Genomic DNA, 72089 nt, shown 5'->3' with positions numbered 1-72089 from the left:
TTATCAAACTCATGCAATATTGTATAGTTGTATTCGTGTGTCTCATGCATTTCAATGAGTACAAGCTGATCAGGCTGACCTTCGGCTAGTTTTGGATCAAAACAGGCGGACAATTTTGGGCGAAATAAAGTCTATGATGGACATCGCCACTGATGCCATTACTAAACCAGCGTGAAATTCCCCTTTAACCTGTAGTTGTTGGCTTTATTCAATGCAGGATTATACTGTACATTCAGGAGTTAGTCCGTAGCGGGGTGTGTCTGGTTTTGTGGAGGGAAATATGGCGAAGCGGATGTGCTGTTCGAGTCTGATATCTCCCAGTTGAGTAAAGTTGGTAAGAATCAATGGAAGACGGAGACAACGAAAATGGAACAAACAGACCAAAAGTTGTAAACGAACATTGGTTTCTTTTGGAGCGCGATTCATCAACAATTGTGCATTTTGGGAGATCATTTGAGGTCAGGAAGATGGTAAAGGAGGCATGAGGAAAGGTAGAGTCAGTCAGTGACCAGTAGTGGTTTTGTTTTGATTTCATGCGTCTCAGAAGAGCAGAAGGAGAGAGCATTGTTTTTCGAAGTAGGGTAGCAAAAATGTGTTATATCTGGAGTTTCGCTGGAAGAGTGAAGAGTGTCTGCCTATTCACGTGATGCTGAGATATGTAAGATACGCAGTGAGAGCTATTGTGAATAAACCACTGCAGTTATAAAATTGATAAAAGGAATGGCCATGTTTCAAGTGTGTGCCGACTGAATCTTTTTGGTATTTATTAGGATGCCCATTAGCCGCTGCAAAAGTATCAGAATTGTTCATTTCTCTCATTGACTTGTCAAACCCCGGATTGGTCCGCTTCACAAGCGTTCTCTGAAGTCTCGCGTTTTTACGTCTCTAGGTTTAGAAACTGGTAGTGGGGGAACCGGAAGTTCCGCGCAAGCGCGCATCATTCTTCAGAATAAAGGATACGCCAGAATTGTGCAGTCGAGACGACAACTTTAGTGTCCCTTTCTAATGTATTACTACTGGTATGTAATAGCACGTTCTAATATCTAAAGAACATGTAATAACATGCTAGGTAACAAATACGTCAAGGTATTATCACGCTTGATAAAGTTTTTATGTGCTATTTTAATGTCAAAACGCGTGAGTGAACGTGATCACTTTTTTTTTTTTTTACATATCACATAGTGACTTTGGGTTAGTCTGAGTGGATGTATATAATTTCGTCAAGGTCATTTCATTAAGGATCAATTTATTTTAAATTTCTGGGTTCGTTTTACACGTCGTTTTTGGTTTTGTGTATAGTTCAGGAGATGGTAAAATGGCGGATCCCCCTCGGTCTGCATCAACGTACTGCACTGAGGGTGCAGCAGAGAAAGACAATTTTACGGTTGCACTACTGTTTTGGAGCTAAATGTAATGATTATCAGTTTTCTACATGTGTACTAATATTCAGAGACATTCAGTTGTTTCTCTCTATCTATAAATGTTACTGTGGTGTGAACGGAAATACCATTGGTTTTTGATTGAAACAATACAGGGAAAGGTTATTCAGGAAAATAGTACAGAGAAACATACTGCAACCTTGTACTAAATGGTTTTGAGGCATTTGTGAATTCAGGAAATCTACTATAGATTAAGTGAATTTAAGTTGTGTAGCCTAATTTAAAGTGTATACTTTGTCTAATGTGAATGTTTTGTCAATGCTTAGTTACCAGATCTATTGAAATGAGATCAGTGCTTGACTTGGACAGGAGCTCACCGGAGCTGAGTACCAGCACCTCAAATTTCTACTGTTTGAGCTCATGTTCCTCTTATAGAATATTAGCTCAACAGTATTGTGGAGCTCCTGCACCTAAATATTAACAATATTTTTAGAGAATAAAGTAAGTCTTGACAGTTCTGGCACTAACTTTTGTGTCCGTTTCTCTTTATTACTACTGGCTGACTCAGATTAAGTCTGAGGCCAGTAACATCAACAGTGAGGACAAACCCAGCCTTCCTCTCTCCTTCCACACTGAGTTCAAACCTACAGTCACTGGGTCCTGATTGTGACAGTGGAGCACAGTTTGCACTGCAGGATCTAGAGATGGCATCAGTGAAGCTGGAAGACTGCAGTCAAACACTGGAGCTGAACGTCAACATTAAAGATGAAGAAGAGGAGGAGAAGATTGGGACATCTGTTTCTCATGGTAAGCACAGGTTATATCTAACTTAAGTTGGTGTTTTTCATTCCAACTTCCCACTGTGCATGAAGAGTTGCTGTAGAACTGTTTTATTTATTTGATTTCACCTTTATTTAACCAGGTGGGCCAGTTGAGAACGAGTTCTCATTTACAACTGGCCATAGTGGCGAAATAATTACAATTTAGCATTAACACTGGAGTGATAGATGTGCAGATGATGATGTGCAAGTAGAGATACTGGGGTGCAAAATAGCAAAAATAAATAACAATATGGGGATGAGGTAGTTTGGTGGGCTATTTACAGATGGGCTGTGTACAGGTGCAATGATCGGTAAGCTGCTCTGACAGCTGATGCTTAAAGTTAGTGAGTGTCTCCAGCTTCAGTGATTTTTGCAATTAGTTAGTCATTTGCAGCAGAGAACTGGAAGGACAGGTGGCCAAATGAGCAGTTGGCTTTGGGGATGACTAGAGAGATATACCTGCTGGAGCGCGTGCTATGAGTGGGTGCTGCTATGGTGACCAGTGAGCTGAGATAAGGCGGGGCTTTACCTAGAAAATACTTATAGATGACCTGGAGTGGGTTTGGCGACGAGTACGAAGCGATGGCCAGCCAACGAGAGTGTACAGGTCGCAGTGGTGGGTAGTATATGAGGCTTTGGTGACAAAACGGATGGCACTGTGATAGACTGCATCCAATTTGTTGAGTAGAGTATTGGAGGTTATTTTGTAAATGACATTGCCAAAGTCAAGGATTTGGTAGGATAGTCAGTTTTACGAGGGTGTCTGTTTCTCTTGTACTACTTGCCGACTCAGGTATGAGACCGTTAACATCAACAGTGAGGACAAACCCAGCCTGCCTCTCTCATTCCACACTGAGTCCAAACCGACAGTCACTGGGTCCTGATTGTGACAGTGGAGCCCAGTTTGCACTGCAGGATCCAGAGATGGCATCAGTGAAGCTGGAAGACTGCAGTCAAACACTGGAGCTGAATGTCAACATTAAAGAGGAAGAAGAGGAGGAGAAGATTGGGACATCGGTTTCTCATGGTAAGAGCAGGTTCTATCTAATTTTGTTGTTCGTTACAACTTCCCACTGTGTATGAAAAGTTGCGGTAGAACTGTTTCATGATGAACTGTTTAAGTACTGCAGTACATCTCATCCTCATGGACTGCACCAGATTTGCCAGTTCTTACTGTGAGATGTTGCCCCACTCTTCCACCAAGGCACCTGCAAGTTCCCAGACATTTCTGGGGGGAATTTGTGCCCATAGGCAAAGGTTTTGCTGGTGATGTCTGGTAAGGACCTGCCTGACAACAGGCCGACAAGCCCTCAGTCCAGCCTCTCTCAGCGTATTGTGGACAGTCTGAGCACTGATGGAGGGATTGTGCGTTCCTGGTGTAACTTGGGCAGTTGTTGCCATCCTCTACCTGTCCTGTAGGTGTGATGTTCGGATGTACCGATCCTGTGCAGGTGTTGTTTCACGTGGTTTGCCACTGTGAGGATGGTCAGCTGTCCGTCCTTTCTCCCTGTAGCGCTGTCTTAGGTGTCTCACAGTACAGACATGGCAATTTATTGCCCTGGCCACATCTGCAGTCCTCATGCCTCCTTGCAGCATGCATAATGCACGTTCACACAGATCAGCAGGGACCCTGCGCATCTTTCTTTGGTGTTTTTCAGAGTGAGGTGGAGGGTCTGTCATGGTCTGGGGTGTTTTTTTGTTTTGTTGCGTTTATAGAAAATCACCACAATGGGACTCAGTCAAACTTAAAGGAATCATTCTTTATTATCAACAAGCTAGAGAGGTTCCATCAAACTTAAAGAACCATAGTATACGTTGGTCGGGAGCTCTGCCGGGGCAGTCCTGGTAGTTCTCCTTTATGCTGCTTACTCAGACAAGTTATATTTGCATGATTTAGCTTATTCATTATTGATAATTCATAATTAACATTTTGCTGTTGCGTGTGCTCAGACCTTGAAACTGAACAATGTTCTGGGCGTACTGCCAATTGGGGCTGAGGAGGAGGTCACAGTCTACTGCACGAACCAATAACATTTTTCCTCACATTTTTTAGAGGGCAAATAGTTGGCGGGGCAATTTTGTATTAATTAGCATATCAATGAATTGAATGTATGTAGGCTATGAATGGCCTCACACCAGTACAGTAGGTGGAGGTGTAGGCACCTAAGAGTTGGATGTGATCCGCCAACCAAATCCCAAAGAAGGTGTTTATACTTGCGTGCAATTTTTTGTACAGATGAACGTGTTACATTCAGGTGTTTGGAAATTGCTCCCAAAGATGAACCAGACTTGTGGAGGTCTACAATTTTTTTCTTCTGATGTCTTGGCTTATTTATTTTTTATTTTCCCATGATGTCAAGCAGAGGCACTACGTTTGAAGGTTGACCTTGAAATACATCCACAGGTAAACCTCCAATTGACTCAAATAATGTAAATTAGCCTATCAGAAGTTTCTAAAGCCATGACATCATTTTCCAAGCTGTTTAAAGGCACAGTCAACTTAGTGTATGTAAACTTCTGACCCACTGGAATTGTGATATAGTGAATTAAAAGTGAAATAATCTGTCTGTAAACAATTGTTGGAAAAATGACTTGTGCCATGCACAAATTAGATGTCTTTAACCGACTTGCAAATACTTTAGTTTGTTAACAAGAAATGTGTGGAGTGGTTGAAAAACGAGTTTTAATGACTACATCCTGAGTGTATTTAAGAGAGTTATAAGGGCAAGAGGCCACAGTTCTATAGAAGATATGGAGGTGGATGCACCTCAACCAGTTGTAAATGTTGTACGTCAATCAAGTGATCTGAATACACTTATTGTGAAGGTGGATGTTTTTAGTATTTATAGCCACAGTTATTAATTGTACTGCACAAGACGTCCAAGAAGCTGGACATCATTATATCTGCAGCTGAGAAGTTTTTGGGCCTCCAAGACTACAAGGACTACTGTCACCAGATAATGTTCTGCTCTTACAGGATCCTTCTCAGCCTGTGTAGGGACCTGGTTAGAACAGAAAAGCAGGCTGATTTAGTTTAATTTACATTTCGTTATTGATAGTTTTTGCATGATAAAAAAATACTGTATACACTGAACAAACATATAAGCAAACCATGCAAAATGTTGGTTTCATGAGGTGAAATAAAATATCCCAGAAATGTTCCACACACACAAATTTATTCCTGTCAAATTTTGTGCACATTTGTTTTACATCCCCGTTAGTGAGCATTTCTCCTTTGCCAAGATAATCCATCCACCTCACAGGTGTGGCATATCAAGAAGCTGATTAAATAGCATGATTATCATACACAGGTGCACCTTGTGCTGGAGACAAGAGTAGGTGCTTGGCAGCAGCTTATGGTGATCTCTAATAAATACAAAAATGCCACTCAAATGGGCAAAAAAAATTCACACAACACAAAGCCACAGATGTCTGAAGTTTTAAGGGAGCATGCAATTGGCAAGCTGACTGCAGGATTTTCCACCAGAGCTGTTGCCAGATCAGTTAATGTTAATTTCTCTACCTTTGTTGTTTTAGAGAATTTGTCAGTATGCCCAACTAGCCTCACATCTGCAGACTGCCGTGTATGGTGTTGTGTGGGCGTGTGGTTTGCTGATGTCAGTGTTGTGAACAGAGTGCCCCATGGTGGTATCAGGGTTATGATATGGGCAGGCATAAGCTACAAACAACAAACACAATTGCATTTTATCGATGGCAATTTGAATGCACAGAGATACCATGACAAGATCCTGAGGCCCATTGTCCTGCCATTCATCAGCTGCCATCACCTCATGTTTCAGCATGACAATACACTGCCCCATGTCGCAAGGATCTGGACACAATTGAAAATGCTGAAAATGTCCCAGGCCTGCATACTCAGAAATGTCACCCTTTGAGCATGTTTGGGATGTTCTGGATCGATGTCTGCGACAGCTTGTTCCTGCGAATATCCAGGCATTTCACACAGCCATTGAAAAGGAGTGGGACAACATTCCACAGGCCACAATCAACAGCCTGAATAACTCTATGTAAAGGAGATGTATCCCAGGGGAGGCAGCAGCAGCTACCCACTTCTCCAGTGCTTCATTAGTAAATTGTGAGGTGCTGGAACCAGAAGTGATCCCAAGAGGGGGGGGTGACCTGGGGGGGGCTCTGAGGTACCAGAAGACATTAAATAAAATACCTTTATAATAAAGTATTGCATGCATTATCGTGACTTTAGCGTTCTGGCAAAGAGCAGAGGTGTGGAGCCACTTGCGGAAGTTGTTCAGTTTTTGTAGCCTAGAGTTCAGGAAAAATGTGGCCTTTTAAAAACAAATGTCATGCAATTTTAGATGACTGGAGACTTTCACAGAATCTTAAAAGGTAAATTATTATTTTATTTATTTAACTAGGCAAGTCAGTTAAGACCCAATTGTTATTTACAATGGCTGCCAAACCCGGACAACGCTGGGCCAATTCTGCTCCGCGTCGTCCAGGTTTAATACCTCTCAAATGACCAAAATGACAGGCTGCTTTGACACTGACAAACGGAGAATCTGAGATCAATAAAAACAACCTTGTCTCTAATCCATCAATAGTCTAGGCCAGGTGTGAGGAGAAACACATTGTACAATATGAGGAGGAAGTTATAGTCCTAATCAAGCTTGACTCACCCAATGATGTGCAGCTCACTCCCTGAATGAATGGACAATTGCACAAGTTTTTTTTGTTTTTTTTACAACTAATCCAAGATTAGACCACAGCTGGTGGTTTCCAATGGGAACAGATCAGTCATAGTGGGCAGAGCCAAGCACGAGTCAGCGAGATCCTACTGGTGCGTTATACAACACATCTGCACGTTTCTGTTAGGGAACTCTTCTGTGAATCGCTCGTGTGCAATAACTCAATTCGCTTTTACGTTCCTTCTAAATTACGCAATTATTTAAAACTGTTGCAAATGGTAAAGTCTACAGATCTTAGTCCACTCTGTTCATTAAATATAAGTCTACAACTGTAGACTCTGTTCATAAAATATAAGTCTACAGATCTTAGTCCACTCTGTTCATAAAATATAAGTCTACAGATCTTAGTCCACTCTGTTCATAAAATATAAGTCTACAGATCTTAGTCCACTCTGTTCATAAAATATAAGTCTACAGATCTTAGTCCACTCTGTTCATAAAATATAAGTCTACAGATCTTAGTCCACTCTGTTCATAAAATATAAGTCTACAGATCTTAGTCCACTCTGTTCATAAAATATTTTCGTTTTGGAAACAGAACTGTATTAAGATCAGGTGTTTCATCGATTTAGAACATTTGCAGAATGTCGGCCAAAATCCATCTCGTTCCGTCTTCTGCCAGTGGGCTTCCTCTCACTACCATATTTGGTAGTGAGTGGAAACGCTAAGCGGATGCTTCACATTTATACATCTGGTGAAATATCTGTCTTGTTTTATCTGTCACTGCACTGTGGTAGTGGGGGAACAGGAAGTTCCAGGCAGGCACCATTCTTCAGAATAAAGAAAACCTTGTGAAGACTTACAGAAAACGTTTGACCTCTGTCATTGCCAACAAAGGGTATATAACAAAGTATTGAGATAAACTTTTGTTGTTGACCAAATACTTATTTTCCACCATAATTTACAAATAAATTCATTAAATATCCTGCAATGTGATTTTCTGGATTTTTTTTCTCTCTCAGTTTGTCTGTCATAGTTTAAGTTTACCTATGATGAAAATTACAGGCCTCTCATCTTTTTAAGTGGGAGAACTTGCACAATTGGTGGCTGACTAAATTCTTTTTTGCCCCACTGTATGTGAATTTGTGGAGTCTACTATGGTTTAAGTGCACTTACATTGTGTAGTCTAATTTAAAGCTTGTACTTTGTCTCATTTGAATTACGTAATGTTTTGTTGTCAATGCTTACCTACCAGATCTTTTGAAATTAGATCAGTGCTTGACTGAGTACCGGCACCTCAAATTTCTACTGTTTGAGCTCATGTTCCTCTTCTAGAATATTAGCTCAACAGTATTGTGGAGCTGCTGCACCTAAATATAAACAGTACCGGTATCTATTTCAGTCCAAGTCAAGTACTGAATTAGATAATTGAACAAGAATAAATATAATATATTTTTAGAGAATAAAGAAAGTGCCAGAACTGTCAAGACAATAACTTTTGTGTCTCATTGTTACTACAGGACGACTAGAATTAAGTCAGACCGGTTACATCAATAGTGAGTACAAACCCAGCCTGCCTCTCTCATTCCAGACTATGTCCAAACCTATATTCATTCACTGGGTCCTGATTGTGACAGTGGAGCCCAGTTTGCACTGCAGGATCCAGAGATGACATCAGTGAAGCTGGAAGACTGCAGTCAAACACTGGAGCTGAATGTCATCATTAAAGATGAAGAAGAGGAGGAGGAGGAGAAGATTGGGGAGTCTGTTTCTCATGGTAAGAGCAGGTTCTATCTAAGTTTGTTGTTCATTCCAACTTCCCACAGTGCATGAAAAGTTGCAGTAGAACTGTTTCAATGAGAAGGTAGATGTTGTTTCATGCTACTGACACTTGCATGGTTTGACACCAGTATTGTCAGCATTTGTTTTATTAGTAGACTAAATAAGTGAAGTAGACAATCTGCCAGTGTTTTAAAGTTCTATGAAATGAGTGTGTGTAGTTACTAACCCTTGTGATAGTGAGTGGAGGATGATATGAAATGAGTCTGTGTAGTTACTAACCCTTGTGATAGTGAGTGGAGGATGATATGAAATGAGTCTGTGTAGTTACTAACCCTTGTGATAGTGAGTGGAGGATGATATGAAATGAGTCTGTGTAGTTACTAACCCTTGTGATAGTGAGTGGAGGATGATATGAAATGAGTCTGTATAGTTACTAACCCCTGTGATAGTGAGTGGAGGATGATATGAAATGAGTCTGTGTAGTTACTAACCCTTGTGATAGTGAGTGGAGGATGATATGAAATGAGTCTGTATAGTTACTAACCCCTGTGATAGTGTGGAGGATTTAAATGAGTCTGTGTAGTTACTAACCCTTGTGATAGAGGAATGAAATGAGTCTGTGTAGTTACTAACCCTTGTAATAGTGAGTGGAGGATGATATGAAATGAGTCTGTGTAGTTACTAACCCTTGTGATAGTGAGTGGAGGATGATATTAAATGAGTCTGTGTAGTTACTAACCCTTGTGATAGTGAGTGGAGGATGATATGAAATGAGTCTGTGTAGTTACTAACCCTTGTGATAGTGAGTGGAGGATGATATGCCTCATTTATGACTTTTACCCACTTTTAGAATAGTTTTATTCCCCTGTATTGTACAGCCTACTGATACGAATACATATGTCACTAAGTACAACCAGAAGAGGACTGGCCACCCCTTTGGGCCTGGTTCCTCTCTGTGTTTCTTTCTAACTTTTCCGAGACGCTGTGCTTCTACACCTGCATTGTTTGCTCATTGGTGTTTTAGGCTGAGTTTCTGAAAAGCATTTTGTGACAACTGCTGATGTAAAAAGTGTTTATAAAATAAATTTGATTGACATGGACAGTACCTTTCAAAGGTTTGGACACCTACTTATTCCAAGGTTTTATTTATTTTTACTATTTTCTACATTGTAATATAAGCGAAAACAAACTTTAAGTAACACATATGTAATCATGTAGTAACCAAAAAAGTGAGATTATTCAAAGTAGCCACCCTTTGCCTTGATGAATGCTTTGCACACTCTTGGCATTCTCTCAACCAGCTTTATGAGGAAGTCACCTGGAATGCATTTCAATTAACAGGTGTGCCTTGTTGAAAGTTAATTTGTGGAATTTCTTTCCTTAATGCGTTTTAGCCAATCAGTTGTATTGTGACAAGGTAGGGGTGGTATACAGAAGAAAGCCCTATTTGGTAAAAGAGCAAGGCCATATTATGTCAAGAACAGCTCAAATAAGCAAAGAGAAATGACAGTCCATTACTTTAAGACATAAAGGTCAATCAATTCCGGAACATTTTATAGAACTTAGAAAGTTTCTTCAAGCGCAGTTGCAAAAACCATCAAGCACTATGATGAAACTGACTCTCACGAGGACTGCCACAGGAAAGGAAGACCCAGAGTTACCTCTGCTGCAGGGGATAAGTTAATTAGAGTTACCAGCTTCAGAGTTCAAGTAACAGACACATCAACATCAACTGTTCAGAGGAGACTGTGTGAATCAGGCCTTCATGGTCGAATTGATGCAAATAAACCGCTACTAAAGGACACCAATAAGAAGAGACTTGCTTGGGCCAAGAAACACGAGCAATTGACATTAGACCAGGGGAAATCTGTAATTTGGTGTGATTAGTCCAAATTTCAGATTTTTGGTTCCAACTTCTGTGTCTTTGTGAGATACAGAGTAGGTGAATGAATGATCTCTGCATGTGTGGTTCTCACCGTGAAGCATGGAGGTGTGATGGTGGAGTTCTTTGCTGGTAACACTCAGTGATTTATTAACCAGCATGGCTACCACATCAGTCTGCAGCAATATGCCATCCCATCTGGTATGGGCTTAGTGGGACTCATTTGTTTTTCAACAGGACAATGACCCAAAACACCCCTCCAGGCTGTGTAAGGGCTATTTGACTTAGAATGAGAGTGATTGAGTGCTGCATCAGATGACCTGGCCTCCACAATCCCCCGACCTCAACCCAATTGAGATGGTTTAGGATGAGTTGGACTGCAGAGTGAAGGAAAAGCAGCCAACACAAGTGCTCAGCAGAAGTGGGAGCTCCTTCATGACTGTTGGAAAAGCCTTCCAGGTGAAGCTGGTTGAGATAATGCCAAGTGTGCAAAGCTGTCATCAAGGCAAAGGGTGGCTACTTTGAAGAATCTAAAATATATTTTGATTTATTTTAACACTTTTTTTGGTTACTACATGATTCCATATGTGTTATTTCATAGTTTCGATGTCTTCACTTATTCTACAATGTAGAAAATAGTAAAAATAAAGAAAAACCATTGAATGAGTAAGTTTGTCCACCAACTGACTAGTTCTTCTGATGTTGTTCACACAGGAAACCATGTTGCCACGTTCTCTGCATCCAGAGAGCAACAGCAGGAAGATCATAGCGCTAAGAGATCTCATCACTGCCCACATTGTGAGGAGATTTTCCCATTTCTATCAAAGCTGAAAATACACCTAAAAATACACACAGGAGAGAATCTGTATTCCTGTGCTGACTGTGGGAAGAATTTCACAACATTAGAGGTTCTGATCATTCATCAGAGAGTGCATGAACGGATACACACAGGAGAGAAGCCTGTGACCTGCTCTGACTGTGGAAAGAGTTTCTCTCTACTGAGCAACTTAAAACGACATGAACGCATACATACAGGAGAGAAGCCTTACGTATGCTCTGACTGTGTAAAATGCTTCACAACATCAACTGAGCTAAAACGTCATCAGAGAACACACACAGGAGAGAAGCCTTACTCCTGCTCTGACTGTGGAAAGAGTTTCTCTCAACTGAGCAACTTAAAAGCACATGTACGTATACATACAGGAGAGAATCCTTACTCCTGTTCTGACTGTGGGAAGAGGTTCTCTCTACTGAGCAACTTAAAATCACATGAACGTATGCATACAGGAGAGAAGCCTTACGTATGCTCTGACTGTGTAAAATGCTTCACAACATCAACTGAGCTAAATCGCCATCAGAGAACACACACAGGAGAGAAGCCTTACTCCTGCTCTGACTGTGGAAAGAGGTTTTCTCGACTAAGCACCTTAAAAAGACACCAAGGTCAACAGAAAGGACCATTGATCTGACTGGAAAATGTGTTAAAACAACAGCTGAGCTTAAAGGTCATCAGAGAGCACACATAGGAGAGAAGGGTTGTGGAAATTTCCTGTATTACCAAATCACGAGAGAGCAAACCACACACAAGTCAGAGTTATCATAAAGTCCATCTTTAATTATATGAGCGTCACCATAGCCCTGTGACTCTCAGATCAATTCAGTGTCTATAAATGAATTCTCTGAGAGTTCTTACATATTGGCAACTGAGATCCTTTATAGCAAAGACACACATAGCCAGACAGCATTGGCTATAAATTATCGTTCAGTTTGGTCTCCTAAACTAAGTTCTTATCTTGTTCTTGCTCCCACTTAGAACCAAAAACATTACCTCATCCAATGGCATATATCAAATACACCCCCTCCTGGACAAGATCAGAAAAGACAGTGAGCCTCTTAGGTCATATACTAAATCAAGATAAGGGCAACCTCAGAGAGGACATGTAAATAGTTAGACACATTCCCATAAGAAGACAGGCCTGACCTCTCCCCTCTCTGGGGCCCAATGTGACTAAGCCCTGGCAGAGAAGGGATAACTGCAAACAGTATTATCCAAAAGAAGACATTCTAATGACAAATATCTCACATAAGCATTATTATGTAAATACAACCTCTTATTTATCAATGTTACCTAACTAATTCTGATTCTGCTACTACAGAAGCAGTCATCTGCTCTGACTGTGCGTCAAGTTTCTATCTTCTGTGCCACTTAAAATGACTTGAACGTGTACACACAGGAGAGAAGCCTTATCACTGCATTCATTGACTGTGAGAAGAGATTCTACAGATTGGGCCATTTAAAACGACACCAATGTGTACATAAAGGAGAGAAACCTCATCAGTTCTCTCAATCCAACTAAGATTTGACACTCAACTTAATTCTCATCTCATAAAATAATTGGCAACGTTGAATTGGATCAAATGAAGAAAGCGTAGAACACTGTATTGTAAACCTATAGTTTCTCACTGTGAGAGAACTGTGCAGAGGAGAGGGAGCGTTATAGTATGTATATTATCCTCTCTTTACTGATCAGTGTGCACCTTGTCAGTTTTGGTGTGTTTTGTTAGATTATACTGTAAAGATATTGAGATGGCCTTGGATTTGGCCTTAGGCTTTAATATCCTCTGTGAGGCGTCTCACAATGGAGTTGTTGACTGGGTGGTACTGCTTCTCTCTGCATTTTTCCGTGGGAATGAGCTGGTAGACACAACATGTACAGAGTGTACAAAACATGAAGAGACGCCTGCTCTTTCCATGACATAGGTGAACCCAGCTGAAAACTATAATCCTTAATGATGTGGTTTTTATTATGAATTTATTTTGGATCCCCATTAGCTTTCAGCAGAAAACAAGATACTGCAGTTGGAGTTGGCTAAGAAATGAAAAGACGACGCTGGAGAATTTGAAAAACATTGCCTGGCCTGATGAATCCCTGTTCCTGCTGTGTCATGATGGGAGGACTAGGGTATACAGGAAACCACTAGTACATCCATCATGCCTCGTGTCATCTTTGCAGGCTGGTGGTGATGGTGTGGAGTTTGTATTCATGCCACACTCTGGGCCCCTTGATAAAAGTGGAGCAACTTTGAATACCACAGGATTTCTAAACATCATGGCCAATCAGATTCACTGCAGCAGTGTATCCATCTGCAAATAGATTTCTTCAGCAGGATTATGCCACAAGGCTTGTCCAGGAATGGTTCCAAGAACATGACAGCGAATTCAGCATGACAGCGAGTCACCAGATCTCAATCCAATTGTCCATCTGTGGCAGGAGATGAAACAAGCTATTCGGAGTAGAGATCCACTCCCAGCTAGACACAATTGTGGGAAGAATTGGGCCAGAATCCCTGTGGAATGATCTCAACACCTTGGATAGTCCAGACAAATTGAGGCTAATTCTGAGGACAAAGGGGGGGGTGCAACTCAATATTAGGAAGATTTTTTGTACACAATGTATATCAGATAAAGATGGTGTGATGATCACTTTTAAGCATTTGTTTGGGTCGATTATTTAATATTACTCAACTTTTGTTTAAACAGTGAATCTACTTGTGTTTATTAAAATTGTCTTTTAATACTAGATTTATTATTTTAGTCATTGATGATGAATGTATTTGAATAACTGTATTGAATATAATTGATCTGGTGGCAGGTAGCCAGCGGTTAGGAGTGTTGGGCCAGTAACTGAAAGGTTGCTGGTTTGAATCCCAAGCCGACTAGGTGAAAAGTCTGTCATTGTGCCCTTGAGCAAGGCAATTAAACCGTATTTGTCCTGTAAGTTGCTCTGGATAAGAGCATCTGCTAAGTGACAAGATTGTAATGAAAAATGTTTGTAGATAAATTTATGTTCGGCGGGTTAGCCTAGTGGTTAGAGTGTTGGACTAGTAACCGGAAGGTTGTAAGTTCAAACCCCCCGAGATGACAAGGTACAAATCTGTCGTTCTGCCCCTGAACAGGCAGTTAACCCACTGTTCCTAGGCCGTCATTGAAAATAAGAATTTGTTCTTAACTGACTTGCCTGGTTAAATAAAGGTAAAAATAAAATGTAGGGCAACCACTTTTTTTCTCTTAAATGAAATAAACTGTTTGAAGTGACATACTGTATATACAATACACAACATTACCACTTTGTTTACACTGGCCAGAGGGACAGGACCATAGTAAACTAGACTATGTAGCTGCTGCTGTTAGTAGCCTACAGTTTCCATGCAATACAGCATGTCAGATCGCTAATGAGGTGTATAGCTGCTACATTTATGCAAGAGTTTTTGCTTGTGTCTATCAGGAGTGATGTGTTATCAGCTTGCTAAATAACTAATGGAGGAAAGTGGAGAGCGCGACTTGAGCTTTGTGCCCGGCCCGCCTTACATGGTCAAGAGACGCAGAGAACCTGCAGCAGCACCCTGATGTGAAGAACAGCCCATACAAAAATGTACGATTGCAGTACAATAAAGAAAATATAGCATGTTATTTTCATGGAATGGTAGTGACCAAAAAACAATATGTTTTTATTATACTGGGCCCAGGAACATAGAAGAAACTGACAGATGTGTCATAATAGCCTGGAAGTAAAGCTGTACTGGGACACATTTGTTCTACCTGTTCTGTTAAAATATATTAATCATATTTCTGTCCTTTCAAACCAGTGTGTCTTGTTTGCAGTGTGTCAGTTCAATCTGAGATGTCATTATGAATCTAAGCATGGTGCTTTCAGAAGTAGATGTTCCACCCCAGACATGAGGCTGGAGTCCGACGCAGAAAGGAAGGTGGGCCTAAAGAGTGAACACCTTGTGTGTTTTACAGTGGTGATTTTACCATGTACATATTCTATTATTATTATTTAACCTTTATTTTAACTAGAAGGTTCTTATCGACTTACACAAATCCACAAGGAGTCAGTAGAAACCATATTTGTTTAAGCAAGTCAGTCATATCAGCAGTAAATGAGGCTGAATTACCTGTTAGGCTGCCAGACGAGACTCCGGTGGCCAATAGCCAGGTGTAGCAGTGGTAAGGATTCACTTCATGGTGTTGAAAGGAAAGCTTAATGCTGGACTAACTAAAATTCTGTTACAAATGGTTTAATTGAGGTGTTCTTGCCACAATATGGACTTGGTCTTTTACCAAATAGGCCTATATTCTGTATACCAGCCCTACCTTGTCACAACGCAACTGATTGGCTCAAACACATTAAGAAGGAAAGAAATTCCACTAATTCACACACGTTAATTGAAATGCATTACAGGTGACTGACTACCTCTTGAAGCTGGTTGAGAGAATGCCAAGAGTGTGCAAAGCTGTCATCAAGGCAAAGGGTGCCTACTTTGAAGAATATAAAATATATTTAGATTTGTTTAACACTTTTTTTTGGTTAATACATTATTGCATATGTGTATTTCATATGTTTTGATGACAACACTATTATTCTACAATGTAGAAAATAGTAAAAAATAAAGAAAAACCCTTGAATGAGTAGGTGTGTCCAAACTGTTGGCTGGTAGTGTATGTATTCATATCAGTAGGCTGGTAGTGTAAGTATTCATATCAGTAGGCTGGTAGTGTATGTATTCATATCAGTAGGCTGGTACTGTATGTATTCATATCAGTAGGCTGGTACTGTATGTATTCATATCAGTAGGCTGGTACTGTATGTATTCATATCAGTAGGCTTTACAACACAAAAGGGGAATAAAACTATTCTAAAAGTGGGTAAGAGTTGAAAGCTAAAAAGGGGCGTGTCATCCTCTACTCACTATCACAAGGGTTAGTAACGACACAGACTCATTTCATAGAACTTTAAAACACTGGCAGTTTGTCTACTTCACTTCTTCAGTCTACTCTCTGATCACTCCAGATAGTGCAGGGCGCCAAATTCAAACAACAGAAATCTCATAATTAAAATAAAAAATAATTAAGTATTATACACCATTTTAAAGATAAACTTGCTAATCCCACCACAGTGTCCGATTTCAAAAAGCTTTACGACGAAAGTAAACCATATGATTATGTTAGGTCAGCACCTAGTTACAGAAAAACAGCCATTTTTCCAGCCAAAGAGAGTCACAAAATCTTCAGCAGAAATAGAGATTTTTCAGTTTACATTGGCGCGTTATGTTCAGTAATGTTTTGCTTCCAAACCATCCGGGGATTTTGCAGAGAGCCACATCAATTTACAGAAATACTCATAATAAACATTGATAAAATATACAAGTGTTATGCATGGAATTATAGATATACTTCTCCTTGATGCAACCGCTGTATCAGATTTCAAAAAAGCTTTACGGAAAAAGCACACCATACAATAATCTGAGTACAGCGCTCAGACACAAAAACAAGCCATACAGATACCCGCCATGTTGTGGAGTCAACAGAAGACAGAAATAGCATTATAAATATTCACTTACCTTTGATAATCTTCATCAGAATGCACTCACAGGAATCCCAGTTCCAAAACAAATGTTTTTGTTCGACAAAGTCCATAATTTATGTCCAAATACCTCCTTTTTGTTTGTGCGTTTAGTTCACAAAAAGTCAAAAAGTTCTGTTACAGTTCGTAGAACCATGTCAAACGATGTATAGAAACAATCTTTAGGATGTTTTTAACATAAATCTTAAATAATGTTCCAACCGGACAATTCCTTTGTCTTTAGAAATGCAATGGAACGCAGGTCGCTCTCACGGGCGTGCGTGAGACTGAGCTCATGGCATTCTGCCAGACACCTGGTTGAAACAGCTCTCATTCGCTCCCCCTTCACAGTAGAAGCCTGAAACAAGGTTCTAAAGACTGTTGACATCTAGTGGAAGCCTTAGGAAGTGCAATCGGACCAAATTTACACTGTATCTTGGATAGGCAAAGAGTTGAAAAACTACAAACCTCAGATTTCCCACCTCCTGGTTGGATTTTTTCTCAGGTTTTTGTCTGCCATCTGAGTTCTGTTATACTCACAGATATCTTTCAAACAGTTTTAGAAACTTCATAGTGTTTTTTTAAACTAATAATATGCATATCTTAGCTACTGAACAGTAGTCCAGGTGCGATAAAACTAGGGACCTGCCTTGTTGATAGTGTTGTTAAGAAGGCAGAGCAGCTATTTATTATGGACAGACTTCTCTCCATCTTAGCTACTGTTGTATCAATATGTTTTGACCATCACAGTTTCCAACCCAGGGTTACTCCAAGCAGTTTAGTCACCTCAACTTGCTCAATTTCCACATTATTCATATTGAGACGTAGTTGAGCCACATACGTTTTTCCAGCAGCAGACTATGATCGATAATGTCAAAAGCTGCACTGAAGTCTAACAAGACAGCCCCCACAATCATTTTAGCATCAATTTCTCTCAGCCAATCATGAGTAATTTGTGTAAGTGTTGAGTGTCGAGTGTACTTCTCAAACATAATTTTGTCCCGAAGTTTGTTGACAGGCTGACTGGTCAGCTATTTGAGCCAATAAAGGGGGCTTTACTATTCTTTAGTAGCGGAATGACTTTAGCTTCCCTCCAGGCCTGAGGACACACACTTTCCAGTAGATTGTCAGACTCCGGTGGCTTCTCATTGTTGAAAGACAACTATCTTTTTACCAACTTTACGGAATTCAAAAGTACATTTCTTGTCTTTCATAATTTGGTCAGATATACTTGGATGTGTAGTGTCAGCATTTGTTGCTGGCATGTCATCCCCAAGTGTGTTTATCTTGGCAATATCAGTGGGTTTTGTGATAAGAGACATCTGATTCAATGTATGAAGGAGCCGAGTTGGCTTTTTTTCTCATAATTTTGTTTAATGTGCTCCAAAGCTTTTTACTATCATTCTTCATATACTTTCTCTTTGTTTCATAGTATAGTTTATTTGTATTTAGTTTAGTCACATGATTTCTTAATTTGCAGTACATTTGCCAATCAGTTGGGCTGCCAGACTTATTTGCCATTCCTTTTGCCTCATCCCTCTCAACCCATACAATTTTTCAATTCCTCATCAATCCAAGGAGATTTAACAGTTTTTACAGTAATTTCCTTAAATTGGTGAGGCCTTATTAGTAAGTGGAATAATCCATTTAATAAATGTGTCAAGTACAGCGTCTGGTTGCTCCTCATTACACACCACAGACCAGCAAATATTCTAGAAATAGCATTACACAATCAACATCTTGATCAACTCTATGCAAATGAGATGTGTCCTGGAGGAGGCTACGACCCCCTTCTCATGTAATGGGGTAGGGCCTTCTCAAGGACCCCGGAATGCACGGACGGTGTTAGTGGGAGAACAGGAAGTTCCGGGATGGCGCGCACCATTCTTCAGTATAAAGAAAGCGCTAGAACGATGCGGTCTAGAAGATAATCTTCGTGTCCGTTTCTATGTATTACTACAGGTATGTAATAGCACGTTTAAACCGTCTAAAGAATATATTTACTTGAGATTTCTGAATTCGTTTGGCAAGTTATTGGTTTTGTATAAAATTCACGAGCTGGTAAAATGGCGGCACCATTCTGTTTGCGTCAACGGACTTTTTTTTTTTTTTTTACTGCAACAATAATAACAATATTACACATCAATACAGGGACATTCCTGTGAATACAGTGACACAAATCCATGCAGAGATTATCAATTTTCTAAATATGTACTAATATTCAGACACATTAAGTTGTTTCTATCTGTATCTATAAATGTTACTATTGTGTGAAAGGGTAATACTATTGGTTTTGATTTAAATAATACAGTGAAGACAAGGTTATTCAGGATAATACTACATAGTGCTGCCTAAAACAAAAGGCAACCGTGTACTAAATGGTTTTTGAGTCGTTTATCCGAATTCAGGAAATCTACTATAGATTAAGTGCATTTAATTTGTGTAGCCTGATTTTAAAGTATACTTTGTCTAATGTGAATTAATGAATGTTTTGTCAATGCTTACCTACCTCATCTGTTGAAATCAGATCAATGCTTGACTTCGACAGGAGCTCACCGGAGCTGAGTATCGGCACCTCAAAATTCTACTGTTTGAGCTCATGTTCTTCTTATAGAAAACTAGCTCAACAGTATTGTGGAGCTCCTGCACCTAAATATAAACCATATTTTTAGAGAATAAAGTGCCAGAACTGTCAAGACTAACTTTTGTGTCTGTTTCTCTTTATTACTACAGGCTGACTCAGATTAAGTCTGAAGTCGGTAACATCAACAGTGACGACAAACACAGCCTTCCTCTCTCCTTCCACACTGAGTTCAAACCTACAGTCACTGGGTCCTGATTGTGACAGTGGAGCCCAGTTTGCACTGCAGGGTCCAGAGATGGCATCAGTGAAGATGGAAGACTGCAGTCAAACACTGGAGCTGAATGTCAACATTAAAGATGAAGAAGAGGAGGAGAAGATTGGGACATCTGTTTCTCATGGTAAGAGCAGGTTCTAAGTTTGTTGTTCGTTCCAACTTCCCACTATGTATGAAAAATATGTTTTTACCTTTTATTTAACTAGGCAAGTCGGTTACGAAAAAAATCTTATTTTCAATGACTGCCTAGGAACAGTGGGTTAACTGCCTGTTCAGGGGCAGAATGACAGATTTGTACCATGTCAGCTCGGGGATTTGAACTTGCAACCTTTAAGTTACTAGTCCAACATTCTAACCACTAGGCTACCCTGCCGCCCCAATGTTCCTCACAAAGGAAACACAGGTTTTTTAGATGTATTAAAATTTCAAAACAGTAATACCTTATTTACGTAAGTATTCAGGCCCTTTGCTATGAGACTCAACATTGAGCTCAGGTGCATCCTTTTTCCATTGATCATCCTTGAGATGTTTTTACAACTTGATTGAGAGTCCACCTGTGGTGAATTCAATTGATTGGACATGATTTAGAAAGGCACACACCTGTCTATATAAGGTGCCACATTTGACAGTGCATGTCAGAGTAAAAACCAAGCCACGAGTTTGAAGGAATTGTCCATAGAGCTCCATTAAAGGATTATGTTGAGGCACAGATCTGGGGGAGGGAACCAGAACATTTCCAAATAAAAAGTGTAATATGCAGATACTTCTAAGAACTACAGCCAATAAAAATAGAGGATTTACAGTTCCAATGCTTCTAGAATCACCGGTTTGTAAAAACTCACAAAACTGATCCCAAATATTATGACACTCTGGGGCTTTCTTTTTCACTATATAAGTACATTTTTCAAGAGCCAGGCTTGATGTTAATTAAGTGAGGGAACTGACGTACTTCCTGTGGAGAGCAATTACACATCTAGCTTGTAATAGACTGAGGTCAACCATTTTCTTTTCTCTCCTATGTAAATCGATACTATCTGGGTAAAGATTTCGGAGGGACAGTTTAGGGATTAGTGGTATTGGGGTAGATGTCATCTCAGAGATATAACGCAGTACTGAGCTCCAAAATGTTTGTATCTCAACACATTCCTCCAGGCAATGATACAAAGTGCCTAAATGTGTGTTACATTTAACACACAGGTCTGGGGTTTTAGGGTCAAATTTGTGGAGCTTAACAAGGTGATATATGTTCTCATTATCCAATTGTATTGCAACAATCTCAGGCGGGTGTTTATTGTCTGTATCTGAGCTCTACAGCATATCATACCCCAATACACTGTACATATCCAAAAGTGGACCTAGAAGTTTGTCCTTAATTATCTTCTAAATATCTATTGGGAGCCCGTCTGGACCTGCCTCTTTACCTCCCTTCCTATTGAAAATAGCATCAGATATTTCAACACCATCCAATTCCTTTTCCAGATCCAATTTAGTGTCTTCTGAAATAGAGGGAACATCAATACCTGATTAGTTCTCAGGAGATTCAGAGTTGTAACGTGTGTTGTAGTAGGAAGCAAATGTTTGGTTTATTTCTACACGATCTATTGATAATTGTCCTTGTTAATTATGAATTGCAGGAATGGCTTGGCCTGAATTTAACTTCTAAATGCGCCAGGCCAGCAATTGACCAGGTTTTTCACCTTGATCATAGGACTGTTTCAGCCTAGTTAAGCTGTTTACAGCCTTTGAGGTGGAAAGTTCTTCATACTGAGCTTTAAGAGCAAATCATTCCTTGTTTACTTCTACTGAGTTGTCTCAAAAAGTTTCCCTCTCCAATTCTCTGGTTTTGCTGTCCAGCGCTCATTTTCTGATTTAAATTTCATTGAGTTGATTTGAAACTGGTAGATTGTAGTTTCCCCCTCCAATATATGCTTAGGAGGCTTTCAATCTGGTACTCACTGACGTTTAGTTAGTGTTCAATACATGACAAGATCCTGAGGGCCGTTGTCCTGCTATTCATCTGCCGCCATCACCTCATGTTTTCAGCATGACAACGCACAGCTCCACGTCGCAAGGATCTGTACACAATTGATAATGCTGAAAATGTCCCAATTCTTCAATGGCCTGCATACTCACCAGACATGTCACCCTTGGAGCATGTTTGGGATGGTCTGGATCAATGTGAACGACAGCTTGTTCCAGTTCCCGCCAATATCCTGGAATTTCACACAGCCATTGAAGAGGAGTGGGACAACATTCCACAGGCCACAATCAACAGCCTGAATAACTCTATGTAAAGGAGATGTGTCCCAGGGGAGGCAGTAGCAGCTACCCACTTCTCCAGTGCTTCATTTGTAAATTGGGAGGTCCTGGAACCAAAAGTGATCCCACGGGGGGGGGGGACCTGGGGGGCTCTGAGGTACTGGCAAAGAGTAGTGGTGTGGAGCTGCTTGCAGAAGTTGCACACATGGAGTACATTTATTGTAGCCTGGAGTCCTGGAAAAATGTGGCCTTTTGTAAACAGATTTCTTGCGGTTCTACATAATTTTAGATGGCTGGAGACTTGCAGATTTGTTAAAATACCTCTCAATGACCAAAATGACAGACTACTTTGACACTGACAAACAGAATCTGAGATCAATAAAAACAACCTTGTCCATCAATAGCCTAGGCCAGGTGTGAGGAGAAACACATTGTACAATATGAGGAGGAAGTTATAGTCCTAAACAAGCTTTCCAGTTTCACTGACTCACCCAATGATGTGCAGCTCACTCACCAGACAAAAGCTTATCTCTCTTGCTTTACTTTGTAAAAACAATGCTGTTCTCTCAATAGACCTATTTGGAAGTTGATAACTTGGTAACAGACAGATTTGTATGTTCTATTCAGCAGGATCTATTTGCTTTACAACCTGTGTTTTCTAGCGATGGTATTAGAAATATTATAGGAAATAAATGATGAAGTGCAATGGTGGAGAGATGAGTTGTCGGCTCATGTCTATAACAACACAGAGGGAGAGAGATCATCCAAAGTGAATCTCCTTTTAGTTCTGTGAGAGATACAGACGTGCTTCTCTCTCACCACAGCAATGGTCTAAATAGGCTACAATGTTGCATAAACCTGAGACAGCCCAACATGAATCAATTCTTAGAACATCAGGCACGTTTTCACATTACGTTTTTTTTTTAGGAGGCATGACAATTGCAGAGGAATCCAAATGTAATTACTGATGGCTTTTATTATGATTTTTACATTGCAAATAGTGGAAATGTATTTTTCATGCCACAAGAGCTTGGTTACCTGATCCTGACAAATAACGAAAGAACGAAAGACTACAAAACTGAGAGGTGCCGGAAGATCCGGCTCAAATTAAGTACCGCCCTTCTCATATAATGGGGTAGGGACATAATAATCCCTGAAAGCACGGAGGGTTGCACCATGTTTTTTATAACTAAACCGGTCGGTTCCAATGGGAAGAGATGAGTCATTGTGGGCAGAGCCAAGCACACTCTAGCGAGATCCTATTGGCACGTCCGAGCACACATCAGCATATTTATGTTAGGGAACGCCTCCTCTGTAAATATTTATTATGAATCCCCATTAGCTGATGCTGTTTTTTAAAATAAAATTGTACTGCGTACTTATGGAATAGAGTTCCATGTAGTGGTGGCTCTATGTAGTACTGTGCGCCTCCCATAGTCTGTTCTGGGTCACAGTGGGCAGAGCCAAGCACAAGGTAACGAGATCCTATTAGCGCGTTCTAGCTCACGTCTGCATTTTTCTGTTAGGGAACACCACCTCTGTGAAGCCCTCGTGTGCAATAACTCAAGTCACCTTTGCGTTACTTCTAAACAAAGCGATTTATAAAAAACATATAAAAAATAAACTTCTGCAACGGGCAAGGTCTACAAAACGTAGTTCACTCTGTTCATAACAGATTTTAGTTTGGTAGTGAGGTGAAGCATGCGCTTAGCGTTTCCAATTTATCTATCGGGCGAAATGTCTGTCTCATTGTTCTATATGTGGCTGCACTGTGGTAGTGGTGGAACAGGAAGTTCCAGGCACGCACCATTCTTCAGAATAAATAAAGCGCGAGAACTGTGATGTTAAGACGATAACCCTTGTGTCTGTTTATATGTATTACTACAGGGTTGTAATGGCACCATGCTAGGTAGCATCCGTTAACGTATTATCACGTTTGGTAAAGGGTGATGTGTTATTTTTGTGTCAAACCGAGTGAACGTGATACACATAGATAGTCACATAGCTAGACACTTCGGGTTTGTCTGAATGGGTGTACATCATTTCCCCAAGGACATTTAATAAAGAATCAATTTATTTGAGATTTCTGAGTTTGTTTGGCATGTTTTTGGTTTTGTGTAAAATTCACGAGCTGGTAAAATGGCGGCGCCCACTCGGTCTGCGTCAACGAACTAAAGAAAGCGGGTGCAGAGAGACATTTTCACGGTTGCACTACAGCTTTGAAGCTGTAAGGATTATCAGTTTTCTACATGTGTACTAATATTCAGACACATTAAGTTGTTTCTATCTTTTATCTATAAATGTTACTATGGTGTGAACAGAAATACTATTCGTCTCCTTCCACAGTGAGTCCAAACCTACAGTCACTGGGTCCTGATTGTGACAGTGGAGCCCAGTTTGCACTGCAGGATCCAGAGATGGCATCAGTGAAGCTGGAAGACTGCCATCAAACACTGGAACTGAATGTCAACATTAAAGATGAAGAAGAGGAGGAGAAGATTGGGACTTCTGTTTCTCATGGTAAGAGGAGCAGGTTCTACGTTTGTTATTTGTTCCAACTTCCCACTGTTTATGAAAAACTGCGGTAGAACTGTTTCAATGAGAAGGTAGACATTATTTCATGCTACTCAGACTTGCATGGTTTGACACCAGTATTGCCAACAAGTAGACACACTGCCAGTGTTTTTTTAAATGTCTATGAAATGTGTCTGTGTAGTTACTGTCGTGGAAATATTGAATCAAATATTTCTCAAATCCTGGAGCTTGTGAATTCAAATAGACTTTATTACAAAAGTGACAAAGCCGAGCAATTCCATGGAAGAACTGATTCTCCATTCTCAGTACTCAGCTTTTATACAGTTTTACCCATATATAACAGTGTCACTCCACTTTATGTAAAATATTAATTCCTTCTAGCTTTGGCCACCCTAATATTGCTGTCTTTCTTATTGCCTCAGACATTTGGGCATAGATTATATTGGTGGTGTGACACACACTCTTACTGCAGGTCTAAAGGTGCCTATAACTGATTAGCTGATGTTCCTGTCCAAAGGTCTTCACAAGTTCAGGCTGATGTTGTCTATGTATGATTAACCCATGTGCATGTCCAGTAGCCTTCACAAGATCAGATCTGGCCCAGACCAGTCACGTCTGTGTTGATCTACCTTGCCTCATCCACACAGATTCTGCCTATGTTCCGTTCTTTACATTTCTAATGGTTAACTCAATGTTGATCCAGCTCTGTACATTCACATGGGCTCAGCCTTCATTCTGCTTACACATGTCTAATATTTAACCTTATATCCATTCTTCTTTCTACTTCAAAGAGAACACTATAGGTACTGAAAACACCAGATGACTGGAAATACTCTAACATTACTCACCCTTGTGATAGTGAGTGGAGGATGACACGCCCCTTTTTTGTTAATGTTGCAAATGACTATTGTAGCTGGAAACTGTTATTTATTTTTTATGATTTGTTTAATGGAATATCCACAGGCGAACAGAGGCCCATTATCAGCAACCATCACTCCTGTGTTCCAATGGAATGTTGTGTTAGCTAATCCAAGTGTATCATTTAAAAAAAATGGTTTTCTAATGATCAATTAGCCTTTTTAAAATGATAAACTTGGATTAGCTAACACAACGTGCCATTGGAACACAGGAGTGATGGTTGCTGATAATGGGCCTCTGTACACCTATGTGGATATTCCATTAAACAAAATCAGCCATTTCCAGCTATGATAGTCATTTACAACATTTAACAATGTCTACACTGTATTTCTGATCCATTTTATTCAACACAAATGTTTACTTTTCTTTCGAAACAAGAACATTTCTAAGTGACCCCAAACTTTTTAAATGTAGTGTATGTCACCCAGTACAGCCAGAAGAGGACCGGCCACCCCTTTGGGCCTGGTTCCTCTCCGTTTCTTCCTTGGTCCCTGCTTTTCTAGGGAGTTTTTCATAACCACTGTGCTACATCTGCATTGCTTGCTCTTTTGTGATTTTTAGTCTGGATTTCTGTAAAGCATTTTGTGACAACTGCTAATGTAAAAAGGTACATTTGATTGACATGTACAGTACCAGTCAAACGTTTGGACACCTACTCATTGAAGGGTTTTTCTTTCTGCATTGTAGAATAATAGTGAAGACATCAAAACTGAAATAACATATATGGAATCGTGTAGTTAAAAAAAGTGTTAAACAAATTAAAATATATTTGAGATTCTTCAAAGTAGCCACCCTTTGCCTTGACAGCTTTGCAAACTCTTGGCATTCTCTCAACCAGCTTCATGAGGAAGTCCCCTGGAATGCATTTCAATTAACAGGTGTGCCTTCGTAAAAGTAATTTTTTGTTATTTCTTTCCTTAATGCGTTTGAGCCAATCAGTTGTGTTGTGACATGGTAGGGGTGGTATACAGAAGAGCCCTATTTGGTAAAAGACCAAGTCCATATTATGGAAAGAACAGCTCAAATAAGCAAAGAGAAATTACATTCTATCATTACTTTAAGACCTGAAGCTCAGTCAATCCGGAACATTTCAAGAACTTTGACTGTTTCTTCAAGTGCAGTCGCAAAACCATCAAGCGCTATGATGAAACTGGTTTTCATGAGGACCGCCACAGGAATGGAAGACCCAGAGTTACCTCTGCTACAGGGGATAAGTTCATTAGAGTTGCCAGCCTCAGAAATTGCAGCCCAAATAAATGTTTCAGAGTTCAGTTGATGTTGATGTGTCTGTTACTTGTTCAGAGGAGACTGTGTGAATCAGGCCTTCATGGTTGGATTGATGCAAAGAAACCACTACTAAAGCACACCAATAAGAAGAGACTTGCTTGGGCTAAGAAACACGAGCAATGGACATTAGACCTGTGGAAACCAGTCCTTTGGTCCGATGAGTCCAAATTTCAGATTTTTGCTTCCAACCGCCGTGTCTTTGTGAGACGCAGAGTAGGTGACTGGATGATCTCCGCATGTGTATTTCCTACCGTGAAGCATGGAGGAGGTGTGATGTTGTGGCGGTGCTTTGCTGGTGACACTGTCTGATTTACTTAGAATTCAAGGCACATGTAACCAGTATGGCTACCACAGCATTCTGAAGCGATACGCCATTCCATCTGGTTTGGGCTTAGTGGGACTCTTGTTTTTCAACAAGACAATGACACAACATACCTCCAGGCTATGTAAGGGCTATTTGACCAACAAGGAGAGTGATGGAGTGCTGCATCAGATGACCTGGCCTCTACAATCACCAGACCGTAACTCAATAGAGTTGGTTTAGGATGAGTTGGATTGCAGAGTGAAGGTAAAGCAGCCAACAATTGCTCAGCATGTGTGTGAACTTCAAGATTGTTGGAAAAACATCCCTGGTGAAGCTGGTTGAGAGAGTACCAAGAGTGTGCCAAGCTGTCAAGGCAAGGGGTGGCTACTTTGAAGAATCTAAAATACAAGCTATTTTGATTTAACACTTTTTTTTGACCCTTGAATGAGTAGGTGTGTCCAAACATTTGACTGGTTCTGTATATTACACCAACTGACTGGTTCTTCTTATGTTCACACAGGAGATCATGTTGAGACATTCTCTACATCCAGAGAGCAACAGCAGGAAGATCACAGAGCTAACAGGTCTCACCACTGCCCACATTGTGAGGAGATTTTCCCAATTCTATCAAAGCTAAAAATACACCTAAAAATACATACAGGAGAGAATCTGTATTTCTGCACTGACTGTGGGAAGAATTTCACCACATCAAGGGCTATGATAGTTCACCAGAGAGTACACACAGGAGAGAAGCCTTTCTCCTGCTCTGACTGTAGGAAGAGTTTCTCTCAATCGAGCCACCTAAAACAACATGAACGTATACATACAGGAGAGAAGCCTTACTCCTGCTCGGTCTGTGGAAATAGTTTCTCTGGACGGGGACATCTAAAACAACATGAACGTATACACACAGGAGAGAAGCCTTACTCCTGCTCTGACTGTTGGAAGAGTTTCTCTCACTCGAGCCACCTAAAACAACATGAACGTATACACACAGGAGAGAAGCCTTACTCTTGCTCTGACTGTGGAAAATGTTTCACACAATCGTCTCAGCTGAAAGTTCACCAGAGAACACACACAGGAGAGAAGCCTTACTCCTGCTCTGACTGTGGAAATAGTTTCTCTCACCTGGGCCACTTTAAAACACATGAACGTATACACACAGGAGAGAAGCCATACTCCTGCTCTGACTGTGGAAAATGCTTCACAACATCAACTGAGCTAAAAGTTCACCAGAGAACACACACAGGAGAGAAGCCTTGCTCCTGTTCTGACTGTGGAAAATGCTTCACAACATCAACTGAGCTAAAAGTTCACCAGAGAACACACACAGGAGAGAAGCCTTACTTCTGCTCTGACTGTAGGGCGAGTTTCTCTCAATCCAGCCACCTAAAACGTCATGAACGTATACACACAGGAGAGAAGCCTTACTACTGCTCTGACTGTGGAAAATGTTTTAAATCATCAGCTGAGCTAAATGGTCACCAGAGAACACACACACGAGAGAAGCCTTTCTTCTGCTCTTACTGTGGCAAGAACTTCTCCCGATTGGCCAATGTAAAAACACACCAACGGCTACACACTTGAGAGAAGCCTCATCAGTTCTCTCACACCAGCTAAGATTTGTCACTCCACTTAATTCTCATCTCATAAAATAATTGGCAACGTTGAATTGGATCAAATGAAGAAAGTGTAGAACACTATTGTAATCATATTGTTTCTCACTGTGAAAGAACTGTGCAGAGGAAAAGGAGCATTACAGAATGTTAGCCTCTCTTTACTGATCAGTGTGCATCTTGTCAGTTTTGCTGTGTTTTTTTTAGCCCACGTCCATAGAGACACATACCAGCTCTACTGGTAGCACCGGTACTACCAGCAGTACCGCACCTGTTGACTGCACAAGTTGTTCTGCTTCCACGAACACATCCAATACTAGCATCAGTAATTCTACGTTTGTTGTTAGCCCATCTAGCATGGACACTGACAGTTGTGAATCTGATGCAGCCGCAGAGCTTCTGCCCCTTTACCCAGGAAAGCACTGAACAGCAGGCGGATGTTGGACCATCGTAGAGGTGCAAATATGGTGAGAACTACATTGATTTGGGGTTCACATATATTGGGAATAGTGCCTTTCCTCAGCTACAGTGTGTTATATCTCACAACTCAATGAAAAATCCACTCTTAACCACTCTTAACTAGAAACAAAACATGCCAATTTGAAAATAAGCCACAGGAGTTTTTTGAGCGAGAGTTGAGACTACTTTCGAGTAGTAAGACATGTATAAAAGCTGCAGATACCATTAATAAGAAGGGGCTAGAAGCGTCTTGGTGAGTTACCAAGTGTCTAGGACAGGCAAGCTCCATACTATTATGGAGGACTTAATTCTTCCTGCTTCTGTAGATATGGCTGGGGGAAAATGTTTTTAAAAATGATTCCGTTTCATGATGCATCAGTGACATGGCAGATGTTTTGAAACAATTACTGCTTCGCATACAAGCCAGTGAATTCAGTGGGATGAGTCAACAGACAGGGCCTGGCACAGCTCCTGGTACATGTCTGTTACCTTTTTGGGGGGTCAATTAAGGAAGACATCCTCTTCTACAAACCACTGGAAACCAGGACAACAGGATATCTTTTTAAAGTACTGGCCAGCTTTGTGACATCAAATGGACTTTGGTGGTCAAGATGTGTTGGTATCTGTACTGATGGCACAAATGCCATGACAGGGAGACATAGTGGAGTGGTAACGGGCGTGCAAGCACTTACTCCCGATGCTACTTGGGTTCACTGCAGCATCCACCGAGAGGCTCTTGCTGGCAAGGGAATGCCTGACCGCTTAAAATACGTTTTGGGGACTACAGTGAAAATTGTTGACTTTGATAACATGGATAACACACAGGTCTTTCATCATTGTATGATTTATTTTGTGTGCAAATGAACTCAAGCTTATGGTCAATGTCACATGTGATCTAGCAAAGCACCTGAGTGAGTTTTGGTGTGCAAATACGCAGGTACTTTCCTGAAACGGATGACACAAACTAGATTCGTTATCCCTTTCATGCCCTGCCTCCAGTCCACTTACCGATATCTGAACAAGAGAGCCTCATCAAAATTGCAACATGCGGTTCTGTGAAAATGTAATTTAATCAGAAGCTAATGCCAGATTTCTGGATTGGGCTGTGCTCAGAGGAGCCTACCTTGGCAAATCGCGCTGTTAAGACACTGATGCCCTTTGGAACCACGTACCTATGTGAGAGTGGATTCTCGGCCCTCGCTAGCATAAAAACTAAATACAGGCACAGACTGTGTGTGGAAAAGGATTTAAGACAACTCTGCAATGTTGGGTTGTATTGGAGAGAGTATGTGCATCCTTTCAAGCAAACCCTTCTCATTAACCTGCGGTGAGTCTTTCACAATTTTCAATGAGCAAGGAAGGTTTAATATGTAAAATGGCTAAATAAAGAGCAAAATGTATTATTATCATTATTATTATTTGTGCCCTGGTCCTATAAGAGCTCTCACTTCCCACGAGCCTGGTCGTGACAAACTCACACTCATTCTTATGTTTAATAAATGTAGTGTGTGTGTGTGTGTGTGTGTGTGTGTGTGAGAAAGGCTTACAATATTTGAGAGCACGCTGACCCTGATGCTAGAGGGGGTACGCAGCTGGAGGTTGAATGTTTGAAGGGGTACGGGACTATAAACGGTTTGGGAACCACTGGTCTAGATCGTCCAAGTTCCTGCTGTGTCATGCGGATGGGAAGACTAGGCTATAGATAAAACCATGAGTACATGCATCCATGCCGTGTGTCAGCATTGCAGGCTGGTGGTGATGGTGTGGGGTGTGTTTTCAGGGCACACATTGGGCCCCTTGTGGAGCAACGTTTTAATGCCACAGGATATCTAAACATTATTGCCAATCAGGTGCATCGCTTTGCAGCAGCAATGTATCCAGCTATGGATTTTTTCAGCAGGATTATGCCCCAAGGCTTGTCCAGGAATGGTTCCATGGGAACCATGACAGGGAATTCAGTTTACTGCAGTGGCCTGCCGAGTCACCAGATCTCAATCCAATTGTGCATCTGTGGGAGGAGATGGAACGAGCTATTCAGAGTAGACGTCCACTCCCAGCCAACCCGACACAACTGTGGGAAGCATTGGAGTCATCATGGCCCAGCATCCCTGTGGGAGTCCATGGCCTGACGAATTGAGGCTGTTCTGAGGACAAAGGGGATTGCAACTCAATATTAGGATGGTGTTCCTAATGTTTTGTACACTCGGCGACAAAGGAAAGTATTCAGACCCCTGGACTTTTTCCACATTTTGTTACAAAAATTCCTCAATCTACACACAATAGCGCATAATGACAAATTGAAAACAGTTTTTTAGATTTTTTTTCTGGTAAATAATAAATAAGTATTCATACCGTTTTTACTATGGAGACTCAATTATACTCCGGTACATCCTGTTTCCATTAAGTATCCTTGTGATGTTTCAATAACTTGATTGGAGTCCACTTGGTAAATTCAATTCAAACAGGCACATACCTGTCTATATAAGGTCCTACAGTTGACAGTGCATTTCAGAGCATAGTGAAGCATGGTGGTGACAGCATCATGCTGTGGGTATGTTTTTCAACGGCAGGGACTGGGAGACTAGTCAGGAACGAGGGGGAAGTTGAACGGAGAGCAAAGTACAGAGAGATCCTTGATGAAAACCTGCTCCAGATTGCTCAGGACCTCACACTGGTCCACCTTCCAACAGGACAACGACCCTAAGCACACAGCTAAGACAATGTTTGCAAAACTGTTTTTGCTTTGTAATTTTGGGGTGTTGTATGGAGATTGATGAGGGGAAAAATGATTTATTAATCTTTATTATAAAATGTAACGTAACAAAAGGTGTAAAAAGTCAAGGGGTTTCAATACTTTTTGAATGCACTGTATCAGATAAAGAAGTTTTTTTTTTTAACCTTTATTTAACCAGGCAAGTCAGTTAAGAACAAATTCTTATTTTCAATGACGGCCTAGGAACAGTGGGTTAACTGCCTGTTCAGGGGCATAACGACAGATTTGTACCTTGTCAGCTCGGGGGTTTGAACTTGCAACCAATGTGATGTTCAGTTTTCAGCATTAGTTTCGGTAGATTATTTTTATATTACCAAATACGTTTTGTTTAATGATAAACAGGCTATGAATTGACTAGTTAAAATTGAGTATTAAATTGTCTTTTAATGCTAGATTCATTGTTTTAGAGATTGATTAATATATTTTAATAACTGTTGAATTTAATTGATATAATATTTGTACATTAATTTGTTCTGGGCAACATCTTCTCTTGTGTATAGTTTTAAATGAAACAAACTGTTTTAATGTGTCTATATATGAACCAAATTTGATCCCATTCACATTCCTACAAACAAATGGCCCACACTGTGTATATATAATTGTTGACATCCGATGGTCATTCTTATGGTGGGTTACAAGATGCAGGATCCTTCCAAGTTGAACCCACCAGAGGGGGACTGTCATGACGGTCCTGTGAGGATCAGGTTACAGTGGATCCCAGTTCTACAGAGAGATCTCTCCCTCCCTCCCGAAGAGGGGGAGAAGTATAGAGGTATTGATGGGGGGGGGGTTTATGACCCTCACGCCCATCGTAAATTATAATGCAACAGCCCAACTCCATTCTGTTCTCTAATGTGTGAGACTGGAATGTCTGTGTGTCTTAGGAAGAGTTTACAGCCCAAAACTACACAACATCAAATAAATGGACTTTGGGACATGTATTTTTGATCAACCAAATGGTGGAAACAATGATGGATAGAATATGAAAATAAATGTCTATTTTAAGATGATCTTAAGTTAGTTGAGGATGTTATAATGAAAACATTAACTTGAAGAGTTTTCATACTGTATATGTGATGTTTACATTCTTTGTGTCGAGAATATGCAGATGAAAGAGGATGTTATGGTGATAAGACTGATTTTAGTTGTCTAAACGAGATCATAGAGAATCCTAATACCTTGTAACTAGCTACGCCCCAGGGAACCCAGAGAGTGTGTCATAAAGATGGAAATGCCCCTTTCTACTCCAGGATATAAAACACGAGTAAGAATTTACATATCAGACTAAGTTGACCACGCGCTGCAGCTGAGGTCTACTGCTAGTCGTGACCCCGAAACGCAACACGAGGTTGAAGACAAAGTAAATCTCTGAACAATCAAGTTTATGGTGGAGAAGTTATTCTAAGTACTGTATCTAGGAAGTTGAACTTGAGCTATTTTCAAGTCACCGGTTGTCTACACGGTCCTCTTACCCACTCCGGGAGCATCGACACGCCTGATTAGCCTCCTCAGAAGCTGGAAACTGACAACTAAGAGAAAGGACATTGTGACATAGTTTGGAAAATCAGAGACTTACACCTGAAGACGAATGAACAAGGCGTTGGCCAAACCTTTCCCACTAAGCGGAACTCGACCCACAAAGAGACACCCAACAGAGACTTTCAACACATAAATACATGCATTACACTTTTTAAATCGTAACAGGGGCAGTTCAGGGCAAGGTGTTAGGGCTGAAACTAAGCATAGTTTACAAATGTATCCAAGTGTTGAATTTCTCTCTTTCTCTCTGTGTGTGAAGCTCCATCTTGCATTGGTCCACTAGGGACCTGTTTCCATTTTATGAAGTTTTAACCAATAACCTAGACTGTTTGTGTATATTTATTTTATGTTATCATATAACTGGTTAGTAAATAAATAATAATCTAAATTTGTGTGGTACGGAATAATTAGTGAGACCCGGGTTTGTGCAGATTTACTAATTATGCGACATTCAGAATGAGACTGAGGAAATGAATTAATTGATGACTGCTATGAAATCTATGTAATCTTTGAGTTAATTTGCGAAACGGTTACTCATTAAACAAGCTTTTCCCGTGGTGCTCCAGGTTACTGAGTTAATTGTTACAGAATTAATTTAATCACGTAATAATAAACAGCTAATTATTCGATAAATAGCATGTCATCACATTAACAATAACGTTGCGACATATTGATGCCCCCGTGCGAGGAATCTAAAATAAAACTAGGCCTCACTGTTGAATTCAGTACATAGGAATTGTGTAGCAAGTTACTCACACCAATCATGATTATTGTTGAGAGTGGTGTTTGTGGTTTTTCTTTTTCACCCAGATACTAGTTTAGCGAGATTGACTCGTGTTGTATATCTGACACACATCAGTGTGTAGGGGATTTACTGAATGCTATGAGCTGGGGCATATGTACCAGACGATGCAGGCATTCTGAGAAAAATACTAGTTGGGCCCAATGTAGTGTTATTTCTGCCTATTGCGTTCAGAAGCGAGTAGACTTGGTCATAATTAATTTCTCGAGCATGGACACAGGGCTGTTTAAAATTTGGGTAGATATTGGCTTGACCAAGTTAGTAATTATCTCTGTCTCGTGTTTTCATTGGTGTGAGTCAACCAACCGTGTGTTTGTGTTTTCCTCACGTTCCGGTTAATCGCAAAAAATATTGCTGAAAGTTTGAACGTGAGACGTCACTTAGTAAACGCGTTCTCTTGTTGGAGCGGAGTCTGACTTTCCAGCACAAGTGAAGCTAAGCATTGCACCAAATGCTAAGCTAACAAGGGGGAGCAGCCGTTTGTTGTTTCCCCCTTTGTTCAAAGTGAAATCCCGTGCCGTGCGGGAATCCCATGTGATTTCAGCTTGTGCTATCAGTGACCTCTGGTGGTGAAGAATCGCCAGTAATTGTTTTAAATATCTCCGGTTACACGGCATGATATGATTTTCAACTTTCCACATAAACTTAGATTAACCTCTTGAAACTAGGGGGCACTATTTTCATTTTTGGAAAAAATAACGTTCCCAAAGTAAACGGGCTATTTTGTCAGGACAAGCTGCTATATGCATATAATTGACAGCTTAGGATAGAAAACACTCTAAAGTTTCCAAAACTGTAAAAATATTGCCTGTGAGTATAACAGAACTGATAGTGCAGGCGAAAGCCTGAGAAAAATCCAATCAGGAAGGGACTCTTATTTCGAAAGCTCTGCGTTCCTATGCGTCCCTATTGAGCAGTGAATGAGATATCAACCAGATTCTCTTTTCTATGGCTTCCCTACTGTGTCTAGTGTCACAATACATAGTTTCGGGCTTTTATTTTGAAAAATGAGCCTGGATGACAACATTGCGTCAATGGTCAGCTGGAGGCTCTCAGAGTGTTTTGTGCGTAAAAGACAAATGCGGCCATTGTTTCTCCCTTTCCTACTAAGAAGCCACCTTTCCCGGTTGATATGTTATCGAATAGATATTTGAAAAACACCTTGAGAATTGATTTTTAAAAACATTTGCCATGTTTCTGTCGATATTATGGCTCTAATTTGGAATATTTTTCGGCGTTGTCGTGACCGCAGTTTCCGGTGGATTTCGGAGGTGTTTCGGCTATAAAAATCATCTTTATGGGACAAAATGAACATTTGCTGTCTAACTGGGAGTCTCGTGAGTGAAAACATCTGAAGCTCATCAAAGGTAAATGATTTAATTTGATTGCTTTTCTGATTTTCGTGACCAAGCTGCCTGCTGCTAGCTAGGCATAATGCTATGCTAGGCTATCGATAAACTTACACAAATGCTTGTCTTGCTTTGGCTGTAAAGCATAATTTCAAAATCTGAGATGACAGGGTGATTAACAAAAGGCTAAGCTGTGTTTCAATATATTTCACTTGTAATTTTATGAATATTTTCTAGTAATATTTTTTGTCCGTTATGCTAATTAGTGTCAGTTGATGACAATTCTCCCGGATCCATACAAAGCTGACTACAATTTTTGTTTTGTCCTCCAGAAAAGAAAGAACAAATATTACAACAAATGTAATGGTTAAACTCAAATATATTGATTAATAAAATAACATTCTTCACGGATTAAAAAAAAGTATAATATTTATTAATGATATTATGAATAGAAATGCGGTTGTCGAAAAAATATATATATATATATCTCTTCTCAATCCAAATTTACAACCAACTGATTGCAGCACTACCACACAAATGGAGGGGGCAGGTGGAAAAGGGAACTTGTTTGCCTGCCATATATTAAAGATACAAATTGGCTGAAAGGAATTGGTATAAATAGAAAAATATACCAGTTTCATCTGAGGACAAAAATGTTGACAGCTGAGCCATACAGGTTGCAAAATAAATTTGAGGAAATGTTCGATGTACCAATTCCATGTCACATGGTTTATGAACTGGTACAAAAAACTACACTTGACTCAACACTTAGTTTTTCAATTTAAATTATTATATAAAAGTCTTGCCACCAAAAGAATGCTATATATATGGGGCATACAACAATCTGAGATCTGTACATTTTGTTGCAAAGAGACAGAATCAATAGATCACTTAGTCGGGTATTGCCCCTATGTAGCTTGTTTCTGGTCACAGGTTCAGGAATGGTTAAAAAATCACAACATGCACTTAAAATTAACCTTAAAAATAGCAGTGTTGGGCGATCTGGAAAGCCATAGTCAGTCAATAAATAATACAACACTCGTAGGAAAGGTTTTCATCTTTAGCTCACAATCTGTGGATACTAAACGTTTAGAAAGATTCAAACATTTTGTAAAACATCACAACACAATTGAAAAATATACGGCACGTGGAAACCAAACAAGGGCAGTCTATGGTGATAGGTGGGATGGGCTGAGGGTGGCTGAAGGCTGGGATTAAAGACTTTGTTTGGTAATGTATTGTTATATATAAAAATACCATCTATGTAAAAATGTATTGGTAAAATGTATGTATAGGTAGCAGAGAGTAATAGGATACGGCATGTGTCAAAAGTGATTGATTGCTGACAGGTGTCAAAAATGATTGATTGCTGACCTTATGACCTGATGACGTGTACTGAATATGTGTTAGAGGGTGTTTGAACTTTTGGGGCCCATGCCCCCCTCCACCCCCCAGTTTTATCTCCCTTATGGTTGTTATCTATGAAGCAGGAATGTCTGGGGCTATAGATAGCGCTGGGGCCTCAGCATTATAAATGTCCAGAACAAGCCATTTTTAAGACCTGAATATGTGTGTGTGTGTGGGTGTGTGTGAGAAACAAGGAATGTGTGTGGGTGTGTGTGTGTGTTAGAAACAAGGTCCCTTGGGCATTGTGTCCATTTCAGGCTTTAAACAACAATTAAACAGCCATCTAAATAATGTTTCTCAGCCTAGTTTCCTATTGAGTTCTCTTTATATGTACAGGCACAGAGCTTCCAGATGGCTCCAGCCTAAGGATTTTCAGTGCATGTACACACGGGGAGATTAGAACCCCAAAGAAAAGATCCTAAAGGTACTTTCAGATTCAGGTTTATCATGACAGCCGCTTTATGAAAGGCATTTACTTATGGCTAAACAGCTTCTACACAGTTTATTAATTAATGCTGTGGGATGAAATTAGGTGTTTCTAGGAGGTCTTAAACAGATCTACAGTGAAACAAACATGTACACTTTACACACATATTTATTGACTTTTAAAAAGACCACAGTAACATGACAGAATTTGTGCAAAGGCAACGAAATCTGCTAGGGGATATTAAATGTACAACAGTAGTATTCTGTAACAAGCAATACGTGTTAAACATGAGGCACATGCAATCATGACCGCCTCTTTATGAAAGGCCTTTAATTAGGTGTTTCTAGGAGGGCTTAAACAAATATACAGTGAAACAAACATGGACACTTTACACACATTTTTATTGACTTTTAAAAAGACCACAGTAACATGACAGAACTTGTGCAAAGGCAACGAAATCTGCTAGGGGATATTAAATGTACAACAGTAGTATTCTGTAACAAGCAATACGTGTTAAACATAAGGGACATGCAATCATGACAGCTGCTTTATGAAAGGCCTTTACTTATGGCTAAACAGCTTCTACACAGCTTATTAATTAATGCTGTGGGATGAAATTAGGTGTTTCTAGGAGGTCTTAAACAGATCTACAGTGAAACAAACATGTACACTTTACACACATATTTATTGACTTTTAAAAAGACCACAGTAACATGACAGAATTTGTGCAAAGGCAACGAAATCTGCTAGGGGATATTAAATGTACAACAGTAGTATTCTGTAACAAGCAATACGTGTTAAACATGAGGCACATGCAATCATGACCGCCTCTTTATGAAAGGCCTTTAATTAGGTGTTTCTAGGAGGGCTTAAACAAATATACAGTGAAACAAACATGGACACTTTACACACATTTTTATTGACTTTTAAAAAGACCACAGTAACATGACAGAATTTGTGCAAAGGCAACGAAATCTGCTAGGGGATATTAAATGTACAACAGTAGTATTCTGTAACAAGCAATACGTGTTAAACATAAGGGACATGCAATCATGACAGCTGCTTTATGAAAGGCCTTTACTTATGGCTAAACAGCTTCTACACAGCTTATTAATTAATGCTGTGGGATGAAATTAGGTGTTTCTAGGAGGTCTTAAACAGATCTACAGTGAAACAAACATGTACACTCTACACACATATTTATTGACTTTTAAAAAGACCACAGTAACATGACAGAATTTGTGCAAATGCGACGAAATCGGCTAGTAGATATTAAATGTACAACAGTAGTATTCGGTAACAAGCAATACGTGTTAAACATGAGGCACAGGCAATCATGACAGCCTCTTTATGAAAGGCCTTTAACTATGGCTAAACAGTTTTCTACACATCTTATTCATTAATGATGTGGGCATACCCAGGATTTACAGGCAGGACGTTTGATCTACACAGGGAGGGAAAACTTACGGAGTTATGATGGAGCGGGCAAGCGTCTTTGAGTTGGTGAATTCGAAACGAATAATGGTCTTGTAGCTCCCTTCAGTAACCACGAGCACAACCGTTCCATGATTTTAACTGGCGGCTTTATTCTGTAGTTTCAGTGAGAATTATCCCCTTCAGTGAGAACTATAAAGTAAATTAAAAATACAGTTAAGCACACTCTTACAACATTATCTTAGGAGTGACTTATTAGCTTGGTATAACTCTGAAGTGCTTACATACATAACAGTTTAACCGGCGTTATAACGGGTTCAGATTAAACACATGAATAAAGGAAAAAATACCTCATTAGCTGCTTATTACAGAAGGGAGGAAATCAAACTTCACACTTATTATTCCTGGCATGAATTCACACTTCATCCTAACATACACTCTTCAATTATTTTAGTTAACAGCCACCCATGGTTGAATTTGGTACTTTTTCTTTGTACATGCACCAAGCCTCCAAGGGGGGGTGACAACGACATAACCTGTAAGTCTAACTGTCAGTTACAGGTCGGGGCTAACAGGACCCTTTATCTGTAAGAAATAGTAAACATTTTGGAATTATAACATGTGTTAAAATGTAGGTACTAAATATTTGGAATTAAATCACTGGTTTTAAAAATGTATCTCACGCTTTAAAGATAGGGGAAGAGGTCATTTCATATTTCGTTTTAGGGGGGTTATTAACTTTATGGAAAACAATATTCACACAAACAACACCGCTTAGAGCAGCTTGGAGATTATTAGCCATGTAAGCGGGGAGCAAAAGAGCGGATTTAACCAACTCTGTACAAACCCCGACACGGGGTATGATAACTCTGACGCGTACGTCTAATGATTATTGTAGATGTTTACAACTGAGGGAGTTGACAGTAGGTCAATGAGATGTATAAAGGCAAATTGACATAACGGACCTCAAAGACCAACAGCCTACTTAATAATATAGAATGCAGGGGTGTGTAATGAACATGTAACCATTATAAAACTAAAACAAACAAAAAATGTCTCGAAACACACCCATAGTTAGGGACAGAACGTGGAGCATATACTTTAACACTGTTACCACAGCTTTAGCGCAAACCCACAGCCCCGAATATTTACCTGCCAGGACAGATTAAAAAAGAGATGTGAATAAGGGAATCCCTCCTAATAGATATTTCTGAAGGCTACTGGACATAGGTGATTGGGAAGCGACTGTTAGACGTAGATTCTCAGAAGCAATTTATAGTCTTTCCTACAATGGTATGTTATAAAGTTTGTAATAATGTACAACTGTAGGTCTCCAATGTTTTTACATAACAACACTAATGATGCATGTTTAAATAGTAGTACAATTTGGTAATTAATTCGAACATGTCTTTAAAAAGTTAGTACTATATATTTTGGGTCTTAAATCAATGGTTTTAAAACAGTATCTCACCCTTTAACGAAGGGAAAATGTCCTTTCCAGCCATCAACCACGTCTGTCACGAAGAAAAAAATACAGAAAATCCGGGTGCGTGCGTGCGTGCGTGCGTGAGTGTGCGGTACAACTGTAGGCCTCCAATGTTTTTACATAAAATACTAATGATTCTTGTTTAAATAGTAGTACAATTTGGTCATTAATTCTAACACGTCTTTAAAACGTATGTACTAAATATTTTGGAATTAAATCACTGGTTTAAAAAATGTATCTCACCCTTTAACGATAGGAAAATGTCCTTTCCCGACATCACCCGGTCTGTCACAAAGAAAAAAGACACGGAAAATCAGGGTGCGTGCATGAGTGTGCGTGTGACGGAGCAGCAGGAGTGTGTGTGTGTTTGTTTCAAAAACAAAGGGTGTGGGTGTGTGTTCAACAGGGGCCCAAGCATGTAGCCCCATTCTATCTGTAGAGAATCATTTGAAACCAAGGTGTGCACTATCATGCATAAGGCATGTCGAGATATCAGCCGACCACCCGGGGTTAAACATAGATATCTCTAATCTGCGGCCGGTGACCCCCACCCCGGTTGCAGACAGAATGTCTCGACATCCCCTCCTGTTGTTTGAATTCATAGCCTGTGTTCTCTAAACCAAATATCCTGTATCGGAGGAACCGATGAAACAGACAGTATTAGGTCTTTTTGTATGAAAGGTCTACGAACGTTGGAACATCTACAACTATTGAAGATGCAAAAAGGGGTTTTCAGAAAAACATTTGGTTTGCAGATATGTATTATTATAAAAATAATATAACATTATTATCATAATCTAAAACACTTTAAAGGAGCTCTAATTCAAACATGCAAGGATATATATATATATATATATATAAACATGTATATAACATATATATATATATATGATACGATTACCCACTTTAAAACTGTTGCTGCAAAATCACTTCTCAATGTGGGTACATTTCAAGCTTTCAACAACAATAAACCAACCAGCTCAATAATGTTTCTCAGAATTACACACTGTTGAGTTTTCCTAGTTAGTAAAGAAACAACCACTAAGTCAAAACACACACAAAAAAAGTTTGAGTTAATTGATAGGTGTTCAATTCTGTGGACTGAGAATCCAAAATACTTTGCACAACATATACATTAACCATGAAAACGGGAGTTACCCATGATATACACTATTGTGTTCTATGTTGGTAGGTCTAATAAACAGATATATTGTATACATTGATTATATTATTTTGTCAGAAATTCAAGCCGTTGATACAGTTGTGTACTCTATCGCCCGCCCTGCTGCTCGTGCTCTATCTGAACTACATTATGCAAATTATTCTAATGATTGAAGTGTATCAAGCTATTAAGCTGACTTAAAAACATATTTATGATTTAGTTAATTCAGAAGCTGAATATAAAAAGTGTGGCTTCTTACATAGAAATGGGTCAGGCCTCTTGCTCAATAGCACAAAGCCGATCATTCACTCTATGTTCTTACTGGTTCTAGACTATGTTGAAATAATCTAAATGAATGCAGCGACCCCTTCATTAAAAACTATTGATGCATTTGACCGTAGAGGTAAATCAGCTCTTTGCTCCCCCCTTACATTGGTAATAATCTCCAAGCTGGTCTAAACGTTGATGTTTTGGTGTCTCTGGGTTCATCTCTAGACTGGTGAATGAGGCCTGTTACAACTTTCTTACAAAATCTTTAAAGGTAGTTTGTGAAACCATTCAGTCATGGATGTATGTAAAACATATTTAACACGTATTGCAGGTTACAGAAGCCTCCTGTTGTACTATGAATCCCCACTCATCCCTGTTATATCTTGATGTGTTGGCTCTTTATGTACGTACATGTTTATAATCCCCATAGTGGGAATATTGTTTTACATAAAGTTAATAACACCTAAACCAAAATATGAAATTACCTTTAGGATCTCTTACCACCCTCTTACTTTGTGGTTCTAATCTCCCTCTTTTGCCCCAGTGACCAAATCTCTAACATTCCTGATCCTTCCCATATATTTTAACCCTAAACCGCCCACAATAACTATTGTCTATTGTTAGTCTCAGTGACCTTACTGACAATGTCCCCGTTTAAAACAGCTCAAAATACATTGTTGGCTACAGTTTTCATGTCTTTCATTATGCAGACATTTGTTTTATTAGACTATATTTCTCATTAGGTATACGGTTGTCATCTTTGCTCCCCCCCTTACATGGGTAATAATCTCCAAGCTGCTCTAAACGTTGATGTTTTTGGTGTCTCTGGGTTCATCTCTAGACTGGTGAATGAGGACTGTTACAACTTTCTTACAAAACCTTTAAAGGTAGTTTGTGAAACCATTCAGTCATGGATGTATGTAAAACATATTTAACACGTATTGCAGGTTACAGAAGCCTCCTGTTGTACTATGAATCCCCACTCATCCCTGTTATACTTGATGTGTTGGCTCTCTATGTACGTACATGTTTATAATCCACATAGTGGGAATATTGTTTTACATAAAGTTAATAACACCTAAACCGAAATATGAAATTACCTTTAGGATCTCTTACCACCCTATTACTTTGTGGTTCTAATCTCGCTCTTTCAAAATCGCCCCAGTGACCAAATCTCTAACATTCATGATCCTTCCCCTATATTTTAACCCTAAACCGCCCACAATAACTATTGTCTATTGTTAGTTTGTGACCTTACTGACAATATCCCCGTTTAAAACAGCTCAAAATACATTGTTGGCTACAGTTTCCATGTCTTTCATTATGCAGACATTTGTTTTATTAGACTATATTTCTCATTGTGAATACGGTTGTCACCCCCCCTTGGAGGCTTGGTGCATGTACAAAGAAAAAGTACCAAATTCAACCATGGGTGGCTGTTAACTAAAATAATGGCAATTCATGTAGTCGTGTTAAGGTTTTCATTGTTTTCTTGTCAGAGTTTTATGGTTTTGCATATGACTGTGCCTTATATGCTGTCGTAATAGGGTTGCAAGCCACTAAATGAACAACGACCATGACGCTATATACCAAATGTGCTGACACAAGCACCTAACATAGACAATCACCCAACAATGACAACACCGGCCTCTGATTGAAAACCATATTTAGGTAGCCTTTGTTGTCATTGTTGGGTGATTGTCTATGTTAGGTGCTTGTGTCAGCACATTTGGTATATAGCGTCACGGTCGTTGTTCATTTAGTGGCTTGCAACCCTATTACGACAGCATATAAGGCACACGCACCCGGATTTTCTGTATTTTTTTTTTTCGTGACAGACGTGGTTGATGGCTGGAAAGGACATTTTCCCTTCGTTAAAGGGTGAGATACTGTTTTAAAACCATTGATTTAAGACCCAAAATATATAGTACTAACTTTTTAAAGACATGTTCGAATTAATTACCAAATTGTACTACTATTTAAACATGCATCATTAGTGTTTTTATGTAAAAACATTGGAGACCTACAGTTGTACATTATTACAAACTTTATAACATACCATTGTAGGAAAGACTATAAATTGCTTCTGAGAATCTACGTCTAACAGTCGCTTCCCAATCACCTATGTCCAGTAGCCTTCAGAAATATCTATTAGGAGGGATTCCCTTATTCACATCTCTTTTTTAATCTGTCCTGGCAGCTAAATATTCGGGGCTGTGGGTTTGCGCTAAAGCTGTGGTAACAGTGTTAAAGTATATGCTCCACGTTCTGTCCCTAACTATGGGTGTGTTTCGAGACATTTTTTGTTTGTTTTAGTTTTATAATGGTTACATGTTCATTACACACCCCTGCATTCTATATTATTAAGTAGGCTGTTGGTCTTTGAGGTCCGTTATGTCAATTTGCCTTTATACATCTCATTGACCTACTGTCAACTCCCTCAGTTGTAAACATCTACAATAATCATTAGACGTACGCGTCAGAGTTATCATACCCCGTGTCGGGGTTTGTACAGAGTTGGTTAAATCCGCTCTTTTGCTCCCCGCTTACATGGCTAATAATCTCCAAGCTGCTCTAAGCGGTGTTGTTTGTGTGAATATTGTTTTCCATAAAGTTAATAACCCCCCTAAAACGAAATATGAAATGACCTCTTCCCCTATCTTTAAAGCGTGAGATACATTTTTAAAACCAGTGATTTAATTCCAAATATTTAGTACCTACATTTTAACACATGTTATAATTCCAAAATGTTTACTATTTCTTACAGATAAAGGGTCCTGTTAGCCCCGACCTGTAACTGACAGTTAGACTTACAGGTTATGTCGTTGTCTTTTGTTTGTATTGTTTATGTGTCCGCTGTGCGGGGAAAATGATAATACAAGCGGAACTACGTAGCTAATACTGTTGTAACGGGGATCCTTATTGTAGCAACACACTTTTGTAGGGAAGGCAATCCTGTTAGCTAAGTTTTCATGTCATCGGGTGTAGTTCATAAAGGTTGAAGAGTGTATGTTAGGATGAAGTGTGAATTCATGCCAGGAATAATAAGTGTGAAGTTTGATTTCCTCCCTTCTGTAATAAGCAGCCAATGAGGTATTTTTTCCTTTATTCATGTGTTTAATCTGAACCCGTTATAACGCCGGTTAAACTGTTATGTATGTAAGCACTTCAGAGTTATACCAAGCTAATAAGTCACTCCTAAGATAATGTTGTAAGAGTGTGCTTAACTGTATTTTTAATTTACTTTATAGTTCTCACTGAAGGGGATAATTCTCACTGAAACTACAGAATAAAGCCGCCAGTTAAAATCATGGAACGGTTGTGCTCGTGGTTACTGAAGGGAGCTACAAGACCATTATTCGTTTCGAATTCACCAACTCAAAGACGCTTGCCCGCTCCATCATAACTCCGTAAGTTTTCCCTCCCTGTGTAGATCAAACGTCCTGCCTGTAAATCCTGGGTATGCCCACATAATAATAAACTGTTTAGCCATAGTTAAAGGCCTTTCATAAAGAGGCTGTCATGATTGCCTGTGCCTCATGTTTAACACGTATTGCTTGTTACCGAATACTACTGTTGTACATTTAATATCTACTAGCCGATTTCGTCGCATTTGCACAAATTCTGTCATGTTACTGTGGTCTTTTTAAAAGTCAATAAATATGTGTGTAGAGTGTACATGTTTGTTTCACTGTAGATCTGTTTAAGACCTCCTAGAAACACCTAATTTCATCCCACAGCATTAATTAATAAGCTGTGTAGAAGCTGTTTAGCCATAAGTAAAGGCCTTTCATAAAGCAGCTGTCATGATTGCATGTCCCTTATGTTTAACACGTTGCTTGTTATTGCTTGTTACAGAATACTACTGTTGTACATTTAATATCCCACCTAGCAGATTTTAGCCATAAGTAAAGGCCTTTCATAAAGTGTCATGATTGCCTTTGCACAAGTTCTGTCATGTTACTGTGGTCTTTTTAAAAGTCAATAAAAATGTGTGTAAAGTGTCCATGTTTGTTTCACTGTATATTTGTTTAAGCCCTCCTAGAAACACCTAATTAAAGGCCTTTCATAAAGAGGCGGTCATGATTGCATGTGCCTCATGTTTAACACGTATTGCTTGTTACAGAATACTACTGTTGTACATTTAATATCCCCTAGCAGATTTCGTTGCCTTTGCACAAATTCTGTCATGTTACTGTGGTCTTTTTAAAAGTCAATAAATATGTGTGTAAAGTGTACATGTTTGTTTCACTGTAGATCTGTTTAAGACCTCCTAGAAACACCTAATTTCATCCCACAGCATTAATTAATAAACTGTGTAGAAGCTGTTTAGCCATAAGTAAATGCCTTTCATAAAGCGGCTGTCATGATAAACCTGAATCTGAAAGTACCTTTAGGATCTTTTCTTTGGGGTTCTAATCTCCCCGTGTGTACATGCACTGAAAATCCTTAGGCTGGAGCCATCTGGAAGCTCTGTGCCTGTACATATAAAGAGAACTCAATAGGAAACTAGGCTGAGAAACATTATTTAGATGGCTGTTTAATTGTTGTTTAAAGCCTGAAATGGACACAATGCCCAAGGGACCTTGTTTCTAACACACCCACACACATTCCTTGTTTCTCACACACACCCACACACACACACATATTCAGGTCTTAAAAATGGCTTGTTCTGGACATTTATAATGCTGAGGCCCCAGCGCTATCTATAGCCCCAGACATTCCTGCTTCATAGATAACAACCATAAGGGAGATAAAACTGGGGGGTGGAGGGGGGCATGGGCCCCAAAAGTTCAAACACCCTCTAACACATATTCAGTACACGTCATCAGGTCATAAGGTCAGCAATCAATCATTTTTGACACCTGTCAGCAATCAATCACTTTTGACACATGCCATATCCTATTACTCTCTGGTAGCAAAAAAGGTGTACAAAAGAGGACAAATAGGGGTTTAAAAATAAAGAATGATGGAAATTACTTGAACATGGCTTATTGAGAGGTCAATAAGAAAAACATTGCAATGAAACATTGTTTCTGTTCAAATCAATTCTAGCCATAGCTCTAGTTTTCCTCATCTTCAGGTTCACCCTCTCCAACTGAACAGGACATCAGTAGGTTTAGTCGGCGCACACAGATATGCAGCCTTGCCTCCTGAAGTGCCATCGTACAAAACACTATGGAAAGAAAGTACATTTTCTTAGAAATATACCTTTGCACTGTTTGTCTCCGTTTATGGTCTTGGTATAACCTAGGCCTACACTATAGTCTATTGATCATGTTGGAAGAGAGAAGAAACCTCTGGGAGGAGGGCCGGAGAGAAGAAACCTCTGGGAGGAGGGCCGGAGAGAAGAAACCTCTGGGAGGAGGGCCGGAGAGAAGAAACCTCTGGGAGGAGGGCCGGAGAGATCCACCCCAACGACACTAACCACAGTCCTATTTCCCACAGTTCTCTGCTCATGCTGCTCTGGACTCAGGCAGGGCCATGACAATACCAGTAAAAAGAACAGACCTAGGTCCTCTGAGAAACAATCAGTCTATCTTAGAGGTGGTGAGTGGTGACTCCGCCTAGTTGGAAGGTATAAACATGTCATTGTGTGACTTGTATGTTGTATTTGCAGCTGACGTATCTAGTAGGTTGAATGAATCTGGTGTGTGCTTTTACTAGTTGTCCATCTGAGTTTCTACTCTGTTCATTCAGAACTTAACAATCCTTTTATTGAGACCACACTTGGCGCACTTGATATTGCACACCCAGCAGAGAATCAGGGAGGAGGGGCATCATGAGATATAATAAGCAACTAATTCTCAAACCCTGAGCAATGTGACATTTGATTGATTGCAAATTACATGACACTCCCTGAACTAAATTGAAAAAAAAAATACTAAACCCTCCCCTTGACCGAAATCTGAAAAGCATGACACTCCCTCATTTTCCTCCGGGTAACAATTGTGTAAATTTCACCTCTCCCTAAGCGACTTTTGTTTAATGATATACATATGTTTACTACATTGTCTTTTAAAGCTATATGTATTATTTTCATCCTTGATGAAGAATGTGTTTGGATAACTGCATGGAACTTGATTGATCCGCTAATGAAAAATAAATATTCTACATTCTACTGCTCATCCTATGGGTTATATATACAGAAAATGTGTTTGTTTAATTGATAGCATGCTAAATCATTTAAATGTCTATGTATCTACTCAATACATGTCACTACACCTCTACATTCCAATTAGCTAGCCCCCAGTATGCTCTACAATGCATACAAATAATGTTTTGCAGTATAAAGGCCATTTTTCATATTTAAATAATGTAAACTAATGTAAAACATTGTGTGTGTGTGTTTTCTATGGTGCCAAAGTCCAGGGACAATATTACTACCACAATTCAAGTATGATCCACTTACTATTGGGGAATGGAACCAGAGAGGAAGCTTGCATTACCCTTTCCATGCCTCATTGTTCAGAGTGGAAGAGCTGGGAACTCCCCTGTGATGGCCCACATCTACCACAACATTTCCTACTGTGTTAGTCAGCAACACAGCATTTTAGGAAGCCATTGTTCAAAATCTGTTCATACACTCTGTAACAATGGGAGGGGGTGTGGCCTGCACAGAGAAAGACCAGGAGGTCTATTTCAGACGTCTATTTAGGACTGGGATCCTTTCCAGAGTTGACAGGTTGACAGTGAGTACAAACTCAGCCTGCCTCTCTCCTTCCACACAGAGTACAAACCTACAGTCACTGGGTCCTGATTGTGACAGTGGATCCCAATTTGCACTGCAGGATCGAAAGTTGGTATCAGTGAAACTGGAAGACTGCAGTCAAACACTGGAGCTGAATGTCAAAATTAAAGATGAAGAGGAGGAGAACATTGGGAAATATTTTTTTCATGGTAAAACCAGGTTCTAGATATAAATGCTATTCATAAATTAAACCTCCATAAGTTATGACCCAGTCTATTGCTATGTTGAATTATGACATTACACATCCATGAAGAACTTCCGACTGCACTAATGTAGTTATGAAAGTTCAATCAGTAAGGCTGGTCTGAATGGATCGTCACTTCATTCATCTAGTAAACTCTATGGTGCAGACATGGTTTAAAATAGTCTCAGACTTCCCCTAGTCTAGATTTTGAGTCAGGATGATTTAATCTAGATCTAAGCAATGGGGAACCATGAGGGCCTTCAGAGAAGGCTAAGGCTTGATAAAAATGTATATATTTTTAAAAATAAAATTTCGTTTTAATTTGTATTTCGTCTTTAACAATAATTGTAATAATTTTCTGATTTCATCTCTTCAGTTGTTGTTGGAAAGAGAAGGGTTAACACTGGAGAGAAAAAAAATCCAATCAAGATTTTCTTTGGTGGTCTCTGGGTAGGAATATCTAGCTAGCTCAGCCAGCCATTGGCTAGAGTCATGGGTAACAGCATATATACAGTGCCTTGCGAAAGTATTCGGCCCCCTTGAACTTTGCGACCTTTTGCCACATTTCAGGCTTCAAACATAAAGATATAAAACTGTATTTTTTTGTGAAGAATCAACAACAAGTGGGACACAATCATGAAGTGGAACGACATTTTATTGGATATTTCAAACTTTTTTAACAAATCAAAAACTGAAAAATTGGGCGTGAGGTTAATCTTCTTAAGCAGAATATTCCTGGAGTGTTTGGATGACTAAACCGTGTGTTGATGGAAAGGAGGAAAGTCAATCAGTTTTACTGACGTTGGACGAAGAGTACCAACCTACTTATCTTTTTGGTATTTATTAGGATCCCCCATTAGCCGCTGCAAAAGCATCAGAGTTGTTCACTTCTTTCATTAACTTCTCAAACCTCGGCTTGGTCTGATTTCAAGCCTTCTCGCAAGTCTCGCGTTGTTGCGTCTCTTGGTTAGGAACTCTATGGCTGTAGTGGGAACAGGAAGTTCCGGCCAGGGCCGCATCTTTCTTCATAACAAAGAAAGTGGCAGAATTGTGCAGTAGAGACGATTACTTTTGTCTCCTTTTCAAATGGATTGATACAGGTATGCACGTTTAAATATAACGTTTAAACTTTGTAATATCGAAAGAACATGTCATAAAAAAACGTTAAGGTATTATCACGTTTAGTTGAGGTTTTATTTTTGTGTCAAACTGGGTGAGTGAAGAACGGGATAAAAATAATGTACAATTCACATAACGTTAGCTAGTTAGAGACTTTGGGCTTGCCTGAGTGGATGTACATAATTTCGTCAAAGTAACTTCATAAATAATCAATTTATTTGAGATGTCGGAATTTGTTTTACATGTCGTTATTGGTTTTGTGTCAAATGAGCTGGAAAAATGGCGAGTTGGGAAAATGGTGGTGCCCACTCTGTCTGCGTCAAAGAGAGACAATTTCACGGTTGCACTACTGTTTTGAAGCTGAATCTGATGATGATCAGTTTTCTACATATGTAGTGTTGATAATGGGATATGATAAAGGGTGAGTCGGTCAAGGATCGATGCAGACAAGGTGGTAGATTGTACGACAAGCGACAGGTTTATTTCAAAGTGGAGATATCTGGTACAGCGTATATACGGGCCCCTCTGTTAGCTCATCAGAGACTAGCAAAAAAGACACTAGCTAACAATGGGTACAAGCTTCATATACAGAACAGAAAGTAGGTTGATATCTAGGAAATCGGATCTTCGGATTGGATCAGGCTGGGGTGTAGTCATCCGGCATTGGCTCTGTTGTCTGTCCGTCATCGTAGAATCCTGCCATGCCTGTTCTTGGTCGTCACACCCCGTTCATCTGAAAAGGAGATCTGGTGTGTGCGCTATCTTCAGTCACACAATGTTCGGCTGGGAGGGAGATTATGTGTGTGTGTTAGTTTGTCTCTAAGTCTAGGCTTTCTGCCAATCTGTGGGTGTCTTATCTGGGTGTCCTCGGCAGCTATGTGTGTACTGTATGTGCGTCGTCCCTGTCTTCTGGGGTCAGTGTGTAAGAGCGTATGCGTCCCTATCTTCAGGGGAGTTGTGGCCGAACTGCCGGCTAGCACCTGTGGCTAGGAGTATCCTGTTGTGACAGTGTTCTGGATGATTACAGTGAGTGTGTGTGTGTGAGAGATATCCTGTATGGGGCCCAACCTGTTTTACTATGTGTCTCAGCTATAGTAGTGTAATGTCACCTACATAGGAATTAGCAGTAATGTAATGTCACCTACATAGGAATTAGCAGTCCTCTACAAATCCCTCTCTTCACGTCTCCCCAGAGACGTGACACAACCTAACTAGATTCTGATACAAAAGAAAACTTTTCCCAAAGGGGCTATGAAAAAGGCACAACATTAAAAAGAAATGGATGTATATGTATTACCACCAAGTTCTCCACTCAATCCCACTATGTACTAAGTTGGCTACCAGCCACCTAGGAACTTACAACCCTCATTTAACAATTGCGGAGAACAACAGCTCTAAGCTATAAGTAAAATGTTTGTCCACATAAGCCAACCTTTTCCAGCAGGAAAAAGTTGTGATACCCTCTCTTCACATCTCGACACTCTCTAAAGGGTATTCTCCACCTCATCCTCAAACTCTGGCAGGTCATTAGCAAGCAGAGGATACATCTGGGAAGGGGAAGAAGGGTCAATAGCTCTGGAGATAACTCTAGCAGTAAGGGACCGGATACATGGAATGCAACCGCAGCCGCACAACACTAAAATGGCTGCAAAAACTAAAAGATGGGTCTCATGTTCCATACCGTTATCTCGCACCTGGCTCCTGTTATCTAACAAAAGACTGCTTGTTCTCGCAACCCCACGCTCTGAATGTGCCCTCCCTTCTGTATTTTCCCAGCATGAGAAAGTTCCATGGCCCTGATACTTTCAACAATGTTTCAAATCAGCTAGAGAACATAACACATACACACATCCACCCAAGGCAACAGCAGATAATATATATGGTAATGGCTATAATGTAAAATAACCCCAAAGGTGTGAAATTTAAGTCCCCCTTTTGACACTCATATCCTTTATTTCAGCAGTCATAGCATTTCATGAAAATAATAAAAAGTTTATTATTAATAACAAGTGATATATGTCTATTGTTATATGTGTTTCCCCCTTTTGACACCCACAAGGGTGTCACTTATCAAAAACAGGATAAAACTTTATTGTTATTGACATGTAAGATGTAGGATAAAACTTTGGTCATGGAAAACAGAGGAAAGAATTATTAGAACCCATCTGGTCCTCTCAGCTACTTCTATCCTGTATCAGGTGGGCTCCTTGCCACCCAGGGACTCTAAACCTTTACAACAGGGAGAACAAACATACTGGAAAGAAAACCTATCATAAAATTTATAACAAGGAACTGTGGTGGTGTAAAATTATTCTACTACCTCACCCACAGCATACCATGGGTCATCCTCAGTCAGTCCCATCCTCTCCTGAAAGCATGCTTCCGTATCGGCATCTCCAACTGGAGCATCAAGCAAAGGCAACATGCCTGAAGCCTTCACCATATCTGTAACATATTTCTTAGAACACGGTATGATGCAAGCAGCACATCACATCAATAACAAATAATACAAGAATTAGGGTCAGAAATCCAGTAACCATCATATCAGTGTACTTACCAAACCAGGCCAAGAGAACAGACTCCTCCACCCCCGTGGACCTCATCTTATCAGATAGTGCATCAAGCCCGCCCTAGATATCATCTGGACTGGTATTATTAGGAATATACGTGCAACATTGTTTACCGAACATCTTGCAAACGTCCCCTGACTGGCAAGAAGCATATCCAAGGCAAGTCTATTCTGTCTGGAAACCCCAAATGTGGCCTCAAGCTGTTCAGACATACCAGTGAGTGCATCACGGGAGTAATTCACAAACCGCTGTTGATTATAGTAGATATAATTAATCCATGCAGTCTGTCTAGCATCCACCATGGCTGGACCCATAGTAGGTAGTAAGTGCCAGAGTCCATCATTCCTACCCAAGGCCTGAAACTCATGAGGAACCCCACTGGCACACCCAACAGGTTAGTGTTTATGTCAACTACATTCTCTGAGCGCTACGTCTATGTCTCCCATGGGATGGAATGTTTTCAGGTCCCTTGGATACAGAACCCAACAGCTGTTCAGCAGTAACATCAACAATGGTCAGTGGAATTATCAAATTGGTCAGAGCACACATACCTTGCCATTCTCCTCTAAGAATGGGTCTCAGCACTCTTGGCTCCACTCATCCACCTCACATCAGCCTGTAACTGGCCAAGTGGAATTAATGGTTATGTTACTACTGCAATCAGCTTCAGGCAATCCCCCATAATCAATGCCATTACCTGTACCCGTGATGCACTCTTAATTGCCCCCATATGCCTCAACACCCCAAGAGGCCCGATGAGGAGGTACTGCAGGAAACACAAGGCTCAAAGAGGAACAGAGGGTTGAATTGGGCTTAACCTGGTAAAAACTTCTCAGAATACACAACCACCCCTCTCCTTCTCCTACAGCAAATGGGTGTGTAGCCAGAACAGGTCTAGCATGACTACAAATAATGCAGTCCTTTCCTCTCAGGGTTTTAGCTGTGTACCTCATATAAGACAGCCACAAATTGTCCCTACTATCAAAACCAGTCTCAGTTCCTAATTGATCAATAGCCGAATAGTCTCTAACATTAATTACCTGAATGGTATTTTTAACACAGTGGTGGTAGAGGAGTGTGTCCGGTTACCTCTGGTCTTGGCAGTACCTTAATAGAAAACACACCCATCATGTCTGTCCTCGTCCTTTGTAGTCCGAGGGTGTGAGTGCCTGCATCAGAGAGCTTAATAGTTTTGATGGTTAGTAGGATTTCATCACCTTTACAAAGTTCAACATTGCTCCCAGGTTTCCCCATATCATGGAAAACCTATCCACCCTTGTGGGATCCCCTTGCTATAAGGATACCCTCTTCTCCAATCCTAGAACTGTCCGAAGTCGGTTATCATGTAATCTCTACTCTAACTTCTTGTCTACCCCGATCTAGGGATCTCTTATGCTCATTTTGGAACAAAATACACATCACTTAGCCAGAGCCAGACACATCCTCACTTCTATGAACAAAAACAGGGGTGATAGGACAGGTAGGGTTACTTCATTCGAGAGTTGGCCCCCGGAATTCTGTTAATTCCAGTTCTTCTCTCGAACACTGTTTTAATGTCCGACAGTGAAAAAATGTGTCTTACCCTTCCGCCGTGCGATATGAATCTGGGTATCTCTTTCAGCTAGCTGTCACCAGGGGTCATCTATGGTACCCAAGCCTCTGGGACTGGATTGAGTGACTTCACCTGTAGTTCACCTGTAATGCATAAAATCCTGGACATACAGGCTTGGTTAACAAACAATTTCTCATATGTTTTATCTGATTATATCTTTAACTTCTATGCCCAATTGTTAGCTTACATATATATTTTTTTAATTATTAGTTTCTTATCCAATCGGCCCCATCCTATCCTAGACCACATTTACCCATCCCCCTTTTGATACCTGGCTCTGCCCAGGTAACAACCTTACCTACTCTAAATCATGACTTAGGTAAGATTAGTATATTATCCTTATGTCTGACATCATCATGAAGGAGCGCCCCATCATTTTCCACATGTCCAACTCTCTCCCCTGTCTCCACTCAGCAACTGTTATCTTTGCCTGTCCTGCCCCCCCCTTTCCAAAACCTCTCCTCTGCTCTCTCCAACTTTCAAGGTCTCTGCAGTGCGGGCGGAGGGCCCCTCCGTCTGCCTTTTCCCCTATCTGTAAAATACCATGTCTCTGGGAACGTGAAAATCCCCTTAACCCAAACGTTTACTACAAAAACAAAACCTAATAATTATGATAATCCCCTCAAACTCAAATAATTTGTCTCGATGTTTCATGTTTTATTCGTGTTTCTCCAAATTGTCTCCCCAAAAATACTTCTTAGATACCCAGCCATTATACACACAAACAATTGTGATAAACGTGCACTGTCCCTTTAACATAAAAACCTCAGCCTGCAATCCCCTCTGCGGGCCTTTCATTGTTCCCCATAATGAAAACAGATTCTAATGTTAGTCTATCTTAACCTCCTGTTTAATTTCAGTGGTTTTATCTGAACAATCAAACCAAAATCAATAACCGGGAAGAACTTGTGTAAACTAATTAAAAGAACAAAATAAATCTACCTTATTTCTCAGCACTTGGTTAGAACACCACTTCCGTCTTACATCGACCACACCCGTCGCCCCTTACCTAGTGTATATCTTATCTATTACTCAGTGGCTCAATTAATGTTTATCGTAAGTATGTTCAGATGTTGATTATGTAATTCTACAATATTAGTATAGTTCAAACCTCATAATATAACTCTACACACAGAATTTTACGTTAATAGAGTTTAACACCTTTTCCAACAGTCATTGCACACCCCCCCAATATTCTATGATATAACTCTCATCAGCAAGCCTGCGACTTTTTCAACATTCTCACCGGTACCAGCTCCACAAATTTTCCACATACAAATCTTCATTCTCCCCAGCAAGCAGAACAGTAGGAGATGCAATAGCCCCACCTTCTGTCCATTCTCTGTACAGCTTCTCACCCCGTCTCCTCCACTCCTTGCCCTCTCTGCCTTTATTTAATCCTAGAGTGGACTTCAGCGCTCTCAACACCTTTTCCATTTCCAACGACATTCCATGTACACTACAATACTGCCAACAACCCATGCCTTTACTGAAACCCAAGTGATACCCTTTCCCTACGGCTAAATCGGCCCCCAATTAGTTGGTGATCACTCGTTACCCACCACTCATACATGTAGTCCCAGACTATCCATTCAAGCTTTGGTGGCCACCCGTTACCCACCATTCATACATGTAGTAAGTGTTCTCTGTTACCACCTACCAGCCAGGCATACTAGTACATCCCATACACAATGCACCATTAAGTATGGTTGATCAATAATAAAATTGCAGTTGCCAATGGAGATATTACTTTCTCAACTATTTTCCAATCTCACACATCATTGTAGTTTAAATTTAGTAACTTACATCAAACAGGTGTCTCACAAAACTAAATTTGGATAACTCCAATGTGCAGAACTTTAGTTTTTCACAACAGGTGTCTGCTTACCCTTTTATTTGACCAGTCAAGATTTGTGAGACACACCGTCCGACGACAGTACTGGCCAATCGGCTGGCACACCAATGTCCAGCGATGTCCTTTTACCAGACCACGTCGGGGTCACCATTTGTCATTTATTGTATATTTTAGTAAATATATATGTATATTTTGACCAATTGAAATATATATTCAGACTATCTGAGTATACTTAGCCCGTCACTGGTAAATACCCGTGATGAATTCCTGGAGCCACGTACTCTGCCTTATCTCAGAGCTGCTCCCTCGTATATTCAGTTTGAGAAAAAACGCATGGGTTTGTATAGAGATCAATTCGACTATTTAGTCTTGATATTGAATATTGTGCTCAGATCTTATTTCAATTATACATCAGTCATTTTGTTCCTGATTATACATTTAACACAGAAGTCATAGGTACATACAACATAGAAGTTTCGGATTTATCAAATAACCCTTATTGAATTCTCTCTCTCTCTCTATCTAACCACCAACAATCTTAATGGAAACAATTACAAGCACATTGCATTTTAATATAAACAGTTACAAATAGACAAAACAAGACAAAACAACACGTTATATCTCTGACCCTGAAAGCCGATCCTTATCAGCGAATCTCTTATCAGACTGGCCTAGACCGGGCCGCAGGACAAAATTACAATTTGTCCCCCTCGGCGCCAGGTTTAATGAATAGTAGTTAACTATCCCCTACTGATCTCTATTCCTGATCCATATCGAGCTGACCCCTATCAGAGTTTATTACACATGTCCGATCCTTATCAGAGAATCTCTTATCAGACTGGCCTAGACCGGGCCACAGGACAAAATTACAATTTGTCCCCCTCGGCGCCAGGTTTAATGAATAGTAGTTAACTATCCCCTACTGATCTCTATTCCTGATCCCTATCAAGACTATCCTAGGCCTTAAAGTGATCTCTCATCATTGAAAGCTATCAGACTGTGCTGACCCCCTACTGATATCTCATCAATGATTTAGATCACCCGGTCGTCACCGGTTTGTCACCACATATATTCACTTTACTGTACTTTCAACTTGTCAGCAAATTTTAAATTTACACAAGAATTCATACTCACTCGGTAATACTGATCAAAATTTAGACAAGACTATACGAAAATATGCAAAGTTTGATTTAACAGGTTTTGCTTACCTTGTTTGTGGTGCGCCTTGTGATCAGTTTACCGAGTTGAGCAGAATTGTTGTCCTCCCCCGAATTCCTTCACCTCTGTCCTCTGTGAATCGTCCTTTCACCCTCTCTCCCTCTCACACCCAAATCAACTCACTTTGATGGATCGTTATTTAACCATCCTCTGGCTACCATTTCTGTTGATAATGGGATATGATAAAGGGTGAGTCGGTCAAGGATCGATGCAGACAAGGTGGTAGATTGTACGACAAGCGACAGGTTTATTTCAAAGTGGAGATATCTGGTACAGCGTATATACGGGCCCCTCTGTTAGCTCATCAGAGACTAGCAAAAAAGACACTAGCTAACAATGGGTACAAGCTTCATATACAGAACAGAAAGTAGGTTGATATCTAGGAAATCGGATCTTCGGATTGGATCAGGCTGGGGTGTAGTCATCCGGCATTGGCTCTGTTGTCTGTCCGTCATCGTAGAATCCTGCCATGCCTGTTCTTGGTCGTCACACCCCGTTCATCTGAAAAGGAGATCTGGTGTGTGCGCTATCTTCAGTCACACAATGTTCGGCTGGGAGGAGATTATGTGTGTGTGTTAGTTTGTCTCTAAGTCTAGGCTTTCTGCCAATCTGTGGGTGTCTTATCTGGGTGTCCTCGGCAGCTATGTGTGTACTGTATGTGCGTCGTCCCTGTCTTCTGGGGTCAGTGTGTAAGAGCGTATGCGTCCCTATCTTCAGGGGAGTTGTGGCCGAACTGCCGGCTAGCACCTGTGGCTAGGAGTATCCTGTTGTGACAGTGTTCTGGATGATTACAGTGAGTGTGTGTGTGTGAGAGATATCCTGTATGGGGCCCAACCTGTTTTACTATGTGTCTCAGCTATAGTAGTGTAATGTCACCTACATAGGAATTAGCAGTAATGTAATGTCACCTACATAGGAATTAGCAGTCCTCTACAGTAGTAATATTCAGACACATTCAGTTTCCACCTTGATCTATAATTGTTACTGGTGTGAACGGGAAATACAATCGGTCTTTGAATTAAATAATACATTGAAGAGAAGATTATTCGGGAGAATCAAATGTGTCACTAGCCGAATACAACAAGCGTTGAACTTAGGGAGGATCAATGCAAATAGTTCAGGTAGCCTTTTGGTTAAAGCTGTTAAGGAGCCTTTTTGACCTAGACTTGGCGCTCCGGTACCGCATGCCGTGAAAATGGTACATAGAGCTGCCTAAAACAAACTGCAACCTTGTACTAAATGGTTTTTGTCATTTATGTGAATTTGGGAAATCTACTATAGATTAAGTGCACTTACGTTGTGTAGCCTAATTTATAGTGTGTACTCGTCAAATGTGAATTAGTGTTTTGCTGTCAATGCTTAACTACCAGACCTGTTGAAATTAGATAAGTGAACAAGAAAAGATATAATATTTCTTGAGAATAAAGAATGTACCTGAACTGCCAAGACAATAGCTTTTGTGTCCGTGTCTCTTTATTACTACAGGCCGACTCAGATTAAGTCTAAGGCCGGTAACATCAACAGTGAGGACAAACCCAGACTGCCTCTCTCCTTCCACACTGAGTCCAAACCTAAAACCGACAGTCACTGGGTCCTAATTGTGACAGTGAGCCCAGTTTGCACTGCAGGATCCAGAGATGGCATCAGTGAAGTTGGAAGACTGCAGTCAAGCACTGGAGCTGAATGTCAACATTAAAGATGAAGAAGAGAAGATTGGGAAATCTGTTTCTCATGGTAAGAGCAGTTTCTATCTAACTAAGTTTGTTATTCATTCCAACTTCCCACTGTGCATGAGAAGTTGCAGTAGAACTGTTTCATGATGAACTGTTTCAATGAGAAGGTAGATAGATGTCTGTCCTGTGTAGCTCAGTTGGTAGATCATGGTCCTCTCATCGCCAGGGTTGTGGGTTCGATTCCCATGGGGAACAGTATGAAAAAAGTATTGTACATTTGTAATACGAGATAAAGAACATTGTTTTCTTCATGACCTCATTCACATTATTATGTCGTTTATGGTAGTCCCCAGTTATCTGGTGTTTGTTACAAGAACACAACGAGAAGAGACCGGAGTCTTGTGAGTCACTCGCTGTCGTGCAGCATGCGCCAGGTGATCTAATTACAGTATGGAATTCACAACTAAATGTTTGCCAGCTAGATATCTTAAACCTATTAAGTTAAGTCTACAATGTGCTAAATGCTCTGCATTTGCCCATTTTGTTTGCTAATTTAGTAGCTAGTTAGCTACCTAGCTAAGTGGTTAGCTTCTTCTAAAATCAAGCATTTGGTAACAGCAGAGAATGCCCTCCTGGATCAAGAGCCCTGCAGGCTAATATTAATTTGGGGGTGCAGTAAACTCAGTCATGTTTTTGAGTTATCTGTATATTTGTATAGTTTGTCAGAAACTGTACAAAATGTTTGCAACGCGCTCATTAGCATTTCGTTTTCTCTATGAAGATTCCTTAGTACTTGTTAGTATTTTGATAGCATTCTGCTAAGTGACTTTTTAAACTGGTGTAGTCAACTTGTGCTCTAGGTAATAAATAAAGCACATCGCATTCATAAATTTGCCCATTTAGATAATTTTTCATTATGAAACTTACCGCTACTAGTTTCCCAAAACAGAGGTCTGAGCCAGTAACGTGTGTCAAACGGTGGCTATAAAATATATTTTGATTTAACACTTTTTTGGTTACTACATGATTCAATATGTGTTGTTTCATAGTTTTGATGTCTTACAATGTAGAAAATATGAAAAATAAAGAAACCCTTGAATGACTAGGTGTTCTAAAACTTTTTACCGGTAGTGTATATCTGCAGAAATAAGACCGGTCCTGCTTGTGTTGCCTGTTTGTTTAATAGCCTACTGATTCCGTGAGCACAAAGCCTCACGCAACATGTCGGAAAAAACCATTTTAAAAATTCAGCTGTTTTTTAAATATCTTTGCAATGCTGTAATGAAGGCTTAACCAAACGATTCAACAGACTTGGTTATGCTTATTATTTATTTAGTGTTGTTTACGTTGTTCCAAATAGTCAGAGCTTTTTTCTTGTAATTTAACAGCACCTATTTGGAACACCCAATATGCACTCAGTGTTTGATCCTTACCTTCTTTTTCTTGATCTCGTGTTTTCCACAACTAGTCACATTTATTCCACACATCTGACTTCCCCTTTACCTACTGAGCAACCAGTAAACATTCTCCCATTTTCAAGTTCGTCACGTCCTCTGCATTCATTTTGCTGTTACGGTGTTCTGAGTTTGTTATAACCAATTTATTGCTGTGATTACGATATAGGTTAGGCCCTATTGGTCAGGTGCATGCAATGTATACATGTGTCACAAAGAGAGGAAAAGTTGAGGGAATAGAGAATGTTTTTCCATAACATATGAGGGATTTCAGCAAAAGAACTTTCCAGTCAGAAATGGCTGTTGCAGCTTCAGTACAGTGGACAGCGTGATGAACACTGTTGATGTTCTGTGGTGGTCGCTGCAGCAGGGAAGAGAGAGACAACGGGTGCTAGTCTTTTACAACAAAAAAAAGTCTGAGCACAATCGTATCAATTGCGGTCGAACTCCCTCTAGTCATTTGTGTGTCTTAGTTTAAGAGCAGTTTGATTAAATAATTATCAGACAAGCTCAGTGCATGTGGTTGATTTGATTAAAACGTGTCTATATATGGAGAAATAGATGGTACATTTTTTTTCGACCAATCGATTGGTGGAAAGAACAGACTACTCTTGGTGCCCTAATGGAAGTGCAAGGTGTTTTTTGATATGTATTTTTATTTCACCTTTATTTAACCAGGTAGGCTGTTGAGAACACCTTTATTTAACCAGGTAGGCTGTTGAGAACACCTTTATTTAACCAGGTAGGCTGTTGAGAACACCTTTATTTAACCAGGTAGGCTGTTGAGAACACCTTTATTTAACCAGGTAGGCTGTTGAGAACACCTTTATTTAACCAGGTAGGCTGTTGAGAACACCTTTATTTAACCAGGTAGGCTGTTGAGAACACCTTTATTTAACCAGGTAGGCTGTTGAGAACACCTTTATTTAACCAGGTAGGCTAGTTGAGAACACCTTTATTTAACCAGGTAGGCTGTTGAGAACACCTTTATTTAACCAGGTAGGCTGTTGAGAACACCTTTATTTAACCAGGTAGGCTGTTGAGAACACCTTTATTTAACCAGGTAGGCTAGTTGAGAACACCTTTATTTAACCAGGTAGGCTGTTGAGAACACCTTTATTTAACCAGGTAGGCTGTTGAGAACACCTTTATTTAACCAGGTAGGCTGTTGAGAACACCTTTATTTAACCAGGTAGGCTGTTGAGAACACCTTTATTTAACCAGGTAGGCTGTTGAGAACACCTTTATTTAACCAGGTAGGCTAGTTGAGAACACCTTTATTTAACCAGGTAGGCTGTTGAGAACACCTTTATTTAACCAGGTAGGCTGTTGAGAACACCTTTATTTAACCAGGTAGGCTGTTGAGAACACCTTTATTTAACCAGGTAGGCTGTTGAGAACACCTTTATTTAACCAGGTAGGCTGTTGAGAACACCTTTATTTAACCAGGTAGGCTGTTGAGAACACCTTTATTTAACCAGGTAGGCTGTTGAGAACACCTTTATTTAACCAGGTAGGCTGTTGAGAACACCTTTATTTAACCAGGTAGGCTAGTTGAGAACACCTTTATTTAACCAGGTAGGCTAGTTGAGAACACCTTTATTTAACCAGGTAGGCTAGTTGAGAACACCTTTATTTAACCAGGTAGGCTAGTTGAGAACACCTTTATTTAACCAGGTAGGCTAGTTGAGAACACCTTTATTTAACCAGGTAGGCTAGTTGAGAACACCTTTATTTAACCAGGTAGGCTAGTTGAGAACAAGTTCTCATTTACAACTGCGACCTGGCCAAGATAAAGCACAGCAGTGCGACACAAACAACAACACAGAGTTACACATGGAATAAACACGAGTACAGTCAACACAATAGAAGAAAATAAAGTCTATATACAGTGTGCAAATGGCGTGAGGAGCTAAGACAATAAATAGGCAAATTAACACTGGAGTGATAGATGAGCAGATGATGATGTGCAAGTAGAAATACTGGTGTGCAAAAGAGCAGAAAAGTAAATAAAAACCATATGGGGATGAGGTAGGTAGATTGGGTGAGTTATTTACAGATGGACTATGTACAGCTGCAGCGATCGGTTAGCTGCTCAGATAGCTGATGTTTAAAGTTAGTGAGGGAAATATAAGTCTCCAGCTTCAACGATTTTTGCAATTCTTTCCAGTCATTGAAAGTATTCCACAGAGAGGCTGGCCCATGTTGACTCAAAAGATGGATGTCATTTGGGTGGTGGAATGTTCTTGATACATAAGGGAAAATGTTCAGCATGAAAAACCCAGCAGCATTACAGTTCTAGACACAAACCGGTGCACCAGGCACCTACGATCTCATACCCTGTTCAAAGGCACTTAAATCTGTTTTCTTGCCCATTCACCCTCTAAATGGCAGACATTCGATCCAAATGATCTTAAGCCTTAAAAATCTGTCTCCTTCGCTTCATGTATACCGATAGCTGTCACCGGGTCAGTCTGTCATGGAAAGAGCATGTGCTCATAATATTTTGTACCATTGACTTTTTTCTTCTGATGCTGTTCACACAGGTCACGTTGAGACATCCTCTACATCCAGAGAGCAGAAGCAGGAAGATCACAGAGCTAAGAGGTTTCACCACTGCCCACATTGTGAGGAGATTTTCCCATATCTATCAAAGCTAAAAATACACCTAAAAACACACACAGGAGAAAATCTATATTCCTGTACTGACTGTGGGAAAAGATTCACAACATCACATTCTCTGACAGTTCATCAGAGAGTGCACACAGGTGAGAAGCCTTACTCCTGCTCTGCCTGTGGGGGGAGATTCTCTCGACTGAGCCATTTAAAGAGACACCAACATATACACACAGGAGAGAAGCCTTACTCTTGCTCTGACTGTGGAAAATGCTTCGCAACATCATCTGACCTAACAGTTCACCAGAGAACACACACAGGAGAGAAGCCTTTTTCCTGCTCTGACTGTGGGGGGAGATTCTCTCAACTGAGCAGTTTAAAAAAACACCAACATATACACACAGGAGAGAAGCCTTACTTCTGCTCTGACTGTGGGAAGAGTTTCTCGCTATTGGATACCTTAAAAGCACATGCACGTATACATACAGGAGAAAAGCCTTACTCTTGCTCTGACTGTGGGAAGAGGTTCTCTCAACGGAGCAACTTAAAAATACACCAACGTTTACATACAGGAGAAAAGCCTTATTCCTGCTCGGACTGTGAAAAGAGTTTCTCCCAATTGGATAAGTTAAATAGTCACCAGCGAATACATACAGGGGAGAAGCCTTACTTCTGCTCTGACTGTGGGACTTGTTTCAGCCAAATTGATACGTTAAAATGCCACCAGCGAATACATACAGGAGAGAAGCCTTACTCTTGCTCTGACTGTGGGCAGAGTTTCTCTCAACACAGCAGCTTAAAGAAACACCAACGTATACACACAGGAGAGAAGCCTTACTCCTGCTCTGAATGTGGGACTAGTTTCTCTCTACAGGACAGCTTGAAATCACACCAACGTATACACACAGGAGAGAAGCCTTACTTCTGCTCTGACTGTGGAAAGAATTTCTCTCGACACAGCAGCTTAAAGAAACACCAGCGTATACACACAGGAGAGAAGCCTTACATCTGCTTTGAATGTGGGAAGAGTTTTACAACATCAAGTGCTCTGACAGTTCATCAGAGAGTGCACACAGGAGAGAAGCCATACTCCTGCTCTGACTGCGGGGGAAGTTACTCTCGACTGGGAAACTTAGAAACACACCATCGTACACATACGGGAGAGAAGCCTTACTCTTGTTCTGACTGTGGTAAATGCTTCACAACATCAAGTGCTCTGACTGTTCATCAGAAAACACACACAGGAGAGAAGCACACCAACTGATACACACAAGCCAAGAGTTTTGCAGATTAAAATCTTACGTTTTCGGTGGATTGACAATGGACCCGTATTAAAGTATCCTTTTTTGGTAACAGTTCTCTCAAACCAGCTATGATTAAAGTCACTCCATCACTTAATTCTCATTAAAGAAGTGGTAAGTGAATTGGATCAAATGAAGAAAGTGGAGAACACTATTGTAATCCTATTGTTTCTCACTGTGAGAGAACTGTGCAGAGGAAAAGGAGCATTACAGAATGTTAGCCTCTCTTTACTGATCAGTGTGCATCTTGTCAGTTTTGGTGTTTTGTTAGCGTCTACTGCAAAGATATTGAGATGACCTTGGATTGGCCCTTAGTGTTGAATATCCTCTTAGGTGTCTCTTGTTGAAACAATGGAGTCTGATGGTTGACTGGATAGTACTGCTTCCCTCTGTAGTTTTTTGTGGGAATGAGCAAGTACACACAGCATGTATGAGATAGAGATGGTGTGATGATCAGTTTTCAGCATATAGAGGAGCACAGTTAGCTCTGGATAACATGACAACAGCCTAACCAGCTAGGGCGAGTAAAATGGTCAGTTAGGTGTCCTTTCATTTGTGTCTGGATGTAGCTAGCAAGCAAGCCAATTTTAGCCAGTTAGCTGTGGACGATGCTGAATGGGCAAAGAAGAGCTCTCCAGTAGGTACCAAAACATTCAAAGGCCATTTTCTCAGAAGTGAGGTTACAAGTAATCAAGTTAATGGCCGAGCTGGTCGCCCGGCCAAACTGAGATATTGGGGGAGAAGGACCTTTGTCAGGGAGGTGACCAAGAACCCAATGGTCACTCTGACAAAGCTCCAGAGTTCCTCTGTGGAGATGGGAGAACCTTCCAGAAGGACAACCATCTCTACAGCACTTTGCCAATCAGCACATGACTTCCCGCTTGGAGTTTGCCAAAAGGCACCTAAAGGACTCTGACCATGACAAACAAGATTCTCTGGTCTGAATAAACCAAGATTGAACTCTTTGGCCTGAATGCCAAGCTTCACATCTGGAGGAAACCTGGCAACAGCCCTACGGTGAAGCGTGGTGGAAGCAGCATCGTGCTGTGAGGATGTTTTTCAACCGCAGAGACTGGGAGACTAGTCAGGATCGAGGGAAAGATGAACAGAGAAAAGTACAAAGATCCTTGATGAAAACCTGCTTCAGAACGCTCAGGACCTCCGTCTGGGACGAAGGATCACCTTCCAACAGGACAACACAGGGATGGCTTCAGAACAAGTCTCAATGTCCTTGAGTGGCCCAGCCAGAGCCCGGACTTGAACCCGATCGAACATCTCTGGAGAGACCTGAAATTAGCTGTGCTGCGATGCTCCCCATCCAACCTGACAGAGATTGAGAGGATCTGCAGATAAGAATGAGAGAAACTCACCAAATACAGGTGTGCCAAGCTTGAAGTGTCATAACCAGGAAGACTCAAGGCTGTAATCACTGCCGAAGGTGCTTCAACAGAGTAAAGCGTCTTAATGTATTTAAGTATATATTTTTTTTGCAAACATTTCTAAAGACCCGTTTTTGCTTTGTCATTATGGGGTATTGTGTGTAGATTACGTAACGCAACAAAATGTGGGAAAAAGTCTAGGTATCTGAATACTTTCCGTATGCTGTGTGTGTGTGTGTGTGCGTGTGTGTGTGCGTGTGTGTGTGTGTGTGTGTGTGTGTGTGTGTGTGTGTGTGCGTGCGTGTGTGTGTGTGTGTGTGTGTGCGTGCGTGCGCGTGTGTGTGTGTGTGTGTGTGTGTGTGAGAGATGTGGTAGCCTACCTTGTTCAGTTAATAATGTCAACGCAGTATTAAGATTATTAATAATGGGTTATGCATAATAAGCTAATAGCCTCTGTCTCTTGTGCAATACTCACCTGTGCTCTGCTGGCCTTTCCTTAAACCCTCCTCAGCTCTTGGACTCGCATTTCTTCCTCTAATAGATTATTGGAAGAGAGAAGCAGGCTTTTTTTTTGCTGAATATTAATTACAGCAGCCAATAGAACTCATGGGTAGTTTGAAAGAGCCAACGCTCAATGGTGGTAGAATATATAGAAGTTATTGATTCACACCCATAACCATTCAATCTTCGTGAAGAGAAAGCCGTCTGCATCTTATTGTAGTCGTATATTATCTTATTGTAGTCCTGTATTATCTTATTGTAGTCGTATATTATCTTATTGTAGTCGTGTATTATCTTATTGTAGTCGTATATTATATTATTGTAGTCCTATATCATATTGTAGTCTTATGTTATTGTAGTCCTATATTATTGTAGTCCTATATTATCATATTGTAGTCATATATTATTGTAGTCCTATATTATCATATTGTAGTCCTATATTATTGTAGTCCTACATCATATTGTAGTCTTATGTTATTGTAGTCCTATATTATTGTAGTCCTATATTATCATATTGTAGTCATATATTATTGTAGTCCTATATTATCATATTGTAGTCCTATATTATTGTAGGTCTATTATTGTAGTCCTATATTATTGTAGTCCTATATTATTGTAGTCCTATATTATCATATTGTAGTCCTATATTATTGTAGTCCTATATTATCATATTGTAGACCTATATTGTAGTCCTATATTATCATATTGTAGACCTATATTGTAGTCCTATATTATCATATTGTAGTCCTATATTATTGTAGTCCTATATTATCATATTGTAGACCTATATTGTAGTCCTATATTATCATATTGTAGACCTATATTGTAGTCCTATATTATCATATTGTAGACCTATATTGTAGTCCTATATTATTCAAGCATGTCATTACAATAATAAAGATGAGGACAACAGGACTTATTTAACTGTTGAAAGTCAGGAAGGAATGAAGCAACCATAGAAAAAGGAGTTAGACTAATAACATTAGGGGAAATATTATGAATCCATATGCATCCGCCTACTAATTATACAAATGTAAAATAGGCTCAAAATAAAATATTTCAAAATGATTATCACATTTGCTAGCTTATAATTGTAACTTTGTAGGCCGCATGTCCTGCACCAGATTTGCATGTTCTCTCCACAGTTCATGGAATGAAAGAGGTGAGTAATTCCAGTCCAGATAATACAATATGATACAGTCCACACTCAAAGATTAGCCTACTGGAGCTAGTTTCATGTATTTACCCAAAAGAGCATCGCTGCATCGATGGGCTTTTATGTTTTTCTGTGTGCAATGTGCGGTAGCCTATATATTATAGGCTATGTATTGGATAATGGCACAATCATTTGGGGCCCACTCCAACGACACTAACCACAGTCCTATCTCACACACCTCACTCTGCTTTGCACTCAGCAATACCAGGAAGAGGAACAGACTTTGGTCATCTTATCAATTGAGACTAATTATCTTAGAGGGGGTGAGTGGTGACTCGGCCTAGTTGGAAGGTATAATAATGTACTTGTATTTGCATCTGAAGCGTCCAGCGGGTTGAATAAATCTGATTTGTGCTTTTTACTAGTTGTCCGTCTGTTTCTACTCTGTTCGTTCAGAACTTAACAATCATTTCATTGAGACTTCACTTGGTACACTTAATATTGCTCATCCAGCAGAGAATCAGGGATGAGAGGCATCACGATATAATAAGCAACTAATTCTCAAACCCTGAGTAATATGACATTTAATTGATTCCAAATGACATGACCCTCCCCTGAAATAAATGTACAAATTTCTAAACCCATTTTTCTCCAGGTAACAATTGTAAATTTCGATCTCTCCCTAGGCAACTTTTGTTTTAATGATATACATACTTTGAAACTCTTTATTAAATTGTCTTTTAAAACTAGATGTATTATTTTTGCCATTGATGAAAATGTATTTGGATAACTGCGTTGATTGCAACCTGCATTGATCCGCTAATGACAAATTCATATTCTACATTCATTTGTGCTGCTCAGTCAATGGCTTATCTATACAGAAAAGGTTTTAGTTTAATTCATAGCATGCTAAACCATTTAAATGTCTATCTACCCCAATACATGTCACTATACCTCTACATGCCAATTAGCTAGCCTCCTTTCATATTTAAATAAAAGTGAAATAAACAAAAAAATATTCTTATTTTAGTGTTTTCTATGGTGCAAAAGTCCAGAGACAATATTACTACCACAATTCAAGTATGACCCACTTACTATTGGAGAATGGAACCAGAGAGGAAGCTCTCTGGAGAATGCAACCAGAGAGGAAGCTTACCCATTCCATGCCTCATTGTTCAGAGTGGAAGAGCTGTGAGCTTTCCTGTGATGGCCCACATCTATCACCTTTCCTATTGTGTTAGTAAACACCACAGCATTTTAGGAAGCCATTGTTCAAAATGTGTTCATACGTAATATTACAATGAGAGGGGTGGGGCCTGCACAGGGGAGGACCAGGAGGTTGAGCTCAGACTTATTTTTGGAGTAGCATCCTATCCAGAGGTTCCAGATTACCATTGAGTACAAACCCAGCCTGCCACTCCTTTCACACTGAGTACAAACCTACAGTCACTGGGTCCTGATTGTGACAGTGGAGCCCAGTTTGCACTGCAGGATCCAGAGATGGCATCACTGAAGCTGGAAGACTGCAGTCAAAAACTGGAGCTGAATGTCAACATTGAAGCTGAAGAGGAGGAGAAGATTGGGAAATCTGTTTCTCATGGTAAAACCAGGTTATAGCTATAAATTATATTCATAAATTAGACCATAAATTATGACCCAGTCTATTGCTATGTTGAATTATGACATTACACATCCATGAAGAACTTCCGACTGCACTAATGTAGTTATGAAAGTTCAATCAGTAAGGCTGGTCTGAATGGATCGTCACTTCATTCATCTAGTAAACTCTATAGTGCAGTTCCGTGGACACAGATTGAGCCTAATCCTTGAATAAATTGCACATTTAAACTGTAATAACTGAAATGGTTTATCTCAGACACGGTTTAAAATAGTCTCAGACTTGTTCTAGTCTAGAGTTTAAAAGTCTGATTTCCAGAAGGATGATTAGAGTTCATCTAAATTCAGCAAAAAAAAAAGAAACATCCCCTTTTCAGGACCTGGACTTTCCAAGATAATTCCTAAAAATCCAAATTTAATTTCCCAGATCTTCATTGTAAAGGGTTTAAACACTGTTTCCCATGCTTGTTCAATGAACCATAAACAATTGAACATGCACCTGTTTAAGACACTAACAGCTTACAGACTGTAGGCAATTAAGGTCACAGTTATGAAAACTTAGGAGACAAAAGAGACCTTTCTACTGACTCTGAAAAACACCAAAACAAAGATGCCCAGGGTCCCTGATCATTTGCATGAACGTGCCTTAGGCATGCTGCAAGGAGGCTTGAGGACTGCCGATGTGGCCAGGGCAATAAATTGCAATATCCGTACTGTGAGACGCCTAAGACGGCGCCACAGGGAGACAAGATGAACAGCTGATCGTCCTCGCAGTGACAGACCACGTGTAACAACACCTGCACAGGATCGGTACATCCGAACATCACACCTGCGGGACAGGTACAGGATGGTAACAACAACTGCCGGAGTTACACCAGGAACGCGCAATCCCTCCATCAGTGTTCAGACTGTCCGCAATAGGCTTAGAGAGGCTGGACTGAGGGCTTGTAGGCCTGTTGTAAGGCAGGTCCTCACCAGACATCATCGGCAACAACGTCGCCTATGGGCACAAACCCACTGTCCCTGGACCAGACAGGACTGACAAAAAGTGCTCTTCACTGACGAGTTGCGGTTTTGTCTCACCAGGGGTGATGGTCGGATTCGCGTTTATCATCGAAGGAATGAGCGTTACACCGAGGCATGTACTCTGGAGCGGGATCGATTTGGAGGTGGAGGGTCGTCATGGTCTGGGGCGGTGTGTCACAGCATCATCAGACTGAGCTTGTTGTCATTGCAGGCAATCAATGCTGTGCATTACAGGAAAGACATCCTCCTTCCTCATGTGGTACCCTTCCTGCAGACTCATCCTGACATGACCCTCCAGCATGACAATGCCACCAGCCATACTGCACATTCTGTGCATGATTTCCTGCAAGACAGGAATGTCAGTGTTCTGCCATGGCCAACGAAGAGCCTGGATCTCAATCCCATTGAACACATCTGAGACCTGTTGGATCAGAGGGTGAGGACTAGGGCCATTCCCCCCAGAAATGTCTGGAAACTTTCAGGAGCCTTGGTGGAAGAGTGGGGTAACATCTCACAGCAAGAACTGGCAAATCTGGTGCAGTCCATGAGGAGGAGATGCACTGCAGCACTTAATACAGCTGGTGGCCACACCAGATACTGACTGTGGAACTTGTTCAGTTTATGTCTCAGTTGTTGAATCTTATTATGTTCATACAAATATTTACACGTTAAGTTTGCTGAAAATAAACTCAGTTGACAGTGAGAGGACGCTTATTTCTCTGCTGAGTTTAGATCTAACAGTGGGGAACCATGAGGGCAAAGGCGACCTGCCGCCCCAAGCATGGTGATATATATTTTCTGTAATGTTCAGCCATCCGGCTTTGTTGTCTCGTAGAGCGCATCATCATCTGCGTTGGACAGGGTCGTGGGATGGATGGAGTCAAACAGACTCAATGCTGCCCGCAGGCTTTTAAATCTGTTTGACAGCTGGTGAATAACGATGTCAAGGTTTGCATTAAAGACGTTGACTCTAAAACTACTCTCCCAATCAAACAGTCGCTCGTCCTCACATAGCTCATCAAAATGACGCCTCGCCTTCCTTGCCTTCCTTCTCCGAGTGTCTTCAAATGAGCACCCCACTTCTGAGCACCCCATTTGTCGGCAAGGGTATTTGCAGTGACTTTGGCCTTCTCAAAATCATGTCGGAATCCGGACAGGACCTCTACAATGTCCTTGAGTAGTCTAACTGCCCTGTGCAGGTCTGTATCTTTGGCCTGTAGCATTTTGGAGACGACGTTCACACTTTTTAAAACCTCAGTCTGCAGAACGACTAACATTTAAGTGCTGCTGCATCGTCCATTTCGTCCTTCTTGTCACTTAAAAGCACAATGTTGGTGAGGTCCTTCATTACCTCCACATATCTGCGTCTCAGGGCGGCAAGGGACTCCTATCTAGATGACCAGCGGGTGGGACACAGTCGTTTTGGAGTTACATTTTCTGATGCAAAATCAAATATACCACTCAACATTGACCATCTCTTTATGCTATACCCGAAGAAGGTGTATAACAGTTCAACAGTATCATACTGTTTAATCTCTGGCACATTTTTGATAGAGTCGTTGAGAGCCAGGTTAAGATTATGCGCTGAGCAATGCACATAAACAGCAAGCGGCTCCTTTTCGGATATTCTGGCCTGCACACCCGAATACACCCCACTCATGTTAGCAGCTCCATCATACCCCTGACCACGACATTTTTAAATATCCAGCCCCTTGTCCTCTATGCTGTCAGGTTTTTATGTTGAAGTCTCCAGAAATCCCAAAACAACTCTGATGGTCAGATCTGTGGCGACATTATTTGCATCACTTAACACATAGCGACAAACTTGGCTTAACTGGCTTACTTTTTTAAAAACCTTTATTTAACTAGGCAAGTCAGTTAAGAACAAATTCTTATTTTCAATGACGGCCTAGGAACAGTGGGTTGACTGCCTGTTCAGGGGCAGAACGACAGATTTGTACCTTGTCAGCTCGGGTAACCTTTCGGTTACTAGTCCAACACTCTAACCATTAGGCTACCCTGCCGCACACCACATCCGGTGTGGTGTCCATAATAATAGAAAAAAATGGGGCTTCCTGCATCTCTGCCTGAATGTCACACTTCACTCGCTCGGCTAAGATATAAATCAGCTCATTTTGGATTTGAGGACTGAGATAGTTAACGGATCCTGCTGGGCGTTCTAAAAGTTCCTTCAGAACTGGCTCGTAAAATGACAGCAGTTCAATTATACTGAGAAA

General features: G+C 40.3%; 3 protein-coding genes and 2 long non-coding RNA genes across 11 annotated transcripts; 3 read left to right on the top strand and 2 right to left on the bottom strand.

Moving 5' to 3' along the window:
* Positions 1-906: 906 nt before the first annotated feature.
* LOC135573334 (zinc finger protein 664-like) lies at positions 907-14624 on the top strand. Of its 2 annotated transcripts, none has more exons than XM_065022357.1 (5): positions 907-1019; positions 1948-2186; positions 2994-3227; positions 8456-8641; positions 11243-14624. In XM_065022357.1, the coding sequence occupies exons 2-5, from the start codon at positions 2084-2086 to the stop codon at positions 11995-11997; spliced, it is 1278 nt and encodes a 425-aa protein (XP_064878429.1). In that variant the 5' UTR covers positions 907-1019; positions 1948-2083; the 3' UTR covers positions 11998-14624. The 2 variants fall into 2 exon arrangements, with proteins under 2 accessions (XP_064878429.1, XP_064878436.1); XM_065022364.1 differs by lacking the exon at positions 907-1019 and adding an exon at positions 1043-1410.
* Positions 14625-18798: 4174 nt separating this feature from the next.
* LOC115116414 (zinc finger protein 501-like) lies at positions 18799-47941 on the top strand. Of its 4 annotated transcripts, none has more exons than XR_010464663.1 (5): positions 18799-18897; positions 19669-19917; positions 24399-24572; positions 27617-29179; positions 47075-47941. XR_010464663.1 is itself a non-coding variant. In XM_065022329.1 (4 exons), the coding sequence occupies exons 2-4, from the start codon at positions 19815-19817 to the stop codon at positions 28681-28683; spliced, it is 1344 nt and encodes a 447-aa protein (XP_064878401.1). In that variant the 5' UTR covers positions 18799-18897; positions 19669-19814; the 3' UTR covers positions 28684-33871. The 4 variants fall into 4 exon arrangements, 1 of the variants encoding a protein (XP_064878401.1); XR_010464662.1 differs by lacking the exon at positions 47075-47941 and adding an exon at positions 45072-45650; XR_010464664.1 differs by lacking the exon at positions 47075-47941 and adding an exon at positions 35538-37872.
* Positions 38135-40670, bottom strand: LOC135573349 (uncharacterized). Of its 2 annotated transcripts, XR_010464678.1 has the most exons (3): positions 40632-40670; positions 40374-40416; positions 38135-39094 (listed from the first exon to the last, which is right to left on the bottom strand). It is a non-coding gene; the product is annotated as an uncharacterized LOC135573349 (long non-coding RNA). The 2 variants fall into 2 exon arrangements; XR_010464677.1 differs by having other exon boundaries at positions 40374-40664.
* A 1823-nt stretch (positions 47942-49764) lies between the features above and the next one.
* Positions 49765-64226, top strand: LOC135573329 (zinc finger protein OZF-like). Its single transcript, XM_065022323.1, has 3 exons — positions 49765-49855; positions 58615-58863; positions 62803-64226. Exons 2-3 carry the CDS (start codon positions 58767-58769, stop codon positions 64134-64136), a joined length of 1431 nt encoding a protein of 476 aa, XP_064878395.1. The 5' UTR covers positions 49765-49855; positions 58615-58766; the 3' UTR covers positions 64137-64226.
* LOC135573341 (uncharacterized) lies at positions 50329-58062 on the bottom strand. 2 transcript variants are annotated; one of them, XR_010464669.1, is made up of 2 exons: positions 57120-58062; positions 50329-54156 (listed from the first exon to the last, which is right to left on the bottom strand). It is a non-coding gene; the product is annotated as an uncharacterized LOC135573341 (long non-coding RNA). The 2 variants fall into 2 exon arrangements; XR_010464670.1 differs by having other exon boundaries at positions 50329-54139.
* Positions 64227-72089: the final 7863 nt, after the last annotated feature.

The sequence above is a fragment of the Oncorhynchus nerka genome, linkage group LG2, assembly GCF_034236695.1.
Source record: "Oncorhynchus nerka isolate Pitt River linkage group LG2, Oner_Uvic_2.0, whole genome shotgun sequence".
Taxonomy (NCBI): domain Eukaryota; kingdom Metazoa; phylum Chordata; class Actinopteri; order Salmoniformes; family Salmonidae; genus Oncorhynchus; species Oncorhynchus nerka.
This window is presented reverse-complemented; position numbering and strand designations above follow the sequence as displayed.

What these genes read in the sequence shown, in the direction of transcription:
- LOC115116414 (XM_065022329.1), top strand. Translation starts at nt 19,815, where the DNA reads ATGGCATCAGTGAAGATGGAAGACTGCAGTCAAACACTGGAGCTGAAT. An exon ending in TGGGACATCTGTTTCTCATG is followed by an intron (nt 19,918 to 24,398) that starts GTAAGAGCAGGT and finishes CTCCTTCCACAG; the next exon opens with TGAGTCCAAACCTACAGTCA. An exon ending in TGGGACTTCTGTTTCTCATG is followed by an intron (nt 24,573 to 27,616) that starts GTAAGAGGAGCA and finishes ATGTTCACACAG; the next exon opens with GAGATCATGTTGAGACATTC.
- LOC135573334 (XM_065022357.1), top strand. Translation starts at nt 2,084, where the DNA reads ATGGCATCAGTGAAGCTGGAAGACTGCAGTCAAACACTGGAGCTGAAC. An exon ending in TGGGACATCTGTTTCTCATG is followed by an intron (nt 2,187 to 2,993) that starts GTAAGCACAGGT and finishes TTGCCGACTCAG; the next exon opens with GTATGAGACCGTTAACATCA. An exon ending in TGGGGAGTCTGTTTCTCATG is followed by an intron (nt 8,642 to 11,242) that starts GTAAGAGCAGGT and finishes TTGTTCACACAG; the next exon opens with GAAACCATGTTGCCACGTTC.
- LOC135573329 (XM_065022323.1), top strand. Translation starts at nt 58,767, where the DNA reads ATGGCATCAGTGAAGTTGGAAGACTGCAGTCAAGCACTGGAGCTGAAT. An exon ending in TGGGAAATCTGTTTCTCATG is followed by an intron (nt 58,864 to 62,802) that starts GTAAGAGCAGTT and finishes CTGTTCACACAG; the next exon opens with GTCACGTTGAGACATCCTCT.